The following is a 72,089-nucleotide window of genomic DNA, read 5'->3' as shown; positions in this document are numbered from 1 at the left end:
TGAAGAGTGCTTTACTATAAATATTTGGAAAGACAGTGTTTCTTGAGTGAACCAAGACAAACGTGAATTTCTTTCCTGTAAATAAAATACAGATTTCTAAAATTAATATATTCACGAGATGCATCTTAATTTATCACAATAACCACAAGTGATGATGCAGTTTTTAATGAAGATTATTAGATTAAAATAATCAAATTAACATTCATGTAAAAAGAGCATACTAAGATAGTAAGATAAGAATGATAGGTGTATAATGACTCACTTCAGAAAGGTTGTCAGAAAATAGGCAGCTATCCGCATGATTTTATGTAAAAAAGGAAAAAAAAAACCAACAGTGTGTGTGTGCTTCTGAGAAACATGACATCAAAAGAAACCAAGAATAAAGCCATCCATCTGCTTATGGAGAGTATCAGTGGTGAGGTGCAACTGAAGTTACAATCTACCATTGCTCTGAGCTCCCAGCTCTAGGCCAGATTTCACCTTGTGAATCCCAGCTTGCATATTCATGATGCACTAGTAACGTCAACAGTGTTTAAACCACAAAGCCATTGATTTAATTTTATGTAACACATAAGTAGGTATGTAATTGCACAAAATGGAAATGAGCACTTGGCAACTTAAAATACGAAACGACTTCTGCAAAGGATGCTAATTAGTTATTTGCATGGGAGTCACTTCTTCTACTAATAACTTTGAAGCGGTCAGTGTGCCCCCAAAGTAGTTTTCTTGGCAGCTACAAGAAGAAGGCTGGGCTTTTGTGGAATGTCCTTTAGTAGTATTACTGTTGCTGCATTGGCAGGATCAAGGCGAGAGGATGCTGCCCGAGTGGCATTAATCACTGGGTTAATGGAAACATTCCCAAGAGAGATGCAAAGCTGGGTTAGAGATCTGCCAAGGTGAGGCTGCATGCCAGCCAACTCAAGCAGCTTTGCTTTAACCCTCTTTTAGATTAGCTGGAATAAGCTTCAACTTATGATAATGGAAAGATCATATTAATAATGATTAATATTAAATCCCCTTTTTATTTGCTATTGAAGGCCAGCATATGATACCTTCATAAGGGTTTACTTTCACTTAAAAAGCAATGGGAATACATTGTTGATTGAGAAAGAATTAGGAAGTGAACTGATTGAAGAGAATTAGGAAGGCTGAAAGCGTGAGGAATGAACTGCTGTTGTGACAGAGGTCCTGCTTACAGAAGTGTGTTTGGCCAGCTGGAATGAAGAAAATGGGAAAAAATGAGGAAAGTAGTTTGTAGACGAAGTACTCCAAGGACACACAGCTTAAATTTTGTGAATTTAAATCTGGGGGAGCTGGTTCCCATTGTTTTCCTACAGATATTTTGCTTACTGTTTCTCCTACAGCTACTGCGGCCAACAGACCTTGCTCTTCGCTCTTCAGTGTGCCTCATCTTGGGGTAATCACAGAGAAATTGATATGCATTTCTGGCACTTGTGGACTTCTTCAGAAAGTAACAGCTCTAAATATTGAATCTGATATATAAACAATATCTTCCAAATCAGTAAACAGAAGTGAAGGTCTGTGTAAACATAGATATTGGCAGAGCACTGATTTGAGCGTTTGTCCATCATGTGTTTTGATTCAGATCATGTCGCAGGTGACAGGAGGAAAGAAGCTAAGGCCCATTCAGACAATTTCCAGTGCTCAGCAGAAAGTATCTGGTTATAAATTAGTTTTTCCAATATCTGAATTTCTTTTTTAAAATTAGTATTGTAACACTGACTGCCTTTGTTATCTGGAAAAGAATATATATGTATAATTCTGTTTAGCACCTGAGTTAAGCCCTTGGCCTCAGTGATATCCTTGTGGGGATGACTTTGCCTGCCTCATTACATGTTGTCTTGGAAGAGATGCTTTTTCCCAGTTAGTAACCTTTTGCTTTCACATGCTACCACCAAATTCTCACGTAACAAAACTTGGAATTATAGTATCTATTATTACAGACCTAAAGAACTGGATGCAAACGTAAGTCTGTATATTTGAAGCTGGTATTTAGTCAATAGTAAGTCTGCATATTTTAATTGTGTCATCTTGCATTTACCTCCTCTCTAAGGTAAGCAAACTCAACCATTTTAATTTTAAAAGTGTTGATTGTCTCTAGATGTTTTTGTTGCCTCTTCCAAAAGCCATTAAACTCAGTAGGATGCTTTCTGAGATGATGACAGGTACTGAGAACATTTCCAATAGGGGAGTAAATCAGTGATTTCTCTAATGGCATTATCGTCTTTTCCATACTATTCTTCATCCCACTTATTTATCCTAATGTTTTGTTTACTGTTTCAACAAACATTCACTTTGAACAGAGGTCTGCTCCTAAGTGCTGGAAATGATGCTCATCATTTTCCTGAGATGCTAGAATTAGTTTTGAAATCCATAAAGGAGCTTGGTAGTCCAGACTTTTATCTCCCATATGAATTACTTCATATTTCTTAACTTTTAGGTTTGCTGTCTTCCTGTGCATTAATTTTGCCTGGATCTTCACAGGGAAGCTTATGAATGCAGAGCTGATAGTTGTTTGTGTTTCATTTCCATGCTGAATGTAGTCAGTGCCATTGTGCCTGTGAATTCAATCTGTGCTACATATTATTATCCCTAACTTTGGAGAGATTTTTCCATTTCAAATACTCTGCATTACATTTAGGTCTATCTAGTGCTCTCCACCACTCCTGCCATAAATATTGCTCTATTAGGATAAGTGCTTATCAAATACTTAATTTCCTGAGTGAACTCTCATTATGTGTTTGCAACAGCTTTGAGATCCATAGTGTGAATCTTCTCATCCATGCCATTCCTTTCCAAGATTCTCTTGGAGAAGCTTCTTTCCTGATGGACGATGATGGTCCAGTGTTCAGGAAGGAAATTCAGACATCTGCAGAGGTGACAAATAGTCACTAAGATGGCAAAAATCCTTTGGGATTTCAGGATAATGAAGAGTAGCAAGTGAATGAATGAATGGATTTTATCATAAAACGGCAGCACCAGTGAAATTTCCTCATTGTGAGAAGCATGGGGCCTGGGGCTGGCAGCACGGACATGGTGGTAGGGGTTGAGGGCTGTTAGAAAGGTACTTTGCATGTTACACAGCTTGTGTGTCTCTGGGAGGATGATGACTCGCAATCCATGAGATAATGAAAATTTAGTTGGGTAATTAATAGATTCCCTTGTACCCAATTATCCCAGGTGCAAATCTTCAGAGTTCATCAATGGAAATGAATATTCTATTGTGCTTTTAGGCTTGATTGACCTGTGTGACTGATTTTGCCTTTGTTATTATGGAGGACTTCGCTAATTTTCCACTTTGCCAAGTGATGAGAGCTGCGTTATAGAAAAGATCTATGTTATGGCTGTGGTGTGCCATGCCAATGGTGAATGCATTTGAAAGATAAAGGATGTATTGCAATGACTCATTTATGAGTTGGAACAGAGGGCTGTACACCAAGCTACACAAAATGCAGTGCTGAAAGGAGGCAAATATCATACCTTGCTGAGCAAGAAGCTACAATTGGTGCCAGTGCCACCTATTTGGTGGACTTGGGACCTCAGGCAGGTGCCAGTGATGGCCACGCAGACCACCTGTGTGCTCTGGCCAGGACAGATGTTATCCAGTGTTGTGCCACAGCAGCTTTAGCTGTGTGCAATGAGCAGCTCAAAAGTGCTTCCCAGACCCTTGAGAAAGGCACAGAGGAGCATTAAAAGATTATCTCAAATGATTTCAAGAGTTAATGTGAATATTTTGAGTATCTGAAGGTACATAAGAAACAAAGCAGAGTGCTATTTTTCTGCGGTATTAAAGAAAAGCAAACATTCAGAACTCAAATTCTGTACTCTAGTAAGCAAGAAATGCTAAAGATCAACTCCGTGCATGGTTCGTATTGTTTCTTATTCTATGTACCCATGAATTTTTGTGCCTCCCACAAAGTTTCAAAATTGTTTCAGTAAGAAACTTTCCCAAAGTGTTTTATTAAAATCATGCTCAGTTACTGACACATTGAGAAGTTCTTCTCTCTAGTTGAAGCTCCAATGATTTTAATTTTACCAGGAAAATACATAAAACTCGAGCAAAAGAAAAACTATCAAACTCTAATAAATCTTTTAAAACAAATTAAAGTGATGACTGAGCTGACATATTCAATTTTCAATAAAAAAGGATTTTCAGCAAGCCACAGGCATTACTCAAAGACTGAAATCTGCAAAAACACAATTTCTGCTTGTTTGTTTGCACTTGAATGCATTAAATCAACTTGGTGGCTGATGTGAACAACACAGCACTGCGGTGCAGGGTAGCTCAGTGGTTCAGGGCACAGAGATCCTTACCAATACTAGGAAAGTCCTCAAAAAGAATTTAAAAAATAAAAAGATTTTTTCAGTGAACTTTCCATACAAAACTAATGTGAAGTTTCGAGTTTGGCTCATCTCCAGATGAAGTCATTATCTGTAAGGCATGAGGTCTGTATATGAAAAGCGTAGCTGAAGTTGTAGGTGTTGTTCATTCACAGTTCTCTACAGAATGGTGCTAGAGGTGTCTTAAGAGACCTCCCTTGCCTTCTCATTTAATTATATAAATATTGCTGGTACACCAAACCATTCCCAGCTGGAAATTCTCCATCCATGTTTCCTATTCTAGAAAAGCACAGGATAACTCCCTAAGCAAATAATATTAGCCATGCCAACTATTAAATTTAAAATTAGGATATTTTTCCAAACATTTCCTTATGAAAGAAGAGCAGTACTGTGTGAACCAGCTCTTTATACGGTCATCTCTGAACCTGAAATGTCCATAAAAAATACAATTTAGGACCGGTGCACCTTTGTACCTCCTTTGTCCTTTGTCTCTAAGCCACAGATTGTCATTTCCATTCTCTCTGATTCTGCCTATTGGAGCACTCCAATATCAGTTAAGAGTTAAAGATAAAAACCATACCCATCACATCTCTGTACTGCATCTTTGTCATTTCTTTCTTTGTGTATGCCACCTTCTTTCATGTTCTGACTGAACTGTCACGTCTTTGGCTGACTACATAATAACTGAATAATCTCTGGAAAATAATACACTGATTTCCTAATAATAGCAGCAATTACTCTTTCTGACTTTACTAGTACTTTTTGCTTGATGTGTTTCTGATTAATTAGGCAGTAGTTTTCAGTCATATAACAGTGTAAAAATACCCTTTAAGGTCAAACAAGTGGTGTGCACTGTATGCCAAATTTTTTACTTTTTTTTTTAACTCAGGTTTGTACAATTCTTGGATTCTCCCACATCCGCCTTTGAAGCCAAAATTTCTTGCCTTCAAAGCTTGTGTTGATATCTTCATAAAGAAATAACTAATAGTGGTGACAAATAAAAGCTAAGTGTGAATACTTCAGAAAGAGGATTATAATCTCTAATTAAGATATGCTAGTACAAAAGGAAAAAACACAGCTTTTACAGTTATTTAACCATATTGTACTTTTGGTGAACACTATGTGTGGAATGACAGAAGGTGGGATGTGGTTGAGCTGTATACTTGGGGCAGGTACAACTTTTACAGAAAAGCCTCATACATTTGTTTGCAGATAGAACATAAATCTTTATTGGAGATAGCGTCTGTCACAGCATCATAAAAATGATGTTTGCATATTGCTCGTAATTTGTGGTGTGCTTCGAAGGTCAGCCATTAACCATTGGAGAGATCAAGCAGCACATAGGGGGGGGAACCAATTTATTTGGGGATTTCTGCTTGGTTAAATGCCCATTGACTGTGACAGCTGCATTTATAGCAAGAGTTAACGTACAAGAATTTGCTGAACATACTGACTCTCCTGACCTGATTTCTAATTTAGTTACATAGTTCCATGGTTTTTCATCAGATATAGACTCGTGTCACACAGATGGATTGCTTCTTGTTTGTCATATTAATGGATCTGTTGCCACATGGTACTGGTTTTGTCGGTGTTGACGTGCTTTGGAACCATCCTATTAACTGGATAGTTCTGTTAAGTGTTTGAAGTCCTCTAGAGCATGAGTAATATAAAGTACTTCTAGTTACAAGAATTAGGCAAATGTTCAGTCATTGCATTTCCAAAGTGCATCTCGAGATTAAGAGGAAGAAATAGTGCTCACAATTAATATAGTTTCCACAAAAGAGGCTTATGCTAAGACTTTTTATTTCAGCACACAGCATTTTTGCTATGTAATTTGCCACCTAAGGTTATCTTAAAAATACACAGATTCCTTCTCCATGAATATGCTGATTGTCTATTATAATTCCATTTTGCTCCAAGTTAAATGAAGACAATTTGTTATGTATCAGAAATTAGGTATAGATTCTCATTTGTTACCAGTACACTTTTTTTTTTCTTTTTATAAGGACATGCACTTTGTCAGCAAGGGAATATTTTCTGGAAATAATTGAATTAGGAGAAAAGAAAGCTTCTTGTGAATCATGGCATGATGTTACACGCTCAGCCATGGACTCCCATTTAGAAAGCTACTGCTGCTTTCAAATTGCATCTCAAAGCTCTGTGTCCCATATCCCAACTTGTTATTTCATTATTGGAGCTAAATTTGATTTAACTGGTTGAGAGTTTTAAAATCAGATGCAAAGTATCAGCTGGAAGAATGTGTTTTTCCAAAGAGATCATGGACGTGGAAGTGCTGAAAGCAGAAGTGCTTCTCATTTCCTTGAATTTTCTCATTTCTTGTTAAATGAATAACTCACACTTTTGTTGTTGTGTCTGCTGTTCTGTCTGTGATGGGTAATTCCCAGTGTTTTATAAATGACAGTTCCTGTATTTAAGTAACTGCAAGTGAACTAGAAAATAAGAAAGAAAAAAAAAAAGAGAGAAAAAAAAAAAGTTATCCAACAACTTGAAACATGTTGAATAATAACAACAATAAAAACCCACCATCATTTTTTTTTTTTTTTTAAAAAAAACCTATTAATGAACAAAAAAAAACCTATTAATGAGACCCTATGAATGAACATGCCATCCTTTAGAGCAGAGGAAATGACAAGAGTAGACTTCCTTGAGCTATATGTAACTTGCTTTCATTCTCAGCGTTCTTTTTCACTTGAAATTTCCATGCTTTCCTTAGGTTTTAAATACACTGTTTAATCTTGCATCTGTTTCTCAGTGTTTAATTAGTGAAAGTTGCATGGTTCTCCTGTAGTAATTCACCACCGTTGGGCATTAGCATTGTTGGTTAATTAGAACGTAATATCTAATTATATAATATGAAAAAATGAAATCTTAATAGCCTAGGATTTCCTAGGATTTCCTAGGATTCCTGAACAGCTTTAAGCAGAAATGTTAAAACAGATGTTATTGCTCATAAAGAGTAAACTACGAGCGTCCCATTTAATATATTGATCTGAATGACTGAATGTCGTGGGTAACTCTATTACAGCTTTAATATAGAGTAGAAATACTTCTTTAATGCACCAATAATTTTTAAAAGTCCGTGCTTGTAGATCTCTCTGCCAAACTCTTGATGGAACAATTCTTTGCAAGGAAAACCATTATCTGGCCAATTCACATACAATTCTGATAAATTGTCAATGGGTTTTTTAGTGCCTACCATATTTCTAGAAGCAGAGGATTAAAATTTGCAGAGAATATGCCAAAAGGTATTATACATCTGCAAGGTATCTTTAGTTATTTCATCCCATTATTATTGTTTAAAGTCTATTCAGTATGGTGAGTTATCATAGGTTGGAGCTTGACCTGATGTTTATCTTATTTTCCACTGGTGCTAGGTAAAATGCACAGTTTTAAGGCTGTATTTGGAAACATATCACTTAACTTCCCTTCACTGTGCTGATCAATATGGCATTTAAATGAAAATAGCAGTCTTGATTGCAAAATTGTGTCTCTTCAAGCTCATGTATATTGTGAAGAATGGAGATGTGGAAAGAGGTGGCTTACCAGTATTTTATGCTTTCAGATCTAATCATATTTTTAGATGTGGCATTAAACATTGACGGTTGGATATATCACAAACCCCAGCCCTTTCCATTTGCAGTAATAATCCTCTCTGATTAGGACTTGTGGTTAGATTATACCAGAGATCAGAAATCATTTCTCAGTGAAGTGATATTTATATCATTTTTTTTTTTTTTTTTTAACAAGTAGGAATTATCCCCATTCAAATGAAAATGAATGAAGTGTGCATCCTACTGTTTATTTAAATACTGTTCCTTACATGCAGCTTTGGTTTTGCAAGAAACAATATCTTATGCTCTTGTTTTAAAACACAACACTGTGAAGGGACATTTTAATTTCTTCTTTTCTTTGAAGTTTGGTGTCAAACCACTGCTGTGTATTTCATAATGATAGCAAGTAAAGTTCTTATTTTTTTTCAAATTTCTGTAGGTTAAGATTACCAATATTTGTTTAATAGGAATGAATGTAAAGGAAAAACTGAAGGTTTAAAAGGGAAGCAGACAATTTAGGAAGAAGACCAGTTAGGAAAAATAAGAGAATCTCTCTAATTATTGTTTAAGACTTTGAAATGAATTTGAAATTTTCCTCTGGCTCTGAAGGGAGTTTGGTTAGATCATCAAAAATAAATCAGGCAAACTATTGCTAGCAAGCATGCACACTGAAGAAGCCAGTCACTAATTATTTAATACATATTTTCTCAAATAGAATGTTATTCATTTTCTAACTCCTTATTATTCTGATCTAAAATCCATTTATCGGCATTTGCAAGACACTGCTTGTGTTCCTAAGGCTTCGCAACCTGAATAAACTTAAATGTTAGCAGTTAAAATCTTCACCAAGTGCTAAAGTAAATTTTGTATTAAGGCACCGTAAAATCTGTGAAGTGCTTGGAACATTTAAACTGTACAGAAAAGCTGCTGCAACTCATTAGTTTGTGTCAAATGCAGTTACATTTTAATGTGTCCCAAAAGAAGATCAGAAGAGGACATACCAGATGTATATTTTTAGCATTAATGGACTTTGTGTATACAATTGGCAGGTAGTTTTATACCTCTCTGATGGCTCCCAACAGGCTCTGAGTTTGTCCCTGCATTAGATAAAGCCAGAGCCTGAAGCACCATTTTGTCCCCCTGCTGTGTTTCTAAATGCTTGCATTCAGCCAATCCTACAGAAATTTAATGGAGAGTAGAACAATATATCTCTAATATTTACTCTTCATGAACTTTCGTCCATATTTACTTGTCCATGAAGAGGACAAAGGTTAGGTTAGGTTGGATGTCAGGGGGAAGTTCTTCATTATGAGAGTAGTGAGGTGCTGGAACAGCTGTCCAGAGAGGCTGCGGATGCCTCGTCCCTGGAGGTGCTCGAGGCCAGGTTGGATGGGTCCTGGGCAGCCTGGTCTTGTATTAAATGTGGAGGTTGGTGGCCCTGTCTGTGATGGGGGGGTTGGAGATTCATGATCCTTGAGGTTCCTTCCAACCCAAGACATTCTGTGATTCTGTGATTTTTTTAATGTACAGTTCCTATTAATAATGCTTAGTGAATTAATTAACAGGATGGAAATGATAAACTTAACTGTTCTGTAGCAAAAAGCCATGAGCACATAACTCCCATCAAATTTTGATATAACCCAATTAAAAATAGGATAGAACTTATCCCTTTGTCTTAATAAGCATGTTAAATTAGCTATGTCCTCCAAAGAAAAAACATGCTTAGAAACAAATACCATAATGTTTAGGAGTAGGAAAAGAGTTATTTCTTGTCCCCTGCTATTTGTAATCTGTGATTAAGTGGTGTGAAATGGAGCTAAGCTATGCTGTTGGTGCCTTAGAGCCCTCCCGTCTCCCCTGTGCGCTCCAAATATGTCTGTAACGAGAGCAGAGCATGGCAGTGCTAATCTTCATCTTCGTTAAAGAATTTTTGTAGCAATGCAAACTGCAAACAATGACTGTTGTTTATGTAATCCCACAAAGCTGTAACTCCTACAGAAGCATGGATAAAAAGAAAGAAAACCTAATTATGTGTATTTCTCACATGCTATGGTGAAAGTAATTGGAAGAAGCCTTTCCGTCTCCCGACCCAATTTGTCTGTTTGTTTATCTGTTTTTGTCTTGTTTTGTTTATTTTCCTGTCTGTGCATTTGTTTGGTTGAATTTTCAAGAGTTGAAATCTTGGAGATAAGAGGTTGGACTGAAAAACAAAACGGGAGCTGTTTCCATGGTTTGAAAGATGTTAGTGGTCCAGTGTGTAATTCTGCAGTTATCATAATAGAATTTGTTACAGTATAGCACTGAAATATTGGAGCATTCTCTTTTATTTCCATTTACAAAGGACATAAGTATTCTGATATAAAAAAGAAAATCTCAAATTAGTAGCAGTAATACGTTAATATAGGAAAATACACTTTAGTGACTTTTTATTCAAATTATATACTTTTTTACTTCTAATAATTATTAATGTTTCTCCATCCATTCAACTGTTCTTTTTCACTATATGGTGATGATTCAAGTCACTTAAATTTATACCTTTTGTTTACCTTAACCACTTTACTAATTCACAGGACACTTTCAACAGTTTATGTACAGAAGACTTCAATCCCTCTATTCCCATGTCACATACTGTAACCTGTTTTTATTTTTCAGTGGAATATAAAAATTTTAAATTAAAATTTAAAATTACTGCTATCACAATCTAGACTTGGACTGTGCAGTTTCTCAGTACAAGTGGATGTACACAATAATCAGAATTGTGCTACTGCAAGTACTGCCTAATAACTAGAAAGTACTTGCTTTCTATTAGGTAATTTTACCCGTTAATTAAACTCCCTTTAATCATAAAGTATTCTATTTAAACCTTGTTACAGAAACTGTTTCTTAATGTATATATGTTTTGTTTGGGTAATTCAAGTACTTATTGTTTATTAATAATTTATGGACAAGATGTTCCTGTAATTTCCCCAGAAGCACTCTTAACTGGTAAGCTCTACTGATTTCATGGCATTTGCTTCCCAAAGAGGCTGCTGTTCCACTAGTGTAATTGACAGAGCCCCATTGACTTCAGTGGAGCCTCGGCAATTCTTACCAGCACTTACTTGCATCATTAAAGGCATTTAAAAATCTGATCTTGTAAAGAACAGATGATGTGATATTAAAAGAAAGTCAAGCTCATTGTTTCATGAAAATCCTTTGAAAGTCATCAGGGGAGGCAAAATTCCTCTGCCCTTGGCTTTTCTTCTCTTTTCTGCCACGTGAGAGACCAGAAACTCAAAGTTCCTACGTCATTGGCATCCCTTTGGGAGACCCATCTTCCTCATTCTTCCCTTCCTCCTGCCTTTAGGGTTGGCTGACAACAGCTGAGAGAACTCAGCTCCAAGATATAAACTCAGACGTCATTGTACTATCAACAAGATATAATCTGAATTATTGATTTATCTGATTTTTTGCCATTATTAAGAACAAGTTCATTTTTGATGCTTTGCTACACTTTAAAGTAGGAAAGTGACAGGCAAAAGAGTTTTCCTATAAAAAAAATTTTTTTTACGATTTTTTTTCCTTCCTTCAGAGTTCCACTAATGAAGCTTGGTCATCATTGTCTTTCTGAATGTAGTTCTTATTTTAAGAGACATGTAGTAAGGCACTAATTTATGCTCTAGAAGCTTGACTAGTAGCATTTTAATTATTTTGCAAAGACTAAAAAGTAATCTACAGAATACTGCCAAGTAGAGCAGAAACTTTATCTGAGTGCTGCATGATGCATGGGCAAAAAAGAAAGCCAAAATGATTTCCTAAAGCTAAGCATTTAAGCGCAGCTATGTTTGGTTGTCTTGCTAACAGACATAGTTCTCAAAGAGTTTGACTGTCTAATTTTCCCATTGAGAACATATATATGACTACAGTTACAGACATACACGACTATACCATATGCTGTGTGTTTGCCACTCTAAGGTTTTTCACTAGGCCTGAGCTACATTGGAGCTTACAAAAAATGGATGGATTTGTGGTGACGTAGCAGTAAAAAAAATGAATGATAACTACTGATCAAAACAAACAAACAGACAAATTAGAAAAACCATATACTTTTGGCTCAGAGAGAAGTTTCTTGATGCAGAATTCATTTGCAGTGTGAGTTGCTGCAGGGATCCCCGTTCCAGCCCATTGTGATGCAGTAATGAGACAGAGTGGTGCAGTGATAGAAGTGCTTTGAAGAAATATCCAAAATAACTGTGAAAGCATGACAGAAGTAATGATTAGACACATAACGTCCAGATTCAGAGGCACCTGCCAAAGATCAAAATGTTTTTATTCCTTGCAGAACTGTTGACTTTTTTTTTCTTCCAGAATTGATGCACGTCTGCCTAATAGCACTGATGCTTAATACACTCAAATTGTGAAGGAGATTTTAATCCTCAAAAAAACTCATCTTTTCACTCTCAGCCTCTGGCTTTCCTGTGTGGGGAAGAGAAATATTCAACAAGGCTGGTCAGACAACAAGGCTTAGGATCCTGCTCCAGTCCCCAAGGTGGGTGCTAATGTGTCTTGAAGTATGCAACAACCTTCTATTCAAGAATGTGACTTGCTTCTTTAGTTCAATGAATCATCCTTTGTTGGAAGACAAACACCTGACCAGACAGCAAAATGTCTTAAATGTCGATGAAATCTGCTATGATCCAGCCAGGTTTGGGTTTTTTTGTTTGTTTGTTTGTTTGTTTTTTTCTTGGCAACTGCTGTTTTATTACAAAAACATTTTTGTGGGACATTGACAAAATCACTCCTGTGAGATCTGTTCTCCAGCATCATTCCACTTGTCTTCCCTAATGGCCACATTCCTGTCCTCTGATAGCGATGTATCTGTATTTATGGGTTATCTCATGACATTTCATGCACTTTCTAGCTTTAGCATTTGGTACATAGTTAAAAGTTTGAGTGTGAATTCTGCATAATGTAGCTGGCGAGTGGTAAGCATGACCTTTGCAAACTTAAGAAAGGCCTCTGGCAAGGAATCTCTAATAAAAAGTATCTCCCAGTTCCATAGACTCTTGTGCCCAAGGCAAGAGTGAGCATCATTAAATTATTGAAAAGCGAGGAACAAAATATAGGTACAGATAACATTGAGTGGGAATGGAAATGTAGTAAAAAAAAAAAAAAAAAAAAAAAAAAAAAAAAGCTGTTAAATTGATTTTACTTGTGAGGCTTATTGAATAAATGTTGCATTTCTAAAAGATGGCATCGACTGAGGAGCTCTTTACAGCCCTTTTTTTGGTTATTTTACTTATTTTCTTTTTCTTTGATGTATTCTGCTAGTGCTTTTGGAAGTGATAAAAGCACTGGGTTGTAATTGTGAGCTTTTGTTTTTATTCAGTGGCTGTATAACATGCCAGCTCAGTTCAGGCTGCTATTGCATGCGGAGACACATGCTCCACTCCAGTGCATGCCAAGAGCCACATTCTCAACAGTGCTCTCATTGCCACAAGCCACAGATTTCCCTGATCATATTGGTAGTGAGGTCAATGTACAGATTCACAGTCACTTTGGTAGGATTGAGGTGATTTTACTACAGGTGAAACAGTTAAAATAATGAATGGATATTCAGAATCTTCCCTTCCTCCTCATTCTAAGCTGAAGAATGCTGTATGTATTTGGAAAGTGATGATAGCATGGCTCAGATTACATTTGATTTAATAAGTTATGTAATTAAAACTTAACACTCTCCTTAGAAAGCATTGCAAGTAGTACATGGAACTCCTAGAAAGGCAGGCAGTTGGTGTTTCTCCCATGATCATGGACAAATTTCTCTAAGCTTTGGGTGTCAGTTTTTGTGACTAGACTTGACTAGAAATAAGCTGGTTTCTGTTGCAGAATGTGGAATTAGATGGGTGTGAGCTAGCTGCTGCATTAGGAACTATGTTGGAAAGCGGGATATTTGGGTATGATGCTCGTGAATAGCAAAGAATCTGCTGTTAGCTATTTCAAATATTGTGTAAGCTCTAGGGGTAAAGCTTAGTTAAATATCCATAGGTTATGTAAAGCCTAATTAAATATCCATAGGTTATGCAGCGCCTTGCATCTCTATTTCCTAGTGCATGACCAGGGATCTTGCCCATTACTCAAATGTGAATAATCTTCATCACCATCATCACAGATTTTCTGCTTAGCTTACCAGTCCTCAGTTCTGAGAGCCACTTGGGCTGCAATGGCTTGAGTAAGAAGGATAGAAAGTGGCTCTTAGGGCTGCAGACGCAATTCATTTGTAACACTGCTATTTCAGTTGCCCTACTTGTACTGCATCGCACCGTTTCTTTGAAGGAACAAGTTGTTACGGCTGCCAAAAAGTTTTCTGGAAATAATATAGATAATCTAGTACTCGTCATACAAAAATCCAATGTTTATAATAGCAGAAGAGCATTCATATTTACATTTCACATTTTACTTACACACAGCGGATAGAATTGATTTCATACTGGAGTCAGCGCTTTAGCCGCGCTATCTTCCCTCTTACAGGGAGAAAAAGTATTTTAGTGGAAGCAGATACTCTTATTCTCTTACAGAGGATTTGTTATATTAGTTTCAATTTAGGAAAGAAGCAAATGTGTGACATCAGAATACAAGCAAACCTGTAGCCAGATGAAGGCCTTTGTGCATTCAGGAATGGGAAAAATGTGAACATGTATTTGAGTTGTGAAAAGTGCATCGTATCCTAGAGATAGTTAAAAGCACATGATAAATTCTTTCCTGGAGGGGTTTGTAAGTGGAGCCCTAGCAGGGGTGCGTCAGGGGTCCTTATGCAAAATGATTTTATAATGGCTGAGGAAGAAATTATTTATTAGTTCATCAGATATAAAGGAATAGTTAATGATAGCATTCATTATAATCTTTATTGTGGCGCATAATTAGCAACTCTGCTTCTGTCTGAATGCAGTAGCAGAGTGAGACAGGTAGAGGAACAAATAAATATGATTTATAATAATATTAAAAAATAATTTTCCCCATCAGTAGTGTATACTAGTAGAGAGAGAGTAAATGTATTTAGTGGAGATTTCAGAAGCTGATCCCCAAATGCCTTCTCTCACCGTGTGTTGCCTCATTCCTGCATGAGCATCACAGGGAGGGAGTGGAGGGAGAAAAAGAGCTGTCCCACCCTCTGCTCTGGTGTGAGAGGAAACAAACTAATTGAAGCTTGCATACAGGAGCTTATCACGAGTGCTTCTGGGGGCCTACTGCCCTAGGATACATGTTCTGCTCAGCAGATGATCTTTGCTCTAGTGTTGGCTGTCACCAGTGATTTGCACTGTGATTTTGCAAGTATTTGAAATGAGGGGCTTTTTGTTCAGGCTGGAGAAAAAGAGGAATTTCCACTCATTTTGGACAAAAGGCAGATACTAGTGCTGCCCCGCAACAAGACTCCCTATGGGACAGAGAGGGAACTGCAAGGAATAGAAGAAAAGAGAAAAGTGTATCAGTGTTATTTATAATTCTACATTGTTCATGAAGGAAGACGATCCAGATCCTCTCCCTCATTTTTCTCTCTTTACACATTATTTAATTCTTTTTCCTTTTTTCAATGAAATCGAGTGTATTCCCCAACTGCACTGATAGCATGGAAGTTACAATAGTTCCTAGATTAGAAAAGGTGCAATATTTATAGAACATTCTATAATTTTCTCTTATGCTGGATATTGTGTTTCTTTTCATGGTATTGGATGCTGTGTGCAAGTCTGTACATTAGTTAATTTGTTGCATTTAAAAAATAAATTAATTTTTTTTTAACTGTAGGTTATGCTTATTGTGCTTGACTATGGGTTGTGTTTGACAGTGAATTGCACTTATGCTACAAATATGAATAGCAGTGCAATCCTTCTCGCTTATTTGGAGCATAAACAAGTATGGAACTCAAACTATGTCTTTTACACAGAAATATATATGTATTTAGAATTTATATATTCTATATGTCCACATTTTTTGAATAAAGGGGACTTAGACACGACCTGCACCAAGTGGAAACATTCTCACTGCTTTCAGAATCTTTGAAGGCCAATTTAAATGAATGCAGGAAGATATTCACTTTGTTTCACAGATGGATGGGATTAAGAGGTCAAACTGGAAAGTAAAAGAGCAGAATGCAGCCTGAACCTGACAGACCAATCGCTTGTTTTCATAGATTTTTAAGCAAGAAGGTGCCATTATAAACATCGTTTCTGACCTCCTGAGTATTGCAAGCCAGGAAATTTAATCTATAATTCTTGCATTAGAGGAAACTACCCGGCTCTGTTTCATAAAATGGTTGTCTTGTTTGTTTTGCTGGGTAATATTTTACTTTCTCAGGGTGTAGAATATCAGCCATTAGAAGCCACTCTTGGCTTACTGCTCTGTAGATTTATTTTGAACATTTTGATACGTATTGTATAAGCAAAAGCTTCATAAAAAAAAAAACAAAAAACCAAAACAACAGCATAGTCACTGCAAATTCTATTCTATCACTGCACAGAGCTTATCTATTTTACTTTATTTTTTTTCCTCTTACAGACAACTTTCTTTTATCTCCAGAGGCTGATCCCACTTAGACCCCTCCTATGCCTGGTTTTGCCATAAATCCAGAACAATAATCCCCACTGTGCTGAAATATTCACAAGAGGAATATCACCGCTGTTATTTAAGGAATGCCACAAAAAAGAAGACATGGAAATGCATGGAGCTCAAGTCTCGGGTAAGGCTCACTAGGGAAAGAAATGCATTTTCAGAAAACCACTTCCAGCTGATGAAACAGGAGGTCAGAGTTCTGGCCAAAAGTCAGAAGGTAAAATAGGTGGAAGAAATTGCTGAGATAGGTGCTTTGTAAGAGCTTCACAGTCATTATGAACACACAGGTGTGTTTCCCACATACAGAGCATCTGATTGTTTCTGTGTGGAGAGCCACAACTTCAGCGAGAGCGTTTGTATCCTCCCATTTATTTGCAGTGAGAGACATGCAATCTTAGAGAATTTAGGCAATTGGATGATTTTTTATTTAATCACACGGTGTATACAGATGTCAAGAAATTTTCTTTAGATAAAAGCCCTGTGAAATTATGTCTCATAGATGGTATAGAACACGTTGCCAAAGAGTTAAAAATAAGTAATTCCCATGATAAATGCCTCATGTTCCTTCTACAGTCCCTACTGCAATGCTGCAATGATGTCACTTCTAGATAACAGATTTTCTAAGCTGTTTTGCAGATACCACATAGTAGAACCTTAGTCTTTAACATCTACTTCAGATGCTCAAGTTGCTTTTAAAGCTTTTTTGGGTTTGAAATAACATCGTTTATTGTGGCACTGTCAGCTCAGCTGCTTAACTGCCGTGTTCAAACATCATGTTTTGTACAATCTGGCCTGCGCTGCCCACAGTCGTGGAAGAACTTTCTTCTGTGGCATTTCTGCAATCACCACTTTATCTTAATTATAATAATAAGTAATTTGTGAATGGTATTGAGGTGGAAAAATAAACAAAGTAAAAAGAAAAATCCCAGATAAGTGCATTACCAAAAAGATCCATTTTTGGTTGTATTATCAAACATTAATTGTGTTGGATTTTAAAATAAGCATTTCACTCCAAACAATATATTTAACTCACTCAAAAATGTGTATCAAAACAAAGAATCAGATGCTGTGAGGAAAGAATGGAAATACTGGAAAACATGAATTTATTTCATGTGGAATAAACAAAATAGGTACAGAGTAAGAACTCAAAATCCCTAAGATATAGTGCTCATATATTTGAATTTACCATGCTTTTGTAGAATTCAGTGGCTGGCTTTCCTGGGACAGTGCCAGGAGCCCCAGGCAGAATGTTAGCTGAGATACTCAGTGTCTTTCAGAGCCAAGAATGTAACTACACAGAAGTACCAGCTCTTGTTCAGGAATCTTTTTCAAACATCTCTAACTCCTAACTAAATATCCTTACAAAATCCCTTATGCTTTCAAGCTGATGAGGTGTTGTTTCTTCAGTTCCTATAAGAGCAATCAGATATCCATGGTAGCTGGGGTTGCTTATGAAAAGTAATTTTGTAAAGGCAATAGATCTTTCAGACTGATTTGATAGTATAAAAACATAGAATCACAATGGCATAGCTTGAAAGGGACCTTAAATATTATCTAATTTCACCTCCATTGCCATGGACAGAATTGTTATCCACTAGATCAGACTGCAGCCCAATTCATCCTGACCTTGAATGCCTCCAGAGATGGGCCATCCATTTGTTGCAGCACCTCACCACACTGAGTAAAGAATTTCTTCCTCAAGTCTAACCTAAATTTCCCCGCCTTAGTTTAAAGCCATTCCCCTTTGTCTTATCACTGTTAGACCTTCTAATGCACATAAATTTGTTCTTCAGGAAATACATCAAACAGTACCTTTCGGTTATTCTTGCTTTTTACTTCCTGTAAAATGGGGAAGTACTACTTGCAGACTACAGTTGTTTTACCATACCTATGCATAACTGAATTAATTGGCTTGAGAATCCCCAGGCAGCTGGGTTTGCATGACTAGAGACTGGATAATGTACAGATTTGCTGGCCTTAAGTGTCACACAGAGGTCACTCAGACCATAGAGTTTTATGAAAAATCCAGAAATAGATTACCATTACCACATGGGAGGACCGGTAGGAGAATCTCACAATATTCTGCTAGAGTAAATATGAGCTTTAATGTTCAATTTTCCAAGTATCATTTTTTTTTTTTTTTCCTCTGCAAGCAGCTGATGAATTATGATGTTGGTAAAAATCTGAAATGAAATTTTGAGATTTTAAAAGTGAATTTTCGAGAGTTATGGTGCTTTTGAAAAGTGCAAGGCTGCAGTAGAAAGACTGACTTGACTCTGAGGAACTCTGATGTTGACATCAGCAGGAGCAAATGGGCAGCAGCAAGTGCTGAGCTGCATGCCTGTGCTACTAATATTGCCAATAAAAACTAATGGTGTGGCAAAGGTAGCAATGAAAAGTCCTGTCCAGATTCCCAAATCTGAACATGTAAATTTAGCAGAACATTTATCCTGAGTTCTCCTTTGTTCAAAATAACTGAAAAATGCAAACACTAAAAAAAAAAAAACTCTGAAGAAAGGCAGGACCAGTTCCCTTTTGGAGAAAGGTTGTATTTCAGCGTAAAATCCAGCAAGTGGGAGTAAAGCTCATTACCTGCAGGGCACGTCAGATCATCGAATGGCTCAGGAATCCGAGTGTAGTCCATGTGCTGGTTTAGCTACACTGCATTTTCCAATCAAAGCACACTGGAAATCCATATAGTTAATGTTTGAATATTTGTTTTTGATCTTGTTTTTTTTTTTTTTCTTCATGGAAGAGCTGAACAAGAGAAACAAGAGGGAAAAGGAGGATGGCAACCCTTAAAACCTGCAAAAGCAGGCGGCTGTTGTCTACCAAGGGAGAGAATAAACACCCACATGTCTTTCAGTGTATTTATTTCTTATGACATCTGTGGCTCATGGGACAGAGGCATTTTGGAGCACTTCTGTGGGATCTAATCTCACCTAAGTAATTGGTGTTTTTAGCGCACTGTGTGTGTATTTATTCTGCTTTTACACCCCTCTTTTCAGTCCTCCGCAACTATTTGTTGGGTGCATTCCAGAAGTGTGACAAGTCATTGCTACAAATGAATTTTAAAATAGAATTTTGTGTTATATTTGGAACCCAAAAATGAGAGACAAGCATGAATGCCTGAATCCTGAGTGCCCCAGAGTTCACAGAAGGCTCCATTCCCTTTTTGGAAGCAGGTGTGTTTGGGAAGAGGCACCTGCAGATCTGGGGATCTCACCCTCAGAAACCTGGGGGGGCCAGGGAAGTGTAAGCCTGGCTGACACAGTGAAGTATCCAATGAAGGACGAGCTCTGTGTGTTTTAGTTCTGGTTTATGTTTCCAGGAAAGTTAATAAAAACTAATTTCAGATAATCTACATCCATTGGGTATTGTCTGTATGTCTTTGGGGCAGAGTAATGCTTTGGTCACGTCTGGACTATGCTAGTGGAACTTAAAGCTTCTACTGTCCATGAATTATAAGAATCAATCTCTTTGAACACATTTTAAATTGATCCTTGATTCGACCACACAGCTCTTGGATATGGTACCCTACTATTAGTCAATTTGACTTGAAAAGATGATGATCCAAATTAAAATGGAAACCTGACCTATATTGAGTAGCTGTATTCTGCTGAGTGATTTTATTATTGTTATTATTAGTAGTAGTGTGCAGCTCTGTTTGTGAAGTCCTTGCTGTGAATACTAATGTCTGTGCCCAGGGCTGTGTCCAGAATTCCTAACTCAGGCATTTGCATTAACGATCAGCAGTCTGTAATATGGCCTTAATCCTGGCTTCCAATGGCTCAGAATCTCCAGCACAAAATGCTCCTGTATCCCCAGCTAATAAGAACTTAGCAAAGACTAACAGTTACACAAAAACTGCCTGGTAGCTTGAGGGGACTGATTTTCCTGCATCAATTGCCTTGTCAGTTTTAATTGTAGTTTGAAGTCACCACAAAAGCTTCAGAAAACTACAGGTTATGGGTAAGGTCCTGCATTCCCAAGGGCAGGGGTTGCATTCAGATAGCTGGCTGGCAAGGGTGACTTTTGTACCTGCCAGCACACAGACAGTATCACTGCACAGCTCTGGGTTTGTGCAGCACTGGCACAACATTTGCACAAGTGACAATTAAGGAAAGGTATTGGATGCTTTGAACATAATTACTGATTTTGATTAATTTTAAGCCAAATTTCGGTAGTTTATATGAGTATGGAAGAGATGAAAGCTTATTGATGTATCTCAGGCGTTCTTTCTGTACTTGTTACCCTTGCAGGAAAAGTGTCCTTTATCTTATATTCCAATAATTAGCCGTTTTATTAATAAGAGAAAACAATACATCGTGGATGTCAAATATCTCCTGGTTTCAGACTCTCTCACTCATTGAGTTTTATGACCAAATCCCATTTCTAAATTCAGCAGATTTCAGCCAATAATTAAATTTTCATGCCTAAATTATAACTAGCCACTTCCTCTTATCCCTTGCCAAAGAAGATGTGTAATGGGAAAATTGACAAGTCAGGACACTTACAAATTTATATCTGAAAGCTCCATTGTGTCAGCTTCTTCAGAGCAGACTTAATGTGATTGCCTTGTCAGCTGCATCAATAATAGAGGGCAAAGATCAATCTGTAATGAAGGCAGATGAGATAACTTTTCCTAAGTGTAGAACTGATTCTTCCCTAGTAGCTAGGAGCTGCAATTACAGTGGTCATGCTGGGTATTGCTCTTCAAATGCCCTATAGACTTGCAGTTTGAAATAGCCAATGAGAAATAAAATTCAACTACTATAGAAACACGTTACTTGTGAAGGCTTGCAGAACAACTAGATCATATTTTGGTTTTTTTTAGCATAAAACTTTTGTTTATGAAGTGTAAAATGCACTTCAATACATCTTTCTTCCAATATTTCTAACAGAAGTCTACTAACATAGGTATATTTTTAGAAGAAAATAAAAGACTGTAGATCTATCATTGAAAGTTACTGGTATCTTCTATATTTTTTTTTCTGAGAAAATTCCATATTTCTAATGAAAAGTTTTTTTTTTTTTTTTTTTTACTGTGGTCTGCACAGTGACAGCCACTTGGGTGGCTGCTCCATGGCAGAGCTGCAGATTATAGAGGAGATGGCACAGGGGAAGGAGACCTAAAAAGAGTTGGGAAACAAATTTTTTATAGGAGTATTTCCCCCAGAACAGTTTCCATTCAGGACACCTGAAATACTTCTTTGGAAGGTTGGAAGGTTTAACTTTTCATTTCTGTTCTCTAAAATCCTGTTCAAGTTCTGTCATATAAGCTTGCTTATATGAGCTATAATATCTTGAAGAAAATAATGTCTTTTCATGACATGGTAGACCTTTGGGTTTGGCTGGTAAAGACACTTTGCAGTTTTAAATTATACCACCTTTTCTTCTGAAGAATCCCAGAGTTTGATAAGCAATAGTTTGGAAGAACCACTCCATTGTACCTGAAAGCTGAAGCCAATGATTTTTCTTTAGAAGAGGCTACTGAATGAAAAGAGAGGACTCAGGGCAACTGCCTGCTCCTCCCAACAAGATAGATGAGTGATCACATTAATATGAACCAGCTTGTGACTTAATAACAGATGCAGCTTTTTATTTTTTTTACCTTAGTCTCCTAGAATATGTCCTCATCCAATACTTTCTCCAAAAATTCTTGGTAGAGTTTTGCTTCTCATTGCTGATTATCCTATTTTGGATTTGTTTTTTGCACCACAATGGTGCAGGCAGAGTACTCTGGGATTTAGATGAGCTGTCAAATAATATCAATGAACATTAAAAGCAAATTGCTGAGACACCATGGGGTACAAGCTGGAGGTGATCCCCATAAACAAGTCAGAAAATGTTTTCAAAAAAGTAATGCATTTGGTTAACTGAGGTTCAGTTGATGGAAGTCTGAGTGATTTTAGAGAGAAACAACCATATCCATCAACTTGTTTTGAATGAGTGATTTATCTGTTTGGATTTGGAAGCACAGCCCTTTGCATTTGAGCAACTTGCTTCTTATGATGAAAACTGATTTTAAAAGGCAACCTTCAAAAAAGACATGGTATTAAAATGGTATGTGTTCAGTGCCTTCATCTCTTTGTGAGCTTTTAATCCAGCATGTCTGAGCAGTGCTCCCACCACTACCACATTGCACACCTTTATTTTAAGGTGCTGCTCTGAGCTCCCCACTAACTGCACGAAGCTCACAGCTTAACAGTCAGTCCCTTACAGCAACACCAGGTAATGTCTTTTAGTTTGACTTCTGGGAGACATCCTTGCCTGGTGATGTTGCATTTAGGGGGAGCATCTCTGGGTTCAGAAGTGATCTGCAATTGAGCACTGCTGGGAGAAAGTGGTTTCTAGATGAAATTAATCTCTTATTGAACGTGGGGAATATTCAAAACTATTATTGCTTAAATGGATTATTGCAGCATGATGCTGAACTTCAGTGGGGGGAAAGGCAGTAATGAGAACTATCTTAGCTTTCCCTGTGCCTGCCTTTGAGAGGGAGCAGCTATCTAGGGCACCTTGGAAAGCAATAAAAGCAAATTAGTTGATGAAATTGTTCTCTGCTGTGTGCAATACAATTTTTTCTTCAGTAGTGAGTCTATATAAGGGAGGAACAAATGCCTGAAAATAATGTCAGTCCCTCTCATATCAGCATAGGAGAGGTTTTTCCAGGTGATGTTTTTAAGGCTGCCTTCTGGAAGAGATCTTCATCTGGTGGGTTGCAGCATGCACTGATGAGTGCAACAGGGCTAGCTGAGGGCTGAACTTTTGTTCTACAGAAATTGCCAAGACCTGGGGCTAGAGCCTTTGCAGCAGCAGAGATCAATTAGAGGCAATGATCTCTTCTAAATCCTCTTTAAAATCAGTAGTCTGGAGGAGGACAAGAGGTTAATTGCTGCAAACAAGTAATAACAGAGTAATAAATGCTGACAGTGAGTAAGTGTGTACTTCCCCACCCATGCCTAACTTAGTGTAGTCCCTGCAGACAATGTCACATGTACAGCATCTGTCCTACAAAGCCCTCCACTGGCATGGTTAAAATGCTTGATTGTAACTTGGAGGCAGGTGATGATGGGTAAGGAAGATGGGAGGAGCTCAGTTCTTCACTGAAAGAAGGGATTATGTAGAAAGAAAGGCCCTGGTTTTGTGGACAGCCAACCTGAGACCAGTTGAGTGTTGTTATAAAGCTGGTTGATCTCACCTAGAATTAGATTTAGAAGGCTATCAATGTCAAATGTGGTGTGTAACATCTAGTGAATTAGAGATTAAGACTGTTCTGATGCACATATTTCTTCCAGCGCATAAGAAATCAAAGTAAAGTTGGCTGTTTTTTCTTGTTATAGTTCTACAATATAACTGTAAAGACATATTTCCATTACAAGTGTAGCTTTCTTCTGGGCTGGAAGGGAAATAAAGGATACAACTTGCAGAACTTTCCATTTTTTCTTGAGGATACATAGAAAATTGAGCTACGCTGAAATGTGATGTAGTGTTTTGTTTTACAATTTTTTACGTTGGTATGCTTGGATACTACAGGTGAAGATCATCAACTTTCATTAAATTGGATTTCTTCAAATTTTTACTCCTGAGAAACTACTTTTCATTAAAAAATATGGAATTGTCTCTGAAAAAAAATGTAGAAGATATCAGTAACCCTCATTTATAGATCTAAAAGCTTTTTTCTTCAAAGAAAATATGCCTGTGTTAGTAGACTTCTGTTAGAATTTTAAGTATGAAGGAAATAGGCTACAGTGAATTTCAGAAAATTTGTTTGTGGTCCAAATGTACCAAATACAGTCCTCAGAAGTCATTATTGCACAGCAAGGTCCTCTCACTTTACAAATTTTCAATATGAGAATCAGTTCAGAAATGTGAAATGAAACCTTTTCATTTTTCCCTCCCATATTGTCAGTAGGGTGAGACTGAAACATTTGTATGAGAGCCTCCTTTGAGGCAAAGAAAGTCAATATGAAGACTTCCTAGTCTTCAGTGCATTGAAAGAGTTGAAGAGGCAGCACAAAAAGTAAAAGTTTTCTTCCAGGCATGTCTGGCAGTAATGGCCATGCAATACTTAACAATTTGATTATGCTTCTCACAAAACTCTGTTTTTAAGGAGTTTTCTGTAGTGGCTTTCAGAAGTCTGATCTGTGCACTGCCCTTATATTGAGAACGCTTTTCGTGGGTGTACTTGCAGTTAATTTCCTGATACTATGGATTAAGAACAAACAACATTTCTTACTGCTAAACCATCTTTAATTACATGGAATGCTTTTCACAGCCATGCATAATTTTAAAAAACTGCTTCATTTTGGGAACTGGCATTTTACAGAAGCAAGCTTTCAGAGTGGATGGCAATTTAATACAAAGTATATAAGTATTTAAAATAAAGTATAGGAATAGGAATTCTGGCACCTCAGCTATTTCTCTTATGCATCTCTTCAGAAAAATTCTTGTCTGTTGATGCCCAACTCCAGACACTTCATAGTTTCCATGTTTCATGCTCCATACAGAACAGTGAATTATGTCTATTTCATATTATTTATTTTGTGCTTTGGTAGGAAATGATTAAAAGAAATTTTGCCACAGCCTTGTGAAGAAGCATAGAAATTGGATTATAACACAGAGGGATTTTTAGACATGTTTGGCACGTGTAGGAGACTGCTTTTTCAGAAACAATTCTTATGAACAAAAAAGTCTGAAATTCTGGTCAGTGAAGTTCTTAAAGCCTAGGACAAGAGATACGGGAGTTTGTAGTGAGAAATGTCCCTGAGAGCTGTGTTCTGAACGGATTCTGAACTGATACCAAAATTAGACCTCTCCATTTTTGTGACAATCAAAAGACTATATGTATATACAAACATATATACATATAAAAATTCAGATACGTAGATGAAGGAAGGGAAAATGTGTTACGTCTGTGGCTCAAAGGGAGAATGAGCGTATGATGGAGTCATGGCCTGTTGAGCTTAACTTCTCCAGGTGACAGAGCACAGAACAATGAAATGTAATCACTGAGGAGTTGTGAGAGTCCTGATTTTCTCATTCCTCTGTGGAGTTTTTGGATGAATATAACACTACTGTCCTTTCTGGAAGAATGCCATGTTTCTAAAGGCACTGTAGGAAGGCTTTTGTGCTGATCAAATTGTTCACAAGGAAAGCCACCTCCTTTGATATTAAGAAAAGTTATAATTGTGCACCTTTTGAATATCTTCAAATGATTTTCTTCAGCAAATAAAAGCTACTTTTAATTTTTAATACATTAAAAAAGAATACAAGGAGAGTAACTGAGAGTTGTACCTGTTGATGCTAATCAAGTTTTATTGCCTTTGTGATTTCAATACATTTAATGATCTAAAAACCAACACTGAAATTATTCTGGGGTGGCCAGATGGCCAGCTAGTGTGTGGCTGTGCTCTCTCCTACAGATCTTGTGTAGTTCTGTTTCTGTCTTGGTTGTGTTTGCTTCTGTTGCATAGAAGCCAAAGTTGTATGTAGAAAAACAAAGCAAACAAAGCTTTTTAATTTCTTACTCTATGAGGCCAGTAGCTCCCTCTTCCAGCAACTGCAGACTATGCCTCATCAGGTGTTTCATCATCTCTGCCTATTGCTTTCATTTGCTATCATCTGAAGAGAAAAAAAAAAAGATTGCATGTCTCTCTGTATAATAGATATAAAAATACAATTATCATGAAATATTCTATTTATTAGCAATGAGTATTTTAGTGTTGGCTTCCTATGCAGGGCTTTAGAATCTAGCTCTGGTCATGAGAGGTTTGCCCAGTGTGAAAAGTAAAGGAAAAGCTCTGTGAACTTGTGGTTTTACAGTCTTTTCCTTACAGCACAAGTTTACAAATGCTACCATCAGGAAAGCAGCTCCAGCTTCAGCTAAACCAATTAGGCCAGTAAAGCAGGCCAGTTTATAACAGGCAGTCCCGAGTAAACTGGAATTAGGATTAAAAAAGGATATCCCAAAGAGGATTAGACCTAAGTGAATATGGCTTTCACATTCTTAGGGTGGCTTAGGGTGTTACAGTGTAACAGTGTCGTTTAAGTCCAAATTGCCAGGTTTCATTTTGTGTTGCAAAGTAATGTAAGTCCCAAGGAGAAAACTGGGCAAAACGAGGTTCTTCTGGAGCAGGAGGGATTGTCTTATTTCATGTCTCTTCCCATTCTAGCCAGCGGACCAATACCTTGGTATGCTATTTTTAGGGACTTTCCTTCCTTATTAGTGCAGTGATGCAGCGAAATAATTACACCATATTCTTTATTTTATTTCCCATTCTGTCAGCAACAAAAGATGCTGCAGAGCAGATTGTAAAATATGCCTTGAGGGGTCACTTCTTTAGCTTTGCCCTGCAGGGTGTGGAGCAAAGTTACAGAGGAGGGCAAGGAGAAGGAAATAAATGTGCTCATCAATGGCTTAGATCTGCTGTGTTCTATATCAAATGTAGTTTTAATATACGAGAGCAATCTGTTCTCTTTTGCAAATGCTCTGCAAAGTGTAGGGCTTTTAGAAATGTGAATATATGTCTAAAGGAAAGACCTGAAGTGGCAGTAAAGCTTGATGGCAATGTCTGAGATGATCACAGTAATGGCTCAATTTTTACCTCTGGTCACCACTCCAAATCCAATCCAGGTCATTAATGATGCAAAGTCACTGCCATCTTGTCAGTGTCATCAACTGACACTCAAAATGTTAAGTATCCTGTTCTACAATCAATACATGAAAAATCTTTGCATCAATTTTCTCTATGATGAGTGAATAGCTCATTGTATCATTCCTCACTCATAACCTCTAATTTTATCACCTCTCATGAAAATCATCACCTCTCAAGGATATGTCAATATCTCATGGCTAACCAGTCTTCATCATTTGAAAGCTCATGGTCTCTAAGATGAGCCAAATAATTTATTTGTCTTGAGTCCTATACAAATATTACTTCTTGTTGTTGTCTTATGTTAACAGGAAATGCATTTTCCCTTACTTCAACGTAATCCCATAATTTCTTAATGGGATTATTCTCTCAACCCTTAGTTTTCCAGTTTCTTTCCCTCTTGGCACCATTTCTCCAAAGACTTGTGGCTAGAGCGATTGCCTTTACAGAACTTGAGCTTTTGCCATCGAAGTGCAAGCCAGGCTGAAAACGGAGAGCTCATAAAAACATTGTTCCAAATTCAGGTTGTGAACTGGATGTCAGCTGTTGGAACTAAAGGGCATTTGAGGTCAGTACTTCCATTGTCATATAGAACAAAGCCATTTTTAAAGTAGAGGGCAAGATCTCCGTGCAAAGTAGTGCTTGGGAAATCGTTTATGAGTTCAGTTGTGCATGCAAAACAAGGTTAATATCTGTGCACTTTGATAACTAGGCCTCTAGGTAACAATTCCCATGCATGCATGATGTACAGCTTCTGTAGGACTTGCACAGATATAAAATAATGAGAGCTCAAATGCCCTTTTGTGTGTGCATATGCTACAAAGAGAAAAGATGATGGGTAGATGGGTCCATACAACTGCTCTTGTTCAGAACACTGTAGTAAAAAGGAAGTCTACCTGGCCCAGAGTAATTGAAATAACTTTCCAGTCTTAATAACTATTGGATGGATGCCTTCAGGTACAGAAAAAATAGTAAAACCTGAAAGTTACAGATTTTCTGCCTAACAGTGACAATCAGTACAGCAGGAGGGAGTCTGTCAGAGGTACAGTTCTTGTCTGGACACATTTCTATTGAAGCTTCTTTAGTAAAAAGGAAATAAAAACATCTGTTACAATTTGCTGATATTTTCATGGTTGCCTTAGTTTCTCCTTCCAGGTTGTTCAGAAATGTTAAAAAACTGCCAGATGAGCTTTTCTGCGGAATGAATGACTTCCTTCTTGTCTCCTGTGCTATCAGGCCTGTGCTGATCTAAGCATGAGCCATGTGTTCCTTGTACCCCAGGCTCCCCTTCGCCCAGACCAGCAACCCTTAGATCAGCTCAGTGCAATGAAAATAGTGTTGGGCCGGGGGAGCCATCCTTTCTGCAGTGTGAAACAGCCTTTTTTAAATAGTGTTGCTGCCACCAGCCTATCCTAACCAACTTTGCAGCTTCCTTCGGAGAAACAAATACAAGAAGGTTGAGATTATCTTGAAAAATGCTGGCATTGGGTGGGGGATAAATGTTGAGTGCCACATGCAAATATCCCAGAGGTTCTTCTATTATTTAATGTTTGCAAATGAACAGCTTAGATTGTTATTTTTTGTTGTTGTTGTTTTAGCAAGTATACTTTCTTCTGATTCTTTTGTATTTTATATATAAATGAATGGATATAATGGCAGCAGCTGAGGCAATTTCCAAGAAAAAGTAAGAGGAAGATGATTTACTCTGAGCTGTAATGAGGGATAGACTGCTGCTTTCATAAATTCAGAGTAAGTACTGTTGTAGCTACCCTAATCAACGTCCTCCAGGGCAGCCTGCACTGGGAGCTGCCCTGTAAAATGGCAGAGTGCAGCCAGGAGGAAAAATCACTGCTGCTCACTGAGCGGCTGCTACAGGATCGTGTGCTTCAGACCTGAGGTCCCGCTACCAGTGGCAGAAGTCTTGCCATCTATACAGCTTCACTGGGCTGATAATCATTCCTGTGCAGTGCTTCTGATTGTGTCCCAGGCAGTACATGTGCAGCACTGTGCAAAATACTGGTTGAGAAATTTGAGAGCAGGGTTGCAGGAGGAGAGCAGAAGTGCTAAGGCAGAGCTATGAGAAAGTCTACTTGAACCTGGAATTTCCATTGTCAAGTAAGTCGAGTGTCTTAGAAGCATCAAAGTAAAGACTGCTGAAGATGTTTGATTCTGTATTGTGGATCAGAGGAAATGTGACAGTTTGTCTTGGTAATGCTCACTAGAATGTTTTTTGTGATATTGAGAACTGTTTGCCTGAAGGCATGAATTTCAGATGAGCTGTATTCGAATAATATTGAGATGTGGGGCTGAATCTCAGGGGAAAAAAAAAAAAAAAAAGGGAGAAGAAAAGGCAGAGAAATTTTGTAATGTAGATAAATAGAACAAAATGGGATCTACATGAGAAGTTTTATTAAATTTGGAATTGGCTGTTGGACCAGAAAGATAGAGCTAAGTAAAAGCATGAAGTTAACTAAGGGAAAAATGAGTTTGAAGCAGGAACAGAACTCATATTCATCTTTGCCAGAGCAGCAGGAGGCTGACTGTGACCTTGAGCTGCTGGATGTGCCATTTGCATGCACGCCCCGCATTGGCCTGGGAGAAACTTGTGCAAATGCAGAGATTGCCTTTATGTAAGAGCACCTAACCCAGAACTGCCATGGATCATGTGCTGCCATTTACACTGTTATTCATTTTGCTGAGAAACTGGGCAAGTGAGCTGCCATGGATCCCAGACTCCTGAGGCTGTTTCTAATATCTTGAGCTGTGGTCTCTCCACGCCTAGCAGAGGGCAATTGGACACATTATTGGGATGTTACCACCTTTGGGCTGACTTGAGGAGGGTCTTTCTTCAGCTCAGACCAACCCAGCTGAGGAAAGTGGCACTGCTGATCTGTGCAGAGTCATAAAATAATTGGGGGTGGAGGAAACTTCTGGAGGTCATACAGCACAGCCTGCTGCTCCATGCTACATGCTCTTCATTGCTGATGGTCAGGCAGTTATTCTTCACTGCTAAGTGCTAAGGGAGATAAACAATGCGGTAAATGTGTGCAGAGCAGTCTAATGACACTTTAAGGGAAGAAAAAAAACCACAAACAAACGTAAACCTCTTGTTTAGGCACACTTTCCACCAATAAGATATTCTGTAGCACTTTCTTGCTGGTATACTTCATTCTGATGATTCTCTATGGGCTCATTTTTTCTGCTCCCACAATGTATTTTTTCCTTCCTGCTCATTTGCAGGCCTGGTATCTTGTCTCTTACTGTTTTTCTTGTACAACATCCTGTTCCTTATGTCCAGACTCTCCCTCTTTTTTTATTTTTTTCCTTCCCCACTCGTTAACTGTAATTATAAGATTTTTTTAATGAGTTTTAATTTGGTTTAGCGTGTTTTTTTATGTGACTAACTGCAATCCCTCTGCTGGTCTAATTTCATATAACATACTTAATTGAGTCCCTTTCTTCAAGTACACAGTTTGCAAAAATGTGTGTCAAACCTCGTCCCTAACTATAAATTGTGTTTTATTCCCAGTCTTCTGATTAGATTCTTATTTGCATTATTTTTTTTCTCTACTAAAATCCTGGCACGTACAGTTTAACCACTCCAGCAAATTAATTCCTGCTATACTTAATGCCACATGCAGAAAAGCCTTCATGGGTCTCCAAACTGTTCATTTCAGCCATTCTAAAATTAGTTCCCTCTTATTAATTGGGAAGTCATTGCATTCTTGAGAAGACAGAAAGCTCTCCTGCAAGCCACATTAACTGGACAGATGTTCTGAAATAGGTTAAATATTACCCAGTAAGCGCCGATACAGCTCATCAGTCATGTCACTGCAACAATCACTCTTTCCATAATCTAATACAAGCTAAGAAATGAGAAAGGCAGTCTAGGAAGTGATGAACTGATGTTGTAGACAATAGTTTTCTATTTAGAGTAGATTCATGTCTTAAAATACCTGGAACGATTTCATCATCCATGCTCAGAGGATGACCTCCCTGCCCCTAACTTGTAACTATCAGCATTGCCATGCAAAAGGAGGGGACTTGGTGTGTAAATTATTGCTGTTTTGCAATAGAGCTGTGCAAAGAAAATCTTTACCTGTTTACAGGTGGAAAAAGAAAAGGAAGAAGCTATCTGGGCAAAATCATCCTGTGGACACTGGGTACATGGCCAAAGAGTAGATTAAATCTTTCTTTCAGGACTTTGGATCTCCCCAACGTAACTGCATCCTGCAAATATTCAGCTCATTAACTTGTCCACCTCTGTTTCTTGTTCACAGCCTCTCAGATGGGACAAGAAGGTCTCAGGACATATATTTAGATTGTCAAAATGAAGAGACTTATAAAAGCCTAGGAGCAGGCAAGATGCATCTCACAGACAATTGCTAGTGTTTCCTTGTTAAATTCTTCATTATAGTTTATGCCATGTCAGTAGCTACAGGGTGATAAAGCAAATGACACAGGTATCCTGACAGCCAATTTCAATGACCAGAAGGCAAAAAATGCCAAATTCTCTTTCTTTAACAGCTAGATGAATGATGTTTGATCAAAGAACAGAATCATGGTACTTACCTAGCCCATCATGAATAGCCTCAGGAAATAACTGGAGCTCTCAGTTTTATAGAGATGTTCAAGACCATTTAATCTTTTTCATTCCACTTGAATTCTTAAGCCTTCCAAGACCAATCACAGCATGTGCAGGCAAAATCCCAACCATTTAAAATCATGTACATAGAAATAGAACTCGAGCAATGCATTTTCAGTCTTTAATTCTTGGGTCCCTTTGAAAAGGCAACTTGCTGAGTCAGTAACTGTATTTTCTTAACCTCTCTGGTAGAGGCTTCTGGTACCCTTATGTGGCCAAAACAAACTGTGACAGCAGGCTTAAAGACAAAACAGTTAAGTTTAGGATATCCGTGGGCATCTCAACATATTTTCACATTTGCTTCCAGAACTAAGTGGCACAAATACTTGACTGGACTTGGGGATGGGATGGTATTGCCTGGGAAAGTTGGCTTCTAGGACATTACTTGTACTGTTAATGAAAAATGTCACTTTCTTAAGGATAACTCTAACTTCATCCCAGGGAATCATTTTGTTGTCTTGGGAATTTCACTGTGACAGAAACAATGGGCAAATGTTAGAGGTTTCCATATGAAGAATGCCATAGCAGAGCTCCAATGAGCCCAAGCAGCTAAAAGAAACATTTGAGATTTCAGACTTGCAGCTTTTTAAAAAGCCATTGATTCTGATTACTCTTAAATGACAACAGAAATGCTTGAAAGGTAAATGTTGCAAAAAATGGCTTTGTTTTTATTGATAAAGTTTCTTGCGTGTTTTGCAGTTCCTGTTAAGAAGTCAGACTTTTCACTGACAGCAGTGAGATCAGGAGGGTGAGTTTGATGGGAACTACAATTTGCTTCAAACTGATGAGCAGTTCTAGCAAAACTGAAAAAGTCATCTTTGAAAGCAACGTAAGCTCTAAGAAAAAATGCATTATACTATCAAAATATAGCAGTCAGATGCTATATTTGATGCCATAATGGACAATGATGGCATCGTTGCAGGAATTGCTTCCCTTTATTAACAACAGCACTAAGATTATTACACTTCTCTTTTGAAACTAAATGCATATTCATGAAGTTCTACAGATAAGTTCAAAAGCTGTTTAAGCAGTTTTCATAGCTCAGAATTTCTGTAATCAGATTAATCTTATCAATCATGAGTTGATTTAGAAGTTTCCTATTCTGGGTTAAAAAAAAATGATAATAATCCTGTTTATCTTACAGAAATAATGCTGTTGAATCGGTCTCATTGAACTTTTCTGCAACTGAGTGCAGCAGTATTCACTTCAGTGAGATTTCATTGTCTTCTTTCTTTTACTGCTTCTTTCTCAGCAGCCAAGTCATGAATTCTTTAGCCACTCAAGTCAAGCACACTTAATGCGAAAAAATCTGTATGTGTTTTGTTTAAAACAAAGCTGAGCAATAAATTAATTAAATCATAGTGTTGAAAATAAGAAGCTTTTGGTAGTGTTAGCATATTTTGATTAGCTGCATGATCAATAAAGAGAAAAATAAAAGAACAAAATCTGTTGAGGTTAATTTTTTCTACGAACAGTTCAATTTTCATGAAAGTTGCAAGCAAACAAAACTTTTGAACCACTTCAGTCTACTTTAAATCAGAAACTACAGTCTCCATTGGGATTTCTGTATTTTATTGTTCTGTCAAAAATTAGGTGAGAAGAATTGCAATAGAATGAGAGACCTGAATTAACAAAAACTTGTGTGTCTTATGTGCTACAGAAATAAATTTCCCTGGCTCTAAACAAGCATTTTAGAACCCCCAGCAGGATTTTGATGTTAGCTTATGGAAAAGTAAATGTTTGCTCAGTTCCATCTTCAAACACTTTCAGCATTTTGACCGCTGTGTGTGGCACTCCTCTGATATCTTTCCATGCTACTTTTAACTACTCTGCTTCCGTGGCACATTGAAACGAATTGTACAGGTATGTGTGATTCTTTTTGGCCATTTTTTCTGCTATCCCGTCTGAGAGCTGTGGGATTCCTAACAGGTGAAAAAGGATTTGGGACTAGAAGAGACCAATTTGCACATCAAGTTATGGTGTGCTCTGTAGTTGCAGCAACTGGGTAATATATGCTTGGACCATTAAAGGTCTGCAGCATAACCACTATTTACAGTTCAAGATCACACAGGTCAGGAAATGTTCTCAAAAGCTCTGCTGCAACTGTGGTACAAAAGGCCAACAACCACAGGAGAAGATCAGGGGAGATGAAGGGGCTCGTCCTCACACTGTGCCATTGTATTGGCAGGGAATATTCAGGTGTCCAAATGATCTGAGAAAGGTCACAGAGGGTAGAGAAATACTTATATTTTCATTCCGTGCATTACAGCAGGATTTGGGATGTCACTTCTTAGAGGAAATCACATTAGGACGTAGAGTTCTTTATTGAAAATCAGAACACTTGGATCATGCGTGTAGCTAATTGATGTGCCCAGAATATTTTCCACTATTCCTGTTTTACTTGCCTGCACTTAAACCCATTTTATGTGCCCACCACACCAACATCTCCCAGAGTGTAGTGCGAATATTAATTCAGCAGGGTGAGACTGATAGCTTTTATAATGACAAAATTATTAATGCAAGTATTATAGAAATGAATATAGTTACTGTATTTCTTTGGAACAGAATTATTTTAGCATTAACCCTATGATGACGAGGCGCAGTAGATCACAATATCTGTGATATTATTTTGAATTTCAATTTAAAATCTGATTCATTATAGGTGAACTACCATTCCTTAAGGGTTAGCTGCCACGATTTCCTTATTCAAATCACTCTGTGCCTCCCTGATTAGTTGTTTGACCTCCTCTGTACTTACAATTGAAACCAGAATCTAAATTTAAGAAAAAAGCTTTCTGTAATCCATTTGGAAATCCATGGCTTCTTGGGTCTGCCCATTATGCAGTGCACTACATACTCTGCACAAACATTACATACAGTTGTGAGAAAGATGAGGAGCTGTGTTCTACAGAACTGCTTGGTTACCTTGCAGGGGAATGGGGTTACTTACAGCATAAGCCACTGCTCAGTGGTTATAGCCTGGCCCTCAGATGGTAAGTCAATCCCTGCTGATTTCCTTCACCTGAGCATCACCAAAAGCTGAGAAGGAAGTGAGACAGGATGGCATATAAGAACGTTGCTCAGTGCATGGGTTTTATTTATTTGTTTCTTTATTTATTTGAAAACAGATAACTGTTTATGCCTCACACTCCCCCACGCACATGGGGTGTGGGTATATGATAAGTACTGTTCAGAGCACGGCTCCATCTGGGGACCAGGGAGAAAGATATGGCTACAGCAGAAGTAAATTGATTGAATGCCATTTGGACAACACATCTTGTATATTCTTCAGTCAAAAGCCTAAATTAGGTAAGGTTATTTGTTTGCTAATCATGTCCTAAAACATGCTTGCAAGCTTTTATTTTTAATTGAATTCATTATTATATTGCAAGATAGCCAGCTTTAAAATAAGGTGCTTATTAAATCTGGTAAACGTTGCATTGTTGGGAGAAATAGTTGTGTAAGCAAGACGTGTTTAGCAGCACTTTTAGAGATATGGATAGGATTTTCTGTTAGAGAGTTGGTGTGACTTAAACACAGAGTGGTGGATGCAGAGAAAACCACCACCAGGAGCCTTTCCACTGCACCTTTCTTTCTTCTTGATTTTTCTTGATACGAAGCAGGAAACTTTTAACTGAAATTTCCATGTCTGAGTGTCTAAATTTAGGTGTTAGAATATCCTGATTTCTCAAGGAGAGTGCCATTGTGTAAGATTGCCTTTGTCCTGATAGACTGGATCATGAGGAGGATTTCAGGTAAGAAAATGTGATGTAATGATATTTGACAAGGGACCATCTTTCACAGGCTCACAAGAAAATCAACTGAATTCTAAACTGGGAAATTACTATCCATATTTTATTAGCTAAAGTAATGATGGAAGAGAGAGATTTAGATGGTATTGCCTAAATCCCAAGGAAATTTATCCACTGGCTAACAATGTTCAGTAGAAGGTACCCCTAGTAAGTATGTAAATCAAAAGAGAGCTAGGAGAGAAAAGCTGCATATCTTACATAATAAGATTGCTGAATGGGAGTTACAGATGTTTTAGCATAAGTATGAAATTATTGGAATAAGTGAGACATGGCTGAATGAGAAAAATGATTGGGGATTTAAAACATCAAGAAATTACTGAAAAGATGTACAAAATGAACAAAGAGACATGGGAGTGCTATTGGTAAGGGCTTATGGAGGCTTGCATAGAAATTATATATATATTCAATATACACACACACACATATATATATTTAGGTGATATGGCAGAGATTCTGCATTGAGGTTAATGTTAATGGAAGTAGACAGACAGTTTTGGCCTTTTTCTCATTATTCTCCAGCAAATGAAAGTCAGGAAAAGGTTTTATAAATATGATTAAAAGGTTAATGCAATAAATACAAATTGATACAGTGCATGCTTATGAAGAACAGAGTTCTTACACAGTTGTGTCCCTGGAATTGTCAATTCAGTGGGAATAGCTGCAGAATCAAATACCACAGAGGAAGTGAAATCGATAAAAAGATGCCCCAATTTCTCCAATGCAAATTTGGTACTATCCTTATCTGCTTGCTTATGAAAGTGTCAATACACTGTATTAAAACAGTTAGCTCCAAACCTGTAGCAAGCCATTGCCTGGCTTAGAGTAGGAAAAAGGCATCCAAATCATGAAAGTTCCTAAGTTTCTGGCCATTCTTGCTAATATTCGTGGACATGTTTCTCCCAGCAAGGAGCCAGTCATGAGTTCTTGCTTCAAATCTCCTAGTTTTCAAGTCTGGCATAATAATGTTAATGCCAATAATAGTAGCCTGTCTTCATGTTATTTAGTCTGTCACTTTACCACTTGCTAGAGAAGTCATCCATTTAATTTTCCTCCGTGAGAAACTTAATTGGCTTCTGTTTTGTAGACCATTTTCTTCATATTTTTAAAATTATTATTTATGTTAGGGTACACTTTCATTAGGTTCAGTTGTTAGAAACAGGATTATAATGTATGTGCATGTTAGTGCATATATACATGTGTGTGTATATACATACACAACCACATCACTTGTCTGTTATGGGTATGTATAAACCCAAATGTTTCAGTATAAACTCTTTGGAAGTGGTAATTTAAGCCATAAAGAGGTCTGGCCCAGTTGTAATCATTCAAAAAACAAGCTCAGTTTGCAATGAAAGGTGTATCTGTAGGTTTCTACTGTAGGAGGGGTAACAGCTGGTGATGCTTGCATCCCAGTGCATAAAGTTCTAAACAAATTCAGATGTTTTTTCCAGCTGATCTCTGTAATTATAAGTGGTGATATGAAGGAGGGGGTGAAGGGACAAAAACTCTTTCAGTAATGGATCAGCAGCTAAAATAAATGTCCTTCCCTATGAGTAGTCAGTGAAGGAGATTAAGGTTGGTAAATTACAGGAAGATCTTGGTAAAACCTTACTCTCTCAGCTTTCTATCTTTTCCAGGGACACTAATGGTCCATTTGGATCACAGCATTACAAACAAGCTTTCTAACAGTTAAATACTGCATTCTCAGGCAGTGAAGTTGCAGCCCACACGTTTTTATGGTTGAGTTTGGGTTTTAAATACGTGTAGGCGTGTATACATGTTTGCATACTGGACCAAAAAAGTAATTGCTAGCAGAATCTTTCCTTGAATCACTGTGTTTTTTCTTCCTGTTTTTACAATATGACATGCATTCCGTACATATGATCTAAGAGAAAACTTAAAGGTAGACAACCATCTCCTTGCCATTTGTATCAGAATTATGACGAAACTAACAGCAGTACTAAAAATTTCCAATTTTTGTTCTCAGAGCATACAATAACCAATTTGCAAAATATAAACTGTCCCTTCATAGGGCTTATTGGGCATACAGGCACAGCTTCCTGCCCAGCCACCTTACAGCCTGGTGCAAAGAGGTGGTCATGATGCAGAACCCCTTACTGCACACTGCTTGTGTTTTCCTGTCTTAGATTGGTTTTCCAAAATCATAACTGTTCCCCAACTCATGAATAAATGTTTCCAGTTGGCACGATGATAACGTTAAGCTTCCTAGAGTGTCAGTTGTCCAATATTAGTGTATTTTCATGTGCTTAAAGTTCTCGTTTGTGCTTCCAAATGTTATTTAATAAGAGACAATAAAAACAACAGCAGATTTGTTGAATTGATTTGGTTCCCATGTGTGCAAAAAAGCTGTTAAATACAGCCATTGTCAGCTAGCAGGTAGAAAACCACTATTTTGTTCAATTAAGTAATATTACAAAAATTTGGACTTATTTTATGGGATATTGAAAAGGTAAAATTGCAAGGCAGGCATGCTAGCTAGATCGTGGAGTATTCCAGAGGATTTCAGCTTTGGGAGTTCTCTTTTGAGAAAGTCACTTTACAGTTCCAGATTCCCAGCTGATACAAAGCAGTGTGAAGTGATAGATATTTAAAGAATTGCAGCTGCACCCCTAGGTAATTTATACAGCATATGGCAAAGCTGTAGTATGTACAGACTGCCATTAATTGCAGGTAAGCTCTATCAACTTGGTTTGTCTTGAAATGAAGTCTGTCGCTTTATTTCTCATTTTTCTTTTCATCCCACTTTGATTTTTCCTGCTTGTGCATCAGCTCTTTCCCCATTTGCTCTCCTTCGCATCTTGGTTTGCTTTTAAACAGTTTCCCCTGTGCAGACATCTCTTGCACTTTCTGATTTTAATCTCTTATTTCTCCTGTTCTGCGAGTTCAACTGTGGCACTCTTGTACCAGTTTGATAGCAGTTGTTTTAACAAAATCGGTTGGTAACTTCATGTTCCTGAACCTGCTTTTTTTCCAGACATGAAACATCTTTCCCTTTCTCTTTTTCTGTTTTGTCTTTGTTATAAACTGATTCATATCAAATGATTGCCCAATCCATCTGTCCACTAGACTCTTTTATAATCTCAGAGAGATTTGCTACCAGGTTAGCTCCATGTTCCAGCTGTTTCATTGTCTGGCTTTGACAATTAATCTCTCTAAGCACTTTAACTTCTTTTTTTTATTGCTTTTCTCTGTGGCTCGTTATTTTCTCTAACATGCATCAAATTGTTGCATTTTTTTCATTTTTTCAGAATAAAAACCTGGCAGTGGCCTTTCAAGAACTGTAAATATTGACGACGCTTTCTTATTTCCTTCCCTTACCCGTTGACTTTTATGATAGCTTATACCAAGTTTGTGTGCAAATACTTGTCCTGGCATCAAAGAATTTTTAAAGTTGGTGACAAAGGAACTTGCAAGGTGATGGCAAGCCTGAGAAAATGGTGAACTTTTCAGTAAAACTTGAGCTTCTTTCAGTGTTCCAATCATCTCTGCCTGCCGGATGGGATAATTTTGTCAATTAATATGAGAAGTAACATAAGCTGTTTTCTGGAAGAACAGAAAACATTGAAGGCTAGTGTGATATGGAGAGATCAGGATAAGATGGCTCAAAGAGTGTTTAAAATCTTGTGAGGTGACTTCATAGCCCTCTTTCTGTGCTGGATTCCATCAACATTTTGGGTGATCACAAGTTAAACTGGCCAGTGCAGGGATTTCTGAAACGATGTGTTTTGTTCAGCATGGAAAATTGAAAAGAAATGGGATTTTAGGTCTGTCTTTCCAGTAAGCTAGCTTGTATTTCTTCTGAGGTCTTTTTAAGAGGCACTTAAGGAAAAAGCCAAATTGTGAGTGCATAACTATTTACAGAAGCATTCCCTGGACATAATATAAATTAAAAAAAAAAAAACAACTCATGGCCAGAGAGCATGGAAAATATTGAGCGTATGGCAGATTGAATGGGCAGCAATTCAGACATGAGGTCCATGCCTGCAGCCTGTATTTGGAAACGTGAAATGCAATTCAAGCACTTTGAAAATCTTCTCGCTTCCTTACACCATTGGTGTTGGAGAGAGATGACTTCAAAATCCATCTTTGGCTTGCAAGTAGCCCCGTGGTCTCTGTATGGCTGACTAAAGCTTGTCATGTTTTCACAGGATCCCATCAACTAAAGAAAAACCCTAAAATATGTTTTCTGTAGCAATGGTAAGTGCACTGTGTTATTTTTCTGCATTTTGCTATATGGAAATCTTTGACCTGTACTGTAAAATCAATAATTAGCCCTTCCCACTTTGATCAGCATGTGTGTTTGATCACTAGCATCCAAATATCTTTGGCTTTTACCAGGTGTTACTGTAGCTCAGCCTCAGTTTAGCTAGCTGCAGAATTCTATTGTTTAGGAAATATTTTATAGATTTCCCACTCAGATGTGTATTTTTAATGTGATAGCAAAAACTGGTAACTGTTTCCCTGTTCAGAAAACTGGTGTTATTTCTTGGGACTCTATGTCTAATCTCTAATGCCATTATATCAGGCTTATACCTCTGCATGGATAGCTTTTGTATGTCTGTTTTCATAAAAATAAGAAGAAAACCGGCTCAAGGGTTACCATGGTGAAACAGGAACGAAATAAAACAGGTCGACAGGGCAAAGTAGCAAATGGATGTGATTTTTGTTTCTTTCTTTATTTACTATATGACCTGAGAGCTTCTTAGGTACTCAGTAAACGAACTGAGATTTAAGTTGGTGAAAAAAAGTTTGAGGTGGGATTACTATTCTAGTTCTGCTGGGAGAACGTGAGTGGGATGGCGAGAATTCCCACATGACTTTCAATGGCACTTTGAGTTCAGAGATTTTTAAGACGAGTGTGAAATGACCAAATTTCAGAGTATAGTGCCCAAATACTTATTAACATAATTTATTGCCTCAGAGTACTGAAAGGATGTAATTAACCAGCTTGATGGCTTCCAACTGGAAAAATGTGGTATACATGGTAGAAAACAATGTATTACTAATGATAACCAAGAGGTAAGTGCACATGGTTATGTTGATCATTTATCAGTGACAGATTGATGACTATAATAGGCTAATAATATTGTAAGGACAATACAATATTGTATAATAATATTGTAGTTTAATTCTATATACTGTGAGGTTATGTTATTGTTATTTAAAATGCAGAGTAATTTCAGAAGTTGGAAAACCACTCTGAAAACAAGGCAAGTGTATTTCAGCTGTTTTCTCTAATGCAGCTTCCTGAGAGCATGATTTTCTGTAGCTTATTAAACTTGGTTTTGGTGAGTCATGTGTGCAACACATGCTGTAAAGAACAGTTTTAATGGCCTTTTTGGCAACACTTGATTTTTCTTTTTTCTCCTTATACTGTATATGTGAAAATAACTTGATTGACAGTACAATCTTTGGATTGAAAACTCTGGTAGCATTTCTTTTCTATAATACTGAAACTGGAAGGAATATTCATAGGCACGTTTAAGAACCAGAAGCTAAGCTCAAGTTCAACTCTTGCCATCCTTTGGAACTGTAACTCTCCATACGTTTTAAGTAGATTAAAGTAGAATGCCACAGACTGATACTTTTATAATGTGGAATGTTTGGTGGAATGATTTTGTTAAGTCATTGAGTATCTACAGTGTAAGCATCATGGAAACCTAAGCTTACTTCTTTGGGGCACTTCTGAGAAGGCATTTAGGCTGTGTGGCTTCTTTGACTTGATATTTTGTTGCACGCTTTCACTGGTGCATGCAAAATAAAGTTTTGCAGTTAAAATTATGTATGGAGCAAGCATAGCAAATATAAAATCCTTAAAAACAAATGATGAAATGTAAGACGAGGTGGATAAGGGTGGGATGCTGGACCTCACGAATATTTCAGTTCTTGAGCAGAGCAAATAGTGCTGTGTGGTTTCTTGACTCCCTTGTATTCCAAACTTTCTTCTAGTTCTTCTTTACTATTGAATACTGGCACATATTCATAGGGGCATATTTCAATTTTTCCCCATTAAAGCATTCAGACTTGAAAATAAAAATAAAAAAGCACGGAGTGAGTAGGTGGAAGTCCTTTGTTGCTGAGCCAAGTTGAAAGATGGGCATTCTGTAATTTTCTGACACAGTGGGAGCTCTGCATAGTGGGAAAAATAGCTCTTGAAGCTACATTTCCCTTTATCAGCTTGTGTGCTGTGAGTATGCTTCCCAGTTAAAACTTTTAAGTGACTTTAATTATGGAAACTAAGAAGGACTGCTGCAGAAATTATTCCCATGCAAAGTAAAAGGTCATTAAAAGTTTGGACTATCAAGCTAATTTGTGAACAAGGCTGTGCATGAGGTGCTCTAAGAGTGGTAATTACAGTGCAAGATCTCCTTGTTGCTGCAATGCTTTCTTACCCTTTGGTCCAGCTCCTGGCAGAGCACTTCAAACTCTTCTGCAATATGAATAACAAGTGGTCATTGCTGAAGTTTATTAACTACAAGCCTGCCATAAAACCCACAGATGTGTGGCTCCGTAATAAAAACACAGCTAGATATGGCAGATCAGATTCCTATTGGACTTGTCTTAAATCTTGATTGAGCTGTAAATGGCTGCAAATTAACACTGATTTGCTTCTGAGCAGAAAGATGTGATGGAAGCATTGTTTTCTAAACAGGACTCTGTTCAATGTTGAAAAAGTGTGCAGTCTTCATTGTATTAAGGAAAGAAATCCATACAGGGACATGAAAACAGATCATGCACTCACTGATGTGAATAAATGTATTTTCAGGTTAGGACAGCTAAACAGGGACAGTGTCTCCACCACCAGCCTGGGGAGCCCATCCCACTGCTTGACACAGAAGTTTTTCCGAATATCCAACTCAAAGTGAATGAGAAGTATTGCAGCTGCAATGCAATGAGACATTTTTGTGAATAAACTTTTGTGAAACAGCATCCAAAGATTTCAAGCAATGTGAGTGCTTACTTTAAAAGTAAATAAATAGTAAAAACAGGAAACTTTGTCTAGATTCTATCAATATCCATGGAAACTAATAGTAGAACTTTTTGATAATTTAGAAAATAATATTCTAGTTATTGGATAGTGATGTTAATTTTAAAATATAATGAAATAGAATTAGTAGAAACCAACTGTGTTTTCCAGAGCTGGGTTTCATCTTCTTGGGCACCTTGCCCCATCCCAGAGCAAGAAAGGGGAACGAGGAAGCTCTCAATGCTCCTTCATATTGCTGCTTGAAATTCGGGTTGGTTTGTAGGCAGGCTTTCATCTTTCTTTCAGCATGTACAGGTTTGTAAGTTTATCTCATTTCATGCAGAGTTCAATGTTATCTCTCACGCAGCAGCTTGTAAACTAAGTGTGAGAGCTGATAGTGCTGTAGCTGGCTGCAGCTTCTGCTCATTACAGCACGAGCTGTGTCTCTGTGCCTGTGTGAGCAGCACTTGTAGGAACCAGAGATGGGGTTTGAAGGTGACATATTTTGACATGAAAGGAACAGAGTGCAGCGAAAGGCTTGGAAATGTATGATAGTGAAAGTCACTGAAGTACTGAACCACAGTTGAGAGCTTAATTTTTTCCACAGAAGTGTGTGGCTAAGTGTGATGCTTGTTAGATTAGCTAAAATGTCCTGGTTTTAATTTATTTGTAAGCCTGTCTGTGTACAAGTGATGTATATGCGTCCTGATGATACAGGAGGTGATGTGCTCTGTTGATACCTCCCTCTTTGTACAATGTTTTCCAATATTTTTTGTGGGGGGAAAAAAAAAGAAAAATTTCATCTTCAGCATGGAGCTATTGCCTTACATTAAGATATTATATTTTGTGTTCTTTTATTTTGTTTGCTTGCTTTGTTTTTGTTTCTTTGTTTTGTTTTTTTTTTTTTAATTAAAATGTCTTAGGGAAGTAAAGAGGTAGGTCTCAGAGGTGCCCCATAGATAGATATCGATATTTTCTTAAAGGATTTAGCCATATATATATATATATATATATATATATAATTTTTTTTTTGTGGTGCTAAATACTGGGATCCCCTTTTACCAACGTGTTTTGTATGTATATATATATATTTATATATATGTGTATGTATATTGAAGTAGTATAATAAATTCCAACTTATAGCACTTAATGTGCTGTTGGAAACAAGGGGATTTCAATGACAGTTTATGGTTAACATGAGCAAAGACTTAGTGTATAACTGGAGAAAACAAGGTTGAAAGACTTCTTTTTCCATCTTGTAGGAAAATATTTTATCCATTGAATTTAAGATTTCATGGCTTGTTTTCAAGGCATAAACTCTTATGTTCCTCATAATACCACAAGATCTCACTGTGCCTTCTGTGCCTAGACCAAAGACATGGGTGTTCTTCTAAAACCCATGTTCTTGTACAGGAGTTCTTTTGCTCAGGATAAAACACACATTGTTTTCCTGCTGTTTCAATTTGGCTCTATTTTGCCTACATCCTGGTCTGAACCTTATTCAAAGACACAGTGAAACTTTCAGAGATCATCTTAAGTTTCAAAATTTTATTTGTTTCCTCAAATCCCTAAGCAAACCAATATTGTTGTTGGATATGGCATCTTTCTTTGTATTTCTTTTAGATGGTGGCCATGTTTTATTATTTATTTAGAGTAATAAAACAAAGCCTTTAGGAGTAATTGAGGATGAATACAAAAGCAATTGTAAAAAAGCACAACAATATAAATGTAAATCAGCCACATTTTTAGTTTTCAGAGCAGTGTTAGGCCTCCATTAGCTGGTCCATTGTGGTAATCCTTCTCAAATTGCTTAATTTTCTTTTCTCGATCCATGCTTTCATTGATCTACATCTTTACTCTCCACAAAGGTTCTTTAATGATATTCCTGTGAATAAAAGCTAATATCTGAGAGATTTCTGTCTGCATTGCAGAGTAAGCATCGAAACAGGTGGAGCAGAAGTTGATTTTCAGTTATGTTTTTGAGTTTCTTACTTTTAACTGTTTACATATATATATGTCTGTGTGTGTGTATGTATATACATATGTATGTATATACATACATGTGATGCTCATGCTGTCTAATACAAAACATACATGTGATGCTCATGCTGTCTAATACAAAATATAACAGCTAGCCAAACTTGATGCTGATGGATTCTTTACTAGTTGTGGCAAGCTAGTAGCAGATTGCAATTCCTTCAAATCAAGAAAGGAAAAACTGAAGTTAATTTGGGCTTAAGAAATAAAAAGCACGTATATGTGAATTTTTGGTTTCTTTGATGCCCTGCATTCATCACATGAATGGTGTGTTACTGCAGAGTCACTGCATTGAGGTGTCAGAAGGGAGCAAGGCAAAACCTGACCTCGTTCTGCCTTCCAAACTGAGCAACCAGTGCAAAGAGCCCAGAATATGTCATATGAATAAAATATCCAGTTCAGCATTTGAGTTGATTAACAAAAGCATCCGTCTCTGTGGCGCAATCGGTTAGCGCGTTCGGCTGTTAACTGAAAGGCTGGTGGTTCGAGCCCACCCAGGGACGGGGGTTGTCATCTCTTGGTCTTTTAAGGGAGTCTTGCAGCTGCTGGAGAGAATCCAGAGATGCAGCCCACCGAGAGACGACGTCAGGGGAGTCCGGAGCATCGCTGCTGTGAAGAGAGCACAAGAGCTTGGGACTGCTCAACCTGAGGAGGCTCAGGGAGGGGACGGATCAGCATCAGTCCCTGGAGCCCAGGAGCTCTCCCTGCCCATCAGGAAGAGATGCTGTAATTGTTGAAAGCTTAATTAAGTATCTTAGCCGGATATTAGGAGAAAAATCTACCTGGTCAGACGTATCAGTGAAATGTTCATCTAAGGAAAGCTGTGAAAAACTACATGGATCAAACTTCTCTAATCTACTTCAAGGTGAACGAGGGGCAACGTAAGGAGTGAAGAAGTCTATTTCATGAACTGAGTCAAACTTTTTAATACATTTTTCAGTCTCGGTCCCTTTCAGATGAACGTTACTGCTTTGTTAAGTAAATCCCAGCCTCTCTTTTGTGTCTGGAGAAAATTTTAATTAAAGCTGACCAAGGAAAGGAACATTATTCTAGGGTTTCCTGGAAGCAAAACTTCTTTGTTCGTCAAGCTCTGTTCTGTAGCTGCTCTTTGACCAAACCAAAGAAATAGAAGAGGCAACGTTGGCACATCTCTGTGAATTGACCCACAAGGTTGCTTGTAAAGCAGTTAATGGAACGTTCAAGTATGGGCAAGATTTCTCATTCCTGGTGTATCTCATCATGCTCTGCACTTCTTAAACTTTCACCTTTATTAATGCTATGGCACTAAATCTGTCATTAAAAAGATGGGTCAGTATGCATTTTAAGATATTCCTTTATTCTGTGTAAGGTGTGACCCACATCTTCAGCTCCAGAGGGGGTAATTTGTTCCCTCAATTCCATTTCCTCATTCTATTATATATATGTTTTTAGATAAATAGGAGGTTGGGGGAGGTGGGAATATATATATATATATATTCCTATATATATATATATATAGGAGGTGGCAGGAGGAACAAGCAATGCGTTCTGGCTGATGTTTGGCATCATTTTAAAGACAAAGCCATGAGCTACAAATGCCACAAAGACTGAGTTGAAATCTCAACTATTTGCAAAGATGCTGGCATTTTAGAAGATGTCAGCAATTTTTGAAGAAAGGGAAACTGATTTGCAGGTGGAATATATGGAAATATCATAAGCAAGGAGTGAGCGAGAATACAGAGAATTTATGCAAGAAAATTGAAAGCCCTGAAATCTGTAGAAATTCCAACATTGCCTTCGCTCTGGAGAGAATGTTGTAGTTTGGTTGGGATACGTTGGAATTGTAGGTAATACAACATGTGGCTCTGAATGCAGAAGGAGGATTTGCTGAGCACCCGTGGGAAATGTGAACTGCAGTGATGTGATTTTAGGAGGTTGAAATAATTATTTGCAGGTGTTTCCATCTTAAATGTTCCCCCCTTCATTTTAGGTATGAACCATCTAGATTAGGAAATATGCTCTCAGTCTGGCTTTAGTACAAGTACTATCATCTCTTTGCACAGACCAGTCCTGTACCATTAGTAAAGCTGGTCAGTTTGTAGTCCAACATGCTTCCTCCCCCCCATATATTTTTTGGCTCTTTGTATTAAGAAAAAGGAAATATCTGACTGATATGTTCTATCTGTCTGTGAATTCTAACCCTGCACGTGAATTCTAACTGTGTGTTTCCAGGTAAAGACAGCAATAAATCCTCACTGACTGGGTCTTCAGTTTGACTTTTTGTCTTACTGAGGAAGGTACACATAGTCAATGGCTTTGTTTGGCTTTTCCACATACCAGGCTTTGGGCAATATTCTCCATGACTTGTGAACTTCTCTTGTTTCTTACTAATTTTCCTATTTCTGAGCAGTGGAACGCCTGAAATTATTGGAGAAATTATTGAGCTAATTCCAAAGCTTTCAGTTTCTGAAATCTGTCTCCCAAAATCTGAAAACTTTGGTCCAAGCCAGGGCTTGGCAAATTCCAGTATGCAGCTTCAGAGCAAGGTGGCTGCAATTCCAGGTATACTGAATTGCATTAAATATGTCTGAGCAGTTATAGTCTTGCTGCTTGGCACTAAATTCTTTCACTGTAGCTTATTTTGAGACAAACAGTTTATTCTAAACTGTATTAGATGCAAATTGTCGATCTATGTATAAACACTCATAAATTAATCAAATTTGCTGTCCATAGTAATCAAACAGTTTTCCAATATGCTTATACACAGAGAGTTTGCCTCTAGCTGGGAGCATTGTCATACTCAAAATTATTTTTCCTTGCTGCATTCTAAATTGTAAATCAAAGGCATTGATTCAACAGATTTAAAGACATTAAAGAAATCTCTTCTTTCTAGTGCCTTTAACCAGACGCTGCACATGAACTCACGCTTGGTTCAATCAACCAGATGTAAGACTGTGAAAATGATTTTATCCAAATGCAGCCAAGGGTGAAGTACAGCAAATTGAGCCCAAACTTTTCTACATAATGTTTCACTCCTGAGTGCAATCTGTAGAAAAATATAATGAGGTGTCAGTTTTACTCACTCTGTGCTAACCAATGAAGGATGTTAAAAATGTAGCATGGTTAATACAACAATTTCACTTTTAAATTTCCCTAAATCCCTGTTCATTTTGCTGATTTGCTTTCCTGCTAAATACTGTAAATGAAAGCAATAATGAGTGATGAGAATAAACACACTTTGCAATATACAAAGCAAACATTAATAAACCAGAGCAGCGAAGCAGCAATAAAGGTCACTCGTTCTCCAGAGACCATAAAAAAGAAAGTTACCTTTAGTGAAACCAAGAACCTCTTATATTCTGATAGTCATTAACAAATTTCTCATGTTCCTCAATTTCTCATGTTCCAGGGGGATATAATCAGGGAAACATGAAGTCAGAATTAGGTCTTTTGAATTTGAATGCTCATTACACTTCAAATGAAAGCCTAAAGTACAAAGCTCAGAAGTATTTTAACATATACATACCTGTGTTGCTTAAATATTTCTCCTTCTTTACTGTGAACATGACTGCTCTGCACTTAATCCAAGCACAAGTAATCAGGAAATTTTTATAACTTATCCTTCTTCCAGTTAATTGATTTGTCGTGTAATTGATTGAGAAATAGCAGAAATCTCTGCTGTGGAGATTTGTGTGTAGGATATTAACTGGTGTTAATCAGGTATTTCAAACCAATTCTGATAATAAATTCTTGTTAATATAGCACGGGACTATTATCAGTTACATAGTAAAAAAAGAAATCAGAGATCATACACAGAGTAAATACATATCTATCATTTATTGGTTTTAAATTATATTCAGAACAGGAATCCGTAATCCTTAATCTGAATTATTTAATTCTAGCTATTTAATTGCACTGAAAATTCTCAATTGTCTTGATTCTACTTGCTATTTTTTTCCCCACTGCTCTACGTGCATTTACTATTGGACTTCAGGTAGAACATCTACCCTCTTTTGAGGCATGTGAAGTGATATCTAAGTATGCATAAAATGACAGGACATGACCAGCAATATACTGCTGTACTGGGCAAGTTGTAAATGGATTAATTATAAGTACCAATATGATTTGCTGTAAAAGCCATGAAATAGTTAAAAATCCAAAAATCTATAAAATCTATAGATGTGCAGAAAACTCAAGTTTTCATGTAATATATGTGAATATATGAATGTGTGTAAATGCATATAAATACACAGATACATTTTCTTAAATGGGGCATATTTTAGAGTCCGGTGGTTAGAAAAGAAAAGCAAATTGGAAAAGCTCCCTTTTTTTTTTTTTTTTATCTGGTGGCTTTTTTTTTTTTTTTTTAATGTTATTTTAAGTAATGGGAATGAATGGGAGCAGGAACACTTTAAGTTTCCCATCTGTTGATAATTATGTTCTGATGTTCATGACCTATAATGATATTTTGTGGAAAAAGATGAATGAGGTGATTTTTTTTTTTCTTTAGATGGACGTTAAACATTACATTGTGCTGCAGTATTTAAAGGGAGTGCAAGTGGGCAAAATATTTGACAAAACCACAAGTTAATGGGAGATTCCAAAGTTAGTTGAGCTTATTTCTTTGAGTGCTTCAAAACAGTTCTACATTCTTCAGTCAGGAATAAAACTGGTCCTGTTCTTAAGCACACAGTTGAAGTGTTTCCAGGTAGATCTTGCTTTCTTCTTCACACCTATTCTGCCCAGAATGCTACAGCTAGAGGTTGTCCTTTGCACTTCATCCCTGCCACGCTTGAAAAAGAGAAATGGCCTCATAAGAGCAGGCAATGAGAAATGGATCAAAGGAATGTTATGGCAGCAGTGGTTTTGGTGCAGTGTGCCATTCTTTCTGTACCTTCAGACCATGTCAAAACAACCCATCTGTTTATTTTATTTTAGTCATGTTGAAACTAAAGGCAAGCTTATTGGTATGGATATAAGGACGGACTTAGAGGAGGTGATAATCAAGTAAGAGAATTCTTGGGAAATATTTCCTAGATAAATTGACACTTCTCTGCTCTTAAGTTGGTGGTTTTGTATTGTTGGTTGGTTTTTTTGTTTGTTTGTGTGTTTGTTTGTTTTTAATGAAAACCATTTTTCAAGCTTTAGTGCACAAATGTATAAATATTTTAATGCTTTCTAGGAAAGTAGTTCTAATGTAATTCAATATTTACACCTGCAAAAGGCTCAAATGTAATTTCTCATGACAGTGCCATTGTTATAGTCTAGGAACAAATGCAGGCAGATAATAGGCAGCATTATCTGAAAGGTCAGGAACAAATTAAATAAAAGATTGGACACATCACTATTGTAGGCTGTTGTATGCAAGAGGCAGGGGTATGTAAAAATATTGACATAAGGACATTATTGCCAGTGATTGTAGCAGTGATTTACATGCTGATGGTAATATCTGCAGTAAATGGTTTTCTAAATAAATCTGTTCAGTGAGTAAACACCTTTCTTCAATGTATTTCAGCATATATGACCCCCCCAAATGCAGTTGTATCGCTCCTGAAAGCAGCATACTGTACCACTGTGGCCCAGGAGAGTGTGAGGGAGGCAGGGGAAAAGAAAACCATGGCAATTTCCTGAAAAAATTCTTCTTTTCCTATTGCCATTGGTTTGTTTGTATCCACTATTACATGTGAAACCGTGCTGTATATATTGTATGCTCTGGAGTCATTTACTGCAGTTTTCAGTGTTTGTTTTCAAAGGATTTGCTATTCCAGTGCAGAAAAGCAAAAAATGCTTTTCCCTCAGGAGAAAATAAAAGTAGTTTTTATCACTATAATCTTCTAAATATAATGAAATATTTTATAAAACACAACTGAGAAATGGATTAGTAACCACACTTAAGTACGAATTGTCTAATGTGCAGTGAAGAGTTCTGGTTTCCACTTAGATAAATTGAATAGAAAAAGGAACAAAAGGAGTCACTTCTGCAATTGGAGGGAAGCTGCCATTTTGCACCAAATATTTCAAACATAACCATAGTAATTTCAAACATACCTTAGACATTCAAGGAAGACATTTTTCTTTAGACTAGATAATTGTGCTGCTTAAGAAGGAATATAGATTTGTCCCTAAAGCAGAAAAACGGCAGGCCTGAAACAAATCCATTATTAGAATGATGCTTTTTTTTTTTCCTTTTCACTGTGATTTTTTTTTTTTTTAAGACCTTACCATACAATTTTATCTTGATTGAAGCTGACAGTTTGCATTGGTGAATTACTTCTTAGTGTTCTTCAGGTTTATCCTCTTGAAAACTGCTGGTCAAAAGTCATTAAAAGTTGCATACAAATATTATTACTTTCAATCAGGTAATTTTAAGGTAGAAATAACCTTCATAGTCCTATTTTCTGTATATACTTCTTGTTTTCCATTTTTCTTCCATACTTTTTGCTATTTATTTCTAATTTTCTATTTCATATTTTTCTTTTGACAATCTGCAGTAAGTTAATAATCAGCTAATTTGCTGTTAGTAGATGGAGAGACAGTGAAGAGATCGTACTTCTTGATGGTCAACAAGACACAGATCACGAGTAACAAAACTTAGTTACTTAGTTACTCTCAACAACTGCTCTTTGGTTTTGTACTTTCTTTGTTTTATAGTGCATTTACAAAGGAAAAATGTGTGGAATTTCAGAGCTTTCACTGTCTCTGGGATGTGATCTTGTTGAGGTTAGAGCTACTCAGTGTGTGGTCATACAGGGAAATGTGGTGCTCTGTAAACTAGTCAGGCTTGTGTGCTTATTACCCCTTCCAGATCAAGCATGATCTCATCTTGTTAGTTCAAGGCTGCCCACATACTGTTAGATGTGAATGCAGATATGATGGAAATGAGGAGTGAAGGAACCACGCTCATTAGATGGTGAAACAAGTATCTCTGCCCTTGAGAAGATTAATGAGATTTGCTCTGCTAAAGAGCCTGCAATATTGTCATCTGAACTGTGGAAATTTGGATATCCATTTTCTCTGTTGCAAATCGATGACATTTTATGTGAGAAATGTGACTGAATATGTGTGTGTATATATACGCGTGATTATGTGAAGGAAAACTAAATTACAGCTTCACAAACTGCTATGATGTAAGGTTCAAATGGCTGTGATACGGTTTCAGAAAGTACATGCTGTAATAAAATATGAATAGGAAAATCAATATGCAATATGCAGTTTTTATGGGAATTGGTTTTGCAATGAGTTTAGAGAGATTAGTGCAATCTGGACAGTGTTGACTGTGGAGTCTGTTTTGTGATTTGGGGAAGGGCATTTACTGGCTTGTCTACACGCAGAGATTCTGTCATTTTTATAGTGCTGGAACTGAAATACTCGTGGTGTCTGTGGGGATGTTCCATGCACACCCCAAGCAATGGAGTAGCATGGATATCCCAGAGCGAGCACTGCTCAAATCCTGCAGGCACTTCAGCTTGTGTAATCAAGCAGAACAGTCTGCAGGGCGAGCTTCACTTCTCTGAATAGCCAAAGAACTCTGTTAGTCAGTCTTCTGTTACTTTTCTAGTTACCCACTCTCACTGTATCCATTTTGGTTTATTTGCTGGAGCACTTTTGTTGCATCTGTACTCTTGATAGTTATTGAGAATGCAAAGAGAGGGACAGCATGTGAAGTATTAACATTAAAGAGTGTTTACATCCTTTAATTTATTATAACAAAAAGCTTTAATAACAGTGTAGATATCCCATGCTGAACTGAAGGCTTCCTAAGAAGTACAAAGAGATGCAATGTAATAGGCCATATACATAGTTGAAATATCATTGCTGCTTGAAGTGCAGCACTTTTACTGAGAGTGCTCTCTAATCCACTTTAAATTGAATATGAATAGTACCATGATAACACCATCTTTTTTCATCACTATGTTGTTTTCCTAAAACTCAATCATTGATCGTAAAAGCCCCACATTTCTGTTTGAGTCTGTTCCCAGAGGTGGTTTTGTGTTTGTTGTGCATACATATTTTTAGTTTTATCAAGCTTCTTAAAGTCAGAAGGAGTTTACTGAAGGCAAAATGGAGGTAATGTATGGTTATTTACACCAGAATCTCATAGCATTGTATTTTTAATGATTACTAGAGGTGTTGGCTTTCATTTTGCCAGAAGAGGCAAAAAAAAAGAGCTTATGAAACACTTTTCTTTCCGCAATGCAACTACTTTTGATTAAAACAAACAAACAAACAAACAAGCTAATCAATGAAAACAAAAATTCTGCTCCTGGAGGCGTTCCTCAGCAAGCACTGCCCCATCCTTGTCATTTTTTGGAAGAGGGGCTTTATCCACCCCCATGAACTGCCCAGGGTCACTGAGATTTATTAGCAAGGTGAGTTAGCTCCTGTCACATGAAAAGTTATTAATGGCTTTGTGACAATTCACATTAATTGCATCGTGTGAACTTCCATTATCTCTCTCATCTGTAACCTCCTAAAAATATCAAGGTTATCAGTTATTTATATTCTTCCTCTTGTTTCAGTGACCTCAAATTATATCACTGTTTTTCATTCCACAACAGTTTTTATTGTTTTATATGTCATGGGAGTCAAGCAGATTAGTAAAGCAATATTCTCAGCCAGCCCTAAAACCTGGTCAGGTTTCAACTGCTTGCCTCTCTACAACCCAGTTGTACATCTAAAACCATGCCTGTAAAGCAGCTTATGTACCTGTGTTTACAGCTTTTGGGCAGCTTAGCCCAGCAAAACTTATTTCATACCCTTGACATTGAACAGATTGACAGCCTGCATGGAATGGGGCCTAAAAGCTGTCGGTGAGCAACCTGAACGTGGAAGATGCTCAGTTCCTCTAAAACTAGATAACCTTAAGAGCAGAAGAAACAAAATACCTATATGAGTCAAAGAAAGTGTAATAATGCCTAACTATTTGCAGTCCTTGGCCATGTGCACTGTGGTAATAGGTTGTCCATTAGGAAATATTTCTTCTTTGAAAGAGATGTGATGCACAGGCTGACCAGGGAGTGGTGGGGTCATCACCCCTCAAGATGCTCCAGCACTGTGGAGATGTGGCACTGAGGAATGTGGACAGTGGGCATGGTGAGGTGGGATGGGTTGGGCATCTTAGGAGTCTTTTGAAATGTTAATGGCTCTGTGATTATATGAATAAGTTAATGAGAGTCCTCTGCAATGGCAGTATGATGTATATTAGTGTCTGTGGTATTGGGGGATTGTTCTTAATGTTTTACCAATAGAGGCTGGAAGGTAAAAATTCCACCTAATTCTTAGACAGAATTCCTTTAAGGAAAATTTTGAATGGAAGATGAGATAGTTGGGTGTCTCTTAGAATCATAGAACAGCTTGGGTTGGAAGAGACCTCAAGAATCATCAAGTTCTGAACCCCCTGCTAAATACTGGGACATCAGCCTCCAGATCTGGTACTGAACCAGGCTGCTTGGGGCCCCACCCAACCTGGTCTCAGAGCCATTCACCAGGTAAATATTCAGCAGTGCTGAGCTGTGCAAAGTGAGCCCAGCTAGAGTAGCTGCTTACACGTGTTTCTATAAATATTTCTGCTGTAAGACTTGTCTCTGTTACTGATACTATCAAGAGCATGTTTACATTCAGTATGGTATGATTTGCTGCATTTGGTTGTGGTTTTGACTCTGGTACCCCAAGGGCTTAGAGGGGAAAAAATATTTTGAAATGAGGGAAATGTCAACAAGTGATGCCAACTGAATGAGCAGATGCAGCACCTGCAGTAACCCCAGCATGGCACAGGGATGGCACATGGCACATCATTTACAGAGTCTCCTAAAGGTGACCAGCAAGATGTCCCCAGCAGAATCAGGTTTCTTTTATGGCTGACACTGCATAAACATCAAATGAAAAGCAGCACCTTCTCTGCAGACAAAATAGAGCTGGTAAGAAATGAGAATGAGGGAAGAGACGGAGGCGAAATGGATTGGTAAAGCAAAATGCAGTTCTTGAGGTCATATGCTGTGACCATATTGTTTTCCTTGTTGATGACAGTAATAAATACTTAGGAAAACCAGTTACATTATTTACGGTTCGAAAAATGAAAGCTTTATTTGCCTTTAGTCACAAAACATGAAATTGAGGGGTGGTTCTAATGCTATTAAAAATGCTAATATTTTTGTTCTGTTTTATATCAATTATTTTGAAGAATATAAGGTTGAAAATTGAGATTTATTTAATAAAATGATTTATGCTACTGTGGGATATCTGTGTTAAATCCAAAGAATTCAATGAAATAGGTGTAAAAATAGAGAATGAATTCTGAGATAATTTCCTAAATGCAGATGATATAGTCACTTAAGTCAAAACAGCTTTTAAGATGGGTCTGTAAAGAGCAGGGAATTTGATTTTTTTTAACATCTGACATTTCAAGATATGCAGAAGGGCAAAACCAAGCACACTGGGAAAGCTGTACCAGCTTTGGGATCCTTGAACCAATGATAGGCTCTCCAACCCTCCCAGGGAAAGGCTGATGTTTGTGCTTCTTGTCTGAGGTTAATTCCAATTCTCTCTTTTTGTAGGGGCTGCAGCATGATATAGAGCAAGAGGCAACAGTTCTGCTTCAGAGCAGCTGAAAAGTGATTTATTTTCATCAGAAAGACACTTCCAACCTCTAGACAGCAAACTGAAGTTTGTGGTTGGAGCAGTACAGTCTGAAATCAGTCGGAATGGCTTTATTCAGGTAATGTAATTGTTGGAATAGCCTGGAGTGCTTCCGTTTTCTTTTATGAAAGCTGGTATACAAGAATCCAAACAGTGGCTATTGCATTGCCTGTGCTCAACTTTTAGTTCTCATATTTGATTTTGAGGTCTGTCACGCACTGTTACTTCATGTCTTCTCCCTAAACTTTTCACTTAAATTAAAAAAAGAAAAAAAAAAAAAAGAAAAGAAACAATACTTTGACTGAGTTTTCAAGCAAGTTTTCAAGCTTGCTGTATTGCAGTTTTCTTATATAACAGTGCATTTTCACTGGAAAATCCAAATGCAAAGTTTGCAGGTGGGCATGGTCCTGAGCTAAGCGCTTGAATGGGAGATGGCAGGAGAAGCATTCCCTGCCTTCCTGTTCAGTGACTCACTTGCACCGAAAGGAAGAATAGACTGAGCTATTGTTCCAAAAAAACATCTTCCAAAAAACCACGGCTTCCACCAGCTCCCAGGAGCAGGTCTGCTTCTGGATTTTTGTTCTAAGATGTGTTTTCTCACGTGCCTGCATTTCTGACGGGGGTATACATTCTTTTATTAAAATAAATGTCTTGGCTCTGTACTTGGTTATTCCAAATACATATTCCAAGAATATGAAGGATGGCAGGATGGAATGATTAATTAATAAGGTTTTGTGAGAGCCTATTGCCCTATGCCAAGTTTTCCTTAAAAAATTCAACATAATTTTCTTTTTTTGAAAGAGGCTTGGGAAGCCAATTAATTTTTTTACCTATTTATTATTGTTTCACCTTGAGACATGAACTACAAGTGCTTTGATAAATAGGATCAGAAGTCTGTCTACCTTCCAAACTGCTTCTTGTACCTCTCTGTGCTGTTGGGTGTTTGGGATCTTTCACTGTACTTCTCACTGGCTGTACTGCATTGATTCTTATGTAATTACTATACAGAAAGGGGCCTGTGTCTCTCCTTTCTCAATTCACTACTTTAATGCTGTGATAGATCAGGTGCTCTTGCAAAATGGTATCACTTGCCCTTTACTTTTAATACAGAATCATAGAATGGTTTCATAGAATCATAGAATGGCCTGGGTTGAAAAGGATCACAATGATCATCTAGTTTCAACCCCCTGCTATGTGCAGGGTTGCCAACCACCAGACCAGGCTGCCAGATACTGGTTTGCCATCGCTCTGTTTTGGGAGGACTGTAGATATATTCCTAAAGAGACGTAAGATTGTTTTGTTGTGTTTTTTCTCCAAATCAATTTATGTCTTGTGGAATACACACCGCACCTATTGGCAGGACTAGAATGCAAATATTTATAAAAAATTATACCAAAGAGATTTTTTTTTAGTATTTCTAAATGGTAGCTTTTCAGCGCTACCAACAGCTCTGAAAAGTATTTCCTTTCATTCTCATCTTTTCTTTATTGTACTGATTTTCTCTTCTGAGACCACAGAACTGTGGTCAAGTTGGTGGACATGTTTTACCACAGAAGTTGCTTCTCCACGGCATCAAGTAATGCTTATTTTCTGTTGTTATTCATGAAATAAGACTAGTATTGATTAGCACAGGTTTCATGCAATTTGTGGAACAAGGTTGTGTGGGCACAACAAAGGAATTTCTCATCTTCTAATTGCAGTCTGAGAGGGGCTGCAATCCTGTTTAAATATATATATATTTATTAACTACAGAGGAAGCATTGCAAACACAATCTGCAACTGCGATGTGACTTTTCCCTAGCCTCTAGCTGTGGCAGGATTCTAATAAACTACATGCAGGGAGCAATTTTTCATTTTGAACTAAAAAATAAAATGATATCTCAATAGCAGTATCACCTCCGGTGACCTCAGGATTGCCCGTCACAGCCCATCAGTCCTTGAGCACCTGTCACATGTTGGGATTTTGTTTAGAAAAAAAAAAAAGGCATTGTGTTAACACATTTACCATATGAAACATTTCTGTTAGTGTCTTCTCTTGTTTTATATCCCCATCATTCAAATCTAAAGCATTAAAAATCCTGCAACTGCCTTAGAAGTAGAGCAGCAACGTTTGGTAACAGAATGCTCATTTCCTTTAAATACTTCTATCCAGCCCTGTAGAAGTAATCACTTTACAGAGGCTAATAAAGAATGGATTAAGCTCCAGCTTTGAAGAACTCATCTAAAAAGGACCCTAAAACCAGTCTAAAAGCAATATTATCAGCATTAGAAGCTGAAAAAATTACACTAACAGATCTAGGTCAGTGCATTATAAGGAGAAACAATAGAACTGATGTCAGAAATATTACAAAAAGTCTTCCTCTAGTAGTCTGGGGGCATTGAAGTCATCAACTTGTTTTCATCTGAAGGGTTTGCAGCATGACTCTATGTAAATCTGTGTCCCTGTGTTTGAGATTTGGCTCACAAGGCTCTGTTTTGGTATTTTATTTTAATGGCCAACCAACCACTGTAGAGGTCTTCACGAGAATATGTTGTTGGATGTAGACTACTGAATATAGGTGTTCACATACCCATGTGTGTAAATATATATTCTCACTTCTCTAATTAATCTTAAAACGGCAAGATGTGCCACATTGCAAAGGCAAGTATTTGATCCAGAATGCTCTTCTTGCCAACTCCATCTAGAAGGTGTTAGTGGTGCTGCTTCCCCATACATCCAGTCTCTGAAGTTTTGTAGACACTTCTATGATCAAAAGTGTCATCTTGGTAATCTCTGAGAGATTATTTTTTTTTCTTTGAATTTTTCCATTTGTTTCTTGAACCCCATAAACTTATGAGAACTGCAGCACTGCACAACAAGTGCTTCTGCAACTATTGCTTGCTTAAAGGGAGGAAGTCCAAGTGATGCTGTAAGCTGTGAATATGCTGTTTTCATTAAAGCCCATGAAAGATGTCTCTGTGAATGCATGCATGTATGTGTGTATATGTATGTATACACGATCTGAAGTCCCAAGGGCATCCTTCATAGAATATTATGTACATTATAACACTAAGTCATTCAGTGTACCTAACCACAAAAGGATGTTAATACGGACTTTTTTTTCTTCTGTGAGTGATGAAACTAAGATTTCAACTCTTGTATTACCTCTTCTGAAAACACAGTTTTAGTAGTATGATTGAAGTGGGGGTAGGGAGGGTAACTGGAAGGTATATGACAAAATTATAAAAGCATTTTTTTCCTCTGTGAATTCTAGTGGATACTGGGAAATGACTTGTCTGGCAGCTGTATAGTTTGATTCTGTATTGCAAAAGGTGATTAAGCATCTGAGGGGGGAAAATGTAAAGAGCCAGAATAAAATGAGTACTGTAGATACTAGAAAGCTCTTTTAAAGAATCAATTATTCTTTGAAACATGAGAAGCTCCATTACAATGGAAGGAGCTGCTGGTAGCCACCCCACTATATATCCATTTCTCAAAATAGAACAAGCACTTCAAGAGAGAAAGCCAAGTCATTCATTATAGAATACTCACAGGACGTATATTTTTTCCAAGAGAACTTTGCATTCTCCTTTTGCAGAGGAAAGCAAATCTGAAATAAAGAGAAACGCTTAGCAGGGAAACTGTGGTGGCCTTAGAAGCTGCTATGAAGCATAGTATTTATGGGAAATGCAGTAATTTTTGTGTTCTGTTCTGATTATTCATATCATTTAAGTATTTAGAAATTTAAAAATCCTTGGTTTTGTACCAAAGCAAAACAAAAACAAAAACACCACTGACTCTGCAGGTGTACCTGCATAATGTGATACATCCTTTCCTTTAAACAGTTAGCCTTTAGTACACTTAACTTGCAGCTAAGTAGTGTTAAAGGACTGGAGAGGAAGAGATCTATCGCTAGAGACTGTTGCTCGTGTCAAATGGCAGTATGGTATGCAAAACTCTGGGTATAATTCATGGAAAAGCAGCCAATACATACAGTAATATGCTTGCAATATAACAGATTTCCCACAAGGGAAATCACAGTTTTGCAAAATTGGCAAGCTAGATGCAGAAAAGAGCCCTTTCAAAACTGATTTTTTTCCTGCTATTATTTTTTGCTAATAAGACAATAGATTACTGCGTTATGCTAATTTTTATTCTTGCTTCTAAAGATTTAACTGTAGTAAGGGATTAGCAAAGCTGATGCAAAGCAGTCAGAAAGGTAAAAAGACTTTGCTTCTGTTTTCCAAGGGATTTGATGTCTGACGTTTCTGTAGAACTTTACCCTGTAATGGCTGTCTTAGCATGTTGGAAATCTGGCCCTTTACAAGATGGATTAACTCTGGACCTTTGCTTGGCAGATTAGTTTAACATATGAGAGAACTTTGATCAGTTTATGTACAACGAGGTGGTCTCTAATGAGTTCATTTTTAAGTACTTCTGCAGCATAAGCAGGGAAATAACCTGATTTTCTGCAGTGCTCTTCCTTATTTCTTCCTGACATAAAATGTTACCCCTCACTGAGATATATTTTTTTCCAAAAGATCAGTTAATTGGAGCTAAGCCAATCTCCCTACAAGGTCATTGCCCTCCCTCCGAGCTTCTGCTTCTTCAAGATCTCAGAAGAGTGCTGGACAACATTTCCTAGTAATGTGGTGAAGCAATGCACTTTTGGTAATAATACCAAGCACATGGGATGAGTAACATACCAAAACCATAGCTTTTGCTGTTGTGACTTCATATAAAACAATCATGTAAAAACACATCATTGTGCCTTTGAGCAACTTTTTCAGCAACTTCAGCCAGGCTTACAAACTGGAATTTCTGATCCCCCCCAAAAAACCCTCAATTGTCTACATTTTTATCTAACTAAACTTTTGTGGTGAAAATCATCCATAGGGGTAAGAACAGACTGATGAATCTAAGTTAACCTACTACTTTTGTAGGACAAAATGACTGATGTTGAAACAGGGCCCCCAGTTTTAGGATTAAGAGGTGTAGCAGCTCACTTGGACCATTGAGCTGGCTATTCCTGTTCAGAGTAACTGATTTTGGGATATCATGAGATGCATGGGAAGTTGGTTTACTTGTGAAAAGCTGTTGGTTAACAAAGATGATGTTTTTGCTGAAGCAGAAACAGATGGAGACTGGGGGAAATTATATCACAGTGAATTCAGCATGGCAAAATAGTGGTTCCCTGAACTTTATTCATTTATTTATTGCTGGCTTGCTAATGAGAGGTTGCTAAACGAGAGAATAGAAAGAGTGGAGAGGAAGTTTGGAGCGCCCATTGTAATGAAAGATTTTCACTGCAATGAAAGAGGGCATTTCTGACATTAGTTGGACTCTGAACTGGTCTCTTTCTTTCTAGGCCAAAAGTAATGAAGTATGTTATTAAATTAAGGCCCCATGATTATGTGCATTGTTGTTTTGCTCAGTGTGAGTAAGTCATCTCTCACGAGCCACTTAGATTCATTTTGAAGTTGTTACAAATCTGTAGGAGTGAATGCGGGAATGTTGCTGGGTAAGCTGAGAGGTTTTCTTTAAGAAAGGGCATGGTCCTATTCCAAATGTTGCTGGTGAAGGTGGCCTCAGAGATGTTACCTAATATTGAAGGCTGGTAGCAGCTCCTTTACAGTGAGCCCACACAGATCCTATTTTTGTGTCTATCAGAAGACAGATGTCAAATGTATGCATCAGCAGATTCATCCAGACATCTGTCATCCTGAGTGCGATGACTGGTGGTGACCTGAGGCCTGACATCTGCCTGCTGCAGTGCATTGAAAGACATCAACTTTCTTTGAGAATATGGGGACCACCTGAGCAGACCTGAAATTACGAAGACAGGTGTCTGGGGCTTAACAGATGAAAACCGCTTGCTGAAAATAAAGGTCATATCATGGTAGAAAAGAGGTGACCTCTTTTCCAGCTCAGTTCACCAACAATATCTATGGAAAACACCTGGGGCAGCTGCCTTCAGCACAATATCCACAGGTCCAAGCTGTTAAAACTGTAGTTAGCCTTCTTGGGTTACTGCTATCTGCAGCATTCCTCAAAGAAGTAAGCATTCTGCCTGAGATTGAGCCACGACTGCAGTAACTTAGGACAAATGCTGCAAAACTCAGAAGCAGGTAGGTAAAAAATTTTCATTTTTGTCTTCTTTTTCCTATAAAGATTAATGGATGTGTGCATTTTTATTGTTTTCGGAAAGAGTCATTATATACATAATTGAAGTTTAAATCTTCCTTAAATTGAATCTTAATTGTGTTTGAGACAATGGGCTTTAAGCATTGCTCAGCAATCACCTCTCATTTAAGTAAATTGAAAAAGGTCATGATTCATTTGTGTTGAGGAACTAAGAGTGATGTTAATTATTAAGTAATTGTAGTTATGGAAATCAGGCTATTCTCTGTATCAAACAAGACTTTTTCATTCTAGCCAAAGAGCTAGATCTTTAAATTGTTGTCAAATCAAAAATCTCTCTTAGGAACAGAAATCTTATCTGGATGGCATCAGATTGAAACAACATAGCTACTTTCTCTAGTTGACAAATGCAAGGTTATTCACAGCTGATTCTTGATTGAACTCATGAGTTGAATATCTGCCCTCTGTACATAATAAGATATTTGGATGATCAAAGCAATTGCAGTTTCTCTTTTATCATTTCATTAATTGAATGTTATTATTTGAATATTGTTTTTATTTCCTGTTAATTAATGATGTTAGGTTTACATGTAGTTATATGTTCATTTAAACTTAATCAGGTTAGTAAATGCGGTGGCAAAATCTGTTTTTCCTTTTCCCAGCTCAAAATCATGAGAAAGATATGAACAATCTGTACTACTTGAAAGGTGATTCAGCCTCTGGGTAAGCAAAACTGTTATCGGGCCCTTCTGATCTCTGCCTTACTTTTCTTGCTTTGCTACAGAAGCAGAAGTCAGATGGGGAAAGCTGAATGTGCGTGAGTCTCACTTTTGCCATTAATTCTTGGGAAGACTTGCATGTTTTAGCTGTTCTTTGTGCCTTTGAAAGTATCATTCAAACAGCTTCTTAATTAAAATGGAGAACTGGACAATAAAACATTGTAATCAGTGCCTCTGTTCGTGATGCGTCTGTGGTGATACGTGCTTTGTGTTCATACACAATAGAACTTTGAAAGCCAGCAAAACAGCAGAAAATGTTATTTATTTTTCTGTCCTGCTCAGTGACCTTTGCTATTGGTGGAGCCTCTGAAGTCTGGCAGAGAAAATGAAATCCAGGTCTAGTGTGGCTAATATTCAACTCAACAGCAAAAAGATTTTTCATTCTTCTTTTCTTTATGCAAAGGCTGTTTGTTGAGTTGACATTGTGAAATCAGTCTGGCTAGTTGTGAATGATGTATGAAAAAGGAAAAATCCCTGCCTAGAGCAGATGCTGCAGTAAAATCAAGGTGGCTGTGCTACGCTACTCTATTTGCTGTATCTGAGGCTGGAGGCATTTCTGGAGGTCACCTGGCCAACCCCTGTCCCAGTAGGAGCATACAGTGCTCACATGTTTATGTGTCCAATAGTCTATCAGTTTAGATTTTTTGAATTACATACATAAGTAACACTGGCACCATCGGAAGTAACTGCTGCTGAAGTTTGAGTCACTGCCTATCAATAAAGATTTTTTTAATTTTTTTTTCGTATGCTTCAAAGAGATTCAGATAAGTGGAATTTTCTAAACAAGATCAGATTAGTATTGCAGCTGTTTTAGGCATTCTTGCACACTGGTTCACAAACATGAAATATCATTTTTCCTCTAGAAAATCATGTCTCTACCTCATTTGTTTTTTAAAAAGCTCAGAATGAAATTTCCTTATAAAAATTAAAAAAAAAAAAAAGGGAAATTCTGAGAAACTGAGAAATTTAAACTCTGCTACAGTAAACTGTTGTATTACTATAATGGTAGTATATAGTATTATTTACTATAATATCTTTATCTAGCATTTCCATAGTTGCCCAAGTTGTTGCCTCCCAAGAAAAAAGGGAGGAATGAAGTGTTAAGACATCTTGACAAGAGCAGAATACAAATTTCATGAGATGAGGAAAAGTAAACACAGTTATACTGCTCATTCCTGTGTTACTGCAGACATTGCATGTTTAGTCGGTTGTTTCCCTGCCTTGAAAGCTGAAGTGTGGGTGTGGATCCTACTGCTGGGGTGATTTCCAAATGGTGAATGATGATTTTGCTCAAAGTACAAATAGGTAACATAGATGTGACTAAAATTCAAAATTCCACCAGTTTGTTTCTTCTCCCTTAGAATTTTTCTCTAAATGTGGGAATATTTAAATAATTACATTATTTATTTTAGCTGTGATTTTAATCATAGCCTTCATCTTCTTGAGAAGAAATAACTAGGAGATAGATCAAATTATTATTTAAAATTGAACATACTGAACTTTGTAGTCAATGCAGAATTTTTCTCCTTTCAGACATGAATTTGACTTAAAATCACCTCAAATAGACATAATAAATATTCACTCTTTATATCTTGTTATGTACATTAGCTTTCAACATTTTTCCATCCCTGGAGGTGTTCAAGGGCCGGATTGGATGGGGGCCCTGGGCAACCTGGTTCTAGTATTAGATGTGGAGGTTGGTGACCCTGCCTGTGGCAGGGGGATTGGAGCTTGATGATCCTTGGGGTCCCTTTCAACCCAAGCCATTCTGTGATTCTATAATTCTATGATTTTTAGGATTCAAAACTTGATTACTTGACCCTCAGCAGGTCATCAGAAAGGAATAATCAAGACAAATGTAAGATATTTCACGCCAGAGTAACACTGCTTAAAACGATGCTCCATTCTTTTCGCTGAAGTACAGTGAAGGTAAAACAGTGAATCATTGAAGTCCAGGACAAGTGAATTGCAACTTTGTATTCTGAACAACCTAATCTTAATGTCATTCATCAGTCATGATAAGTGATATCTCCGTACTGTATACATCAGCACAATTTGTAGATTACTACTTATTACAGACACTGAAATGCCCATTTCGATATATTTTTCATAGGTATATACATGCCTCTTGTGGATTTTATTTATTCACACCTTCTGTCAGTATAATTGTGCTGTAGTTAAAGTACTTGTTTTTCCTTCATTCTTATCCAGCTCAATGGATCATGAAGGTTAAAGTAACCTTAAGCTACATTTTACATTCTTTCTAGTACATAATTAAACATTAAAAAAAAATCGACACTTAAAAAGGTAGCAACATTCATTTTACTACTGGAACAGACACAACATGAATTTATTTAGTTCTAAAGACTGCTCTTATTGATGCCTAATTCATTTCTTCACAGTGCAGAAAGATAGAGAAGTACGCTTTCCTCAAGGTTACAACCACCCTAATTCGTTCCAGGTTTCTGACTTGCAAGAAGTTACTCTTGCACGTTCAATGATTGATCACGATTTGCTGGAAGAAGATAAAGTTCTCCATCCAGTCCTCGATTATGATTTTTAAATGGATTGCATAATGTAATCTGATATGTACATACTACTCTTACATTTCAAGAGAATTCAATCTTACATGTACTTACATGTACTTTAAAGGCATTAAAGTCTACATCTTGGCTTATGTAAATAATTTCTTCAAATATCACACTCGTCATGTATTAGAAGTCAATTTTCTTCAATTTATTGTACCCGTAATTGTCTCTAGAAGTTAACTGAACTCCAGATTGAAAGCTCATGATGCATATGTTGTATGTTGTCATTGTTTGTCAGTATCTATTTCAGGGCCCTCACTGCCTCTGCTTTTATGATGCCAAACTTCAGCTTAACTTTTGTCTCACGTGTTTTTGGTATTTCTGGAAAATATTGCCAGAATGGAAAACTGAGGTCAGTCACAGTGAGTTTACACACGAGAGGATAGTCAGGGATTTGTACTTCAGTTCCTTTTTTTACCAATGCATGTGTTAAGTTTGTATGTATTTCGTGGTGCATTGCTCTGCACTTCAAGCTGGGACTATATGTGCTGGTTGGGATCACACCACTGAATAACATTGAGTAAGGACTCCCTAAAGAGTACAAGAATTGTCAGAAGAAGGATGGTTTGATGGATAGAGTATCAAATCTAGATGAGAGCAGAACTGGGAAGCATGGGAAAAGAAATCTTATAGCAAGTGTTCAGGAAAGAACATTATTTATCACAATGAAAAGGAAAATAGCTATGAAAAATGAGATCAAATTAGGAAAGAAAAATGTTACTCTCTGCAACCATTCTTGCTGTAGCTAAAGATGCTTCATTTTTCCTATTATCAGCCAGGAACAGTTTATGTTCATTTTAAATGTATAATTATTTTTGTTATAATAGTTTTGTATTTTATTGCATCATCTCCTTTACAGAACATGAAATATCACAAAAGGACTCTTTTCAGTGCCCTGGATGAACAATATATTTACAGTATGGGAAAGCATAGATGTCTGCCTTTCCTCCTTTGAATGGCACTACTGCCTGTATACTGAATAAGCAGGGCTGACAGAGTTCATATTAATAGACCTTCCTTTTAGAGAGAGTGGTTGTGTGTATTTCTGATAAACAATTAAAGAAGCTTTTTTCCAAGTATTTCATTGTGCAGTAATAGACTGTGAAGGTGGAAGGACTGGAAAATGACAAAGCATTTATAATGTAGTGAGAAAGCCTATGTGGTTCAGGAGGAGGAAATAACTGCTCCTTTTCTTTCAGAGATTATTCAAGTCAAATGCATCAATGGATGTTGCTGTAAAAGAAAGGTGCCAGCTTTGTTTAGGTGGAACACAGAAACCCAACTGTACTGTGGAGCAAAGTGAGAAATATTAAATAGGAATACACTAATGAGCTCTGGTTAGTGAATTGTGTGCAGAACTGTATTTAGTGTTCAACAGGTTTTTGTGTTGATTATATTGACTGCTTGTCCATATCTAGAACATAATGTTTTCCAGATGGTACTTAATATATCCTTACTTGTTGCTCCTCATCCAGCATTTTGACTTGACATGGAAAAACAAGTCTGATGATCTCCAAGCTGAAGGTGTGATGGGCCACTATACTGCCTTGGCTGACATTCATGTTATTCTGAATCCTTTTGTGGCTTTTGAAAATCCAGAATGTAAGGATACACTTTCCAACTTTTCCTCACTATCATAAAAATGAGGAAGATATGTTTTTGGGGTTTTTTTTGGTGTTTTAAAACCAAATCTCTTAATTTTTTTTTTTAAAGCAAGAGTTTTGATGGATTTCTGTAACTTCAGGAAATGAGAGAGGACCAGCTGTATTTGAAATGTCTCCTATGGGAAAAAAAAAAAAAAAAAAAAAAAAAAAAGAGCTCTGCTTAAATATTTTGATGCAATGTAATTTCTTATGGCATGAGTTTAAGCAGTCAGGGTTACACGTTGATTCACTTCTGAGACAGAGGGATGTGAACATTTTGTGGATTTAGCCCAAACACGGAAAAAGTGCCCCAGGTAGCATGGCTTTAGCATGAGATCTCTGAAGATCTTCAGCCAGAAGCATGCACAAAGGCAGATTGAGGATGTTTCTTCATCCAGTGAATTAATCAGAGGAAAAATAGCAGAATGCAGAGATCGGACAAGAATAAAACATAAAAGAAAGCAAATCTAATGATGTGCTAGCACAGCTTTTTTTTTTGTTTACAGCATTTGTTATTAATGGTTTGGGGAGCATATTTAACAAATAAATTGAAATATTTCAGTTAGTTTATACTATTATTCCTTTCAGTGTGTTTACTAAATAGGCGCACACGCAAATGAAAGCTCAAGTTCTCTGACAGCTATATAAGAAAGACCTTTTCTGTCCCCAAATGTCCTTTAATTTGATAAAACTAAAATAATAATAATAAATCTCTATTACTATCACCAGTCATGCCTAAATCACTGGGAGTACTTTATTAAAAGGAAAGACTGCAACAAAGTAAATTTAAGGCAGCAGAATTTAAGTCAGTTCTTGTGGGAATGGACTCCTGTTCCTTCCTTCAGACTGTGATTAATCTCTAAATAAATGAAACTACACAGGCATGAGACTTCAGAGGCTTCTGATTTTACAGTCTCTGAAGTGATCAGGTTAAATGGTGAGACAGAAGGTTTCCCAGGATCCACTTTTGCAGACTGCTGTGAATATTGCATTTTCTTTGCCACCAGAAACACTGTACAAACACTGCAATGTGTATTTTATTCCTTACGATTCCTTACGATTGTCAGTGCCAATGTTACAGTTGATCTGAATCAGGGAGCACCCTGTACGTGCACACTGTGGAGGGAACTCAATGTATGGTAATGTTGTTATAATGATGCTGCTGATAGCCATATATGCAGCAACTGTATAACTGCATAAGCACATTTCTTGCTCCTCTGCTGATGAGGGGACAGCTCATCAACACGTTTGGCCCAAATTCAGAATATCCTTTGTTTTTCTACTGCTTTATGGCATATGGCAAACAAAAGAAAACTTGAAGCTGGCTAATGCTGCCTTTCTGCTCAGCATCTCACTGCTGTGTGGGTTAGCAGGAGGTGTTCGGCCTGGGCAAACAGACAGTGGTAGTGCTCATGGGGGTGGCTTTATGTATTCATATTCAAGGGGCAGTTGAAGCTGTCGTTTAAGCTCAGTGTCAGGTCTTGGTGACTCACAATTGCTTCCCAAGCACTATACATTTAGAAAACAGTCTATAATCCTCAAACCAGTAGATCTATGATGCACAGGCTGAAACAGAATAAATGAAATATCTTAAGGTAGGTAGGTAATTGTGCCAAATCTCATCTGATTAATATAGTTAATCTCACCACTTCCTGGCTTACAATTTTGACCCATTCTCAAAAACAAAAGTCGTAATAGAAACTAGTGTACATGCAACATCTCCTGACAGTGGGTACGTAATAGCCTGCTGAGGCTTAATTTACATTCCTGTCTTAATGTGCTTATGAAATCTGAAGACCCAAAGTAGTCATAGCAAATTCTTCCCAGAAAACAATAATTGTACATCACTAATTCAATCATATTTAAAAAAAAATCCAGTGAAAATATGTAAAGCAAAATTGAGCAAAGCTTTTTGATTTATTGCAGTTGCCAACTGTCTGAGATATTTTTCATCCTTAATCATCGCTGCATGAAATCAGGAATAGCATGTAACTGATCTGCTAAATGAGTCAAAGTGGTGTGGTGCTCCTGGACACTGGATGAAAGCAGTGTTATGTGACAGAGCTGATCTATTTTAGCAGATTTTCTGTGTGGATTAAGACTATAAATCTGTTATATGGTATGTTTTGTTCTGTTCAATATGCTTTGCTTCTAGACTGTATTTTTCAGCAGGCTTCCTATCACAGATGGTATCTGATTCATTTAGCCTAATGTGGTTTGTAGCCATTTGGCTATCTACTGAGCATAGATTTCTTTAAAAAAATATATTACAATTTGTCACTTTATGGGATTAATTAGCCTCAGACAATTTTTCTATTGAATTATGCGATGGCTTTGTGTAACTGTGATAAGGGCTGAGTTGGCTCTATATTAAGAAAATTTAAATATCTTCCCCTTAGGCGGTAGAAACAATACAAACTTCTAAGGGCTCCCCACATGGATTTAGTGCTTTAGACATCTGCTCCGATAGCAGCAAAGCCTGGATAAGTGACTAATACTGTGTCAAGGATTTGGAAACTTTTTGCTTAAAGTTAGAGCACTTCCAATAATGAGCCCTCTAATCTGGTTGCTGTGTTGGAGGTGCTAGAACAATCTGAAGAAGAACCATTCTCAAACTTGCAACAGAATTGTGCTACTTGAGAAATTACTTACAAAAACTTATTATTTGTCCTAGGATGATTGTGATGAGAAAATATGTAATGCAGATGGACAATAGTTCCGCCATGTGCAGACTGCGTTCATTTCTGGTGTCTCTCACAAGAAAAATGGTTTCTAGATTTCTTATCTTTACAATATACATTTTTTTCAGATAAAACTCACTGTGCATTAGTTATTTTACTAACAGATCACTCAAGATGTTGATAGATGGGCCGGTCGGTGTTGAGAACTAGAGGCACTGACCAATATATCACATGGGATCTCAGCAACATCTCTGGTAGTTGCTTGCATAACTCAGGAAAATGGGGCAGTCAAACTGCAGTCTGTTGATAACGTTACAACAAGTTGCGCATAAAAGCATAATAAAAACAAAAAAATTGAACTGAAAAAGGTGCATCCTGAAACAGTGTGTAAAATAAGAAATGGTGGTATCAAAATGGATACGACTGTACTGCTCTCCCGGGTAGCACCTAAAAACTTATGCGAAGAAGGTACCACCTGTCAGAGCATCATCTGTGTTTTCAGGCCATGAGTGTGTTTCCAAACACTGGAGAGTCAATAGGGAAAGCACGTCTTGAAGGGCAGGCTGGATGGTGGGAGCAGTCAGGAGAGGGGGTACTTGTATGCAGCCAGCAGGGATGCTGCAAGCAGATTGCGGCAGCAAAATCAAAGTAGTAAAGTCATTGGTGACTGTAATATTTGTGATTCAGCAACAACAACAACAAAACATGATCTGCATGATGTAAGCCATTATTATGTTTACCGATAGCTTTTAAACAAATGGTATCAGAAAACGTTCAAACTTTACAGGCTATTCACTGGAGTATAAAAGGTTTTTTTTTATATATTTTGCCACCCTTCAACAAGTGACAAATCAAATCCAAGAATCTCCAACTGAGGAAATAATATGACACCTGCTCATCATTCATTTCTGAAGCGTTTTCATAGTGGGAATGGCAGAAATGTGATTCAAATGATTATTATGCCGTGGACAGAGAAATAATCGTGTATCCTTTGAGGAAATCACATGAAAAGTTGATGCTTTGAAATTCATATAAATGTTCAGGTTTTAGATTCTGGAATAGCAATTGAAGTGGTGGATCTTGAAAGACAAAAAAGGCCGTTATCTTTCTTGCAAAGCCTCCTAAATTAATCAGCTAGATCCCTCTAATGAATCTTGAAGTATTTGCCATTGACCAGCAGTATGCTGGCACTGACAACAGCAAATGACTGACTACCTGAAAGAGAAGCAAGCAGATGAGTCAAAAGAATTAGATTAAATGTAGACTGCTTATGAAAGGGACTGACGCCTTCCTCCTCCCCATGGCTCTTCCTCGCAGCACTTCTGGAGATGGCTTCTAGAGCAACAAAAATCGAGCCAACATAATAGTTTTGTAGAAAACATTAATATGCACAAGGAAATACAACAAAATGCCTATTGTAAGGCTGTTAAATCTAGGGCAGTAAATTACAGTTGTGAAAATTAATGCATTTGCCTTAGTTCAAGCTTGGTAAATACTGTGAAGCATTAGCAATAATTCCATGGTTGTTACACTTGAAATTGCATTATAGTTCTGATTTTGCTCCCTTTTATACCATGTCCAAAACCAAAACAGATACCAGATTTTGGCATTAGCTTTGAGATTAGGCATTATTCCGATCAGCTTTAAAATAAAATAGCTAAAATGTTTCTGAACTCCTGATAAATCTCAGTATAAATAAATATTTATATACTTTAAGCCTAGTGTGACAGACTTGTATAGGACCATATTGCTATAGTTTACTATCCCCTATGATTGCAATTAATGGTGTAATTACAATCAAAATGGATCTGAGGTAGTAATATTTCCAAGAAGCAGTGACTCTGATGAGTGTTGTTATGCTATGGAAAACCTTGTTGGCAGGTGATTGCAGAGTTTTGTCTATCTAACTTCTGACATTGGGTTTGGCTAAAACTTGAAGACGCAAGACAGGTTGAAATAATACCCTTACTTTTCAGAAAGTTAAGTAAGCAAGAGACTTGACAGCACACATCAGGCCTGCCAACTCCAGCAGTGAACCAGATTTAGAAGCTGTTTATATGAAGAATCTACAGGACATGAAATTTAAATAGTTTCTCTGAATAAATACCTTCTAAACTAGGTATGTATGTAATTTGTTGAATTGTTCTTTTTGTTATTTTTTTTTTGTTTTATGCATTTGCATTGACTTTCTTCTGTTCCAAAGAAATAGTCTTTTAAGGAAGGTTTCTGTTCAGTGATTACTACAGCTCCTGCCTCCAAAGAGCCCAAATTGCTAGGTCCAAGTGTGTCGGTGGAAATCATGATTGATAGACAAGGGAATAAACTCAAGTCTCCACCCTCAGTTAGGGATAACAGCTAGTCTTGAAAAGTGAATTGTTTGTTTTCAGAGACAGGAAGGAAGCAATGTGCCAAGAGAAACAGCTAGCTTGTTTTTCCTAATGTTTTCTGAATATTTGCGGTGCCTACGTGTTTGAGTATTGCTGGATTTTGGTAATTCTTTGATTTCTTACTTAAATACTGAATTCAAAATGAAAGGTTATTGATGTTAGTAAGGAATTACAATACAAAAAATATATACGTACATGAGTGGAAAAGTCAGCAGTGACGGAAAATTTCTCCTTTAGACAGAAGACTGTGATCAGGTTGCAGAGAACTAGATTAAGTCTTCAGCAAAACAGCACCTCTAGCAATAAAAAATAAATAAATAAAAGTAGTAATAATAATAATGGAAAAAATATATTGGCTGTCAGAAGAGGGCGATAACATGGAGCAACATTTTCTTGCTCCTATTAGTCATGGTTCAACTAGATATCTTTCCAAACTTATATTGACATTATTTGCAGAAAATTATGTTAATTGCTGGTCAGTTTGCTACAATATATGAAATGAAAGCTCATTCTCAAGCCCTCTTCATAGCCTGCATCTCTCTCTTCTAAATAAGCACACTTTCTTCGATGTAGATTTATGAATTGATCACACACTAGTAAATGTTTTGCTGGATAATTT

General features: G+C 37.3%; 1 long non-coding RNA gene and 1 other non-coding gene across 2 annotated transcripts; both read left to right on the top strand.

Moving 5' to 3' along the window:
- The first annotated feature begins 38,775 nt into the window (after window positions 1-38,775).
- Window positions 38,776-55,344, top strand: LOC128081939 (uncharacterized). Its single transcript, XR_008207471.1, has 3 exons — window positions 38,776-39,067; window positions 39,802-39,850; window positions 55,190-55,344. It is a non-coding gene; the product is annotated as an uncharacterized LOC128081939 (long non-coding RNA).
- On the top strand, window positions 45,087-45,160 carry TRNAN-GUU (transfer RNA asparagine (anticodon GUU)). Its single transcript has one exon. It is a non-coding gene; the product is annotated as a tRNA-Asn (tRNA).
- Window positions 55,345-72,089: the final 16,745 nt, after the last annotated feature.

Source organism: Tympanuchus pallidicinctus, unplaced genomic scaffold, assembly GCF_026119805.1.
Source record: "Tympanuchus pallidicinctus isolate F22 unplaced genomic scaffold, pur_lepc_1.0 scaffold22, whole genome shotgun sequence".
Classification (NCBI taxonomy): Eukaryota; Metazoa; Chordata; class Aves; order Galliformes; family Phasianidae; genus Tympanuchus; species Tympanuchus pallidicinctus.
Note: the sequence above shows the minus strand (reverse complement) of the source record. Positions and strands in the feature narration are given on the sequence as shown.